The 61,272-nt window shown below is 39.3% G+C and overlaps 5 protein-coding genes across 6 annotated transcripts; 1 reads left to right on the top strand and 4 right to left on the bottom strand.

The window, feature by feature from the left end:
• Positions 1-666: 666 nt before the first annotated feature.
• On the top strand, positions 667-18,588 carry LOC134815865 (leukocyte elastase inhibitor-like). Of its 2 annotated transcripts, XM_063824456.1 has the most exons (7): positions 667-1,618; positions 12,709-12,941; positions 14,267-14,380; positions 14,669-14,883; positions 15,238-15,439; positions 16,839-17,159; positions 17,857-18,588. In XM_063824456.1, exons 2-7 carry the CDS (start codon positions 12,711-12,713, stop codon positions 18,031-18,033), a joined length of 1,260 nt encoding a protein of 419 aa, XP_063680526.1. In that variant the 5' UTR covers positions 667-1,618; positions 12,709-12,710; the 3' UTR covers positions 18,034-18,588. The 2 variants fall into 2 exon arrangements, with proteins under 2 accessions (XP_063680526.1, XP_063680525.1); XM_063824455.1 differs by lacking the exon at positions 667-1,618 and having other exon boundaries at positions 12,694-12,941.
• Positions 18,589-19,172: 584 nt separating this feature from the next.
• On the bottom strand, positions 19,173-20,986 carry LOC134815444 (serpin B6-like). Its single transcript, XM_063823978.1, has 3 exons — positions 20,905-20,986; positions 19,925-20,370; positions 19,173-19,739 (listed from the first exon to the last, which is right to left on the bottom strand). Exons 1-3 carry the CDS (start codon positions 20,984-20,986, stop codon positions 19,173-19,175), a joined length of 1,095 nt encoding a protein of 364 aa, XP_063680048.1.
• A 2,628-nt stretch (positions 20,987-23,614) lies between these two features.
• LOC134815443 (serine/threonine-protein kinase pim-1-like) lies at positions 23,615-24,334 on the bottom strand. The gene has a single exon (XM_063823977.1). The coding sequence runs from the start codon at positions 24,332-24,334 to the stop codon at positions 23,615-23,617; it is 720 nt and encodes a 239-aa protein (XP_063680047.1).
• A 989-nt stretch (positions 24,335-25,323) lies between these two features.
• LOC134815863 (protein PAT1 homolog 1-like) lies at positions 25,324-54,434 on the bottom strand. The gene is made up of 16 exons (XM_063824450.1): positions 54,408-54,434; positions 38,679-38,724; positions 37,991-38,170; positions 37,695-37,790; positions 37,271-37,345; positions 36,587-36,682; positions 35,966-36,442; positions 35,667-35,795; positions 35,407-35,512; positions 35,104-35,204; positions 34,786-34,991; positions 34,460-34,622; positions 32,627-32,773; positions 32,407-32,495; positions 32,139-32,255; positions 25,324-26,004 (listed from the first exon to the last, which is right to left on the bottom strand). Exons 2-16 carry the CDS (start codon positions 38,718-38,720, stop codon positions 25,986-25,988), a joined length of 2,043 nt encoding a protein of 680 aa, XP_063680520.1. The 5' UTR covers positions 38,721-38,724; positions 54,408-54,434; the 3' UTR covers positions 25,324-25,985.
• On the bottom strand, positions 40,733-43,443 carry LOC134815867 (zinc finger protein 43-like). Its single transcript, XM_063824460.1, has one exon. The coding sequence runs from the start codon at positions 43,420-43,422 to the stop codon at positions 42,310-42,312; it is 1,113 nt and encodes a 370-aa protein (XP_063680530.1). The 5' UTR covers positions 43,423-43,443; the 3' UTR covers positions 40,733-42,309.
• Positions 54,435-61,272: the final 6,838 nt, after the last annotated feature.

Raw genomic sequence — 61,272 nt, 5'->3', positions numbered from 1 at the left:
CTATCAGAAGGGACTTTATTTGGTGCAGTATGAGACACTATGGGCTGCCTGAAAAATATGTCAGAATATTTCAGTCATTTTTTGGGGGTACCATGAGTGCCGTGAGGGTTAATGGGGAGCTGACAGACTGGTTTGATGTTAACTCAGGCACAGGTCAGGGTGACATTCAAGCACCTTAGGTCATTTTGTTGTCTCAGGATATGTTTCCTGGAGTATTTTCGCCCAAAAAGACGTTTAAAAGCACTTAGAAGACCTCAAAATATACCAGAAGGGCTGAAAATGAGAAATCAAAAAATTGATTTTTTCCAAAAATACCCTGAAAATTTTAGAATTTGGCCGCTAAATTTGTTTAAAAGGCCTGACTCAAAATTCTACTCCACAACTTAAAGTCCTCAGGCAATTCTACGTTGATTCTGAAAATTTCATTAAAAAATATTGAAACCCTATTGAGTTATATTATTTTGTTAAAAAGTGGGTCTAAAATTTGAGGGTAAATGAAAAATCAACCAAAATAGATATCAACATGATTTTTTTTTCATTAGACAGGTATTCAACACGTACAACAGCAACAACAAGAGTAAGTGAATGCAAATATAGACTGCTTTATGAATATCCAGTCAGATGTAGGCCAATTTTTCCTGTCTTTAATTTCTGCCTAAACTTTTCTGCATTTCTGGCTGAGACCAACAAGACCATCAGTCAAGGCGCAGTGCTGCAGAAGGAGATGAAGACGGTCGAGGAAAAGGTCATTCTGGACACCGATTATGCTGATGACATGGCTATTATGGACAACTCAGGGGAAGGCCTACAGGAGTCAACTGATCTATTAGTTCATTAGTGCTCCTACGCTGGGCTCAGAATAAATGCAAAGAAGACCCAATGCATGGCTGTAAGCAAGTGCCATGCGCCTCCCAGCGACCTTTCATCAAGGATGATTGTATTGAGCTGTCGGTTGAGGGTGAACCCGTTGAGCAGGTTAGCAACTTTGTCTACCTGTGTGCAACTATCAGTGGGGATGGGACAATCGACAGAGACCTGGATGTCCGTATCCAGAAGGCTAATGGCGCCTTTCATCAGCTCTGGAACATTTGGAATAGCAGAACTATAAAGACTCCAACCAAGATCAGGATCTATAAGGCTGCTGTCCTCACCATCTTGTTGTATGGAGCTGAAGTCTGGAACACCAACAAAAAGCAGATAAAACGCTTCGAGGTTTTCCATCAGACCTCCTTGAGAAGGATCCTTAGGATTAAATGGTTCTTCCATGTTTCCAACGAAGAAGTTCTTAGGACGGCTGGCATCAAGTCAGTTGAAACTTTCATCAGTGCTGCCAGGCTACGTTGGTATGGACATGTAGTTAGAATGCCAGACTCTAGACTACCGAGGTTTCTGTTGAACTGGAAGCAAAATTATGGAAAGAGGTCAAGGGGCAGACCCCGTAAGAACTGGAAGACCTGCGTACTCGAAGATGCTGCTAAGTTTACAGGTGTTGAAAACTTCGACAACAACACAACAGAAGCCTTGGCTACCAACCGAGTACAGTGGAGACATATGTTACGCCGCCAACGCGATGTGTGTGATGCAGGCCACTCCAACGACTAGGAGGAGACCTTACCATGTATGTATGTATATTGATGATTGATCCGATCAGATGACTAATAGTAATATGCTATATTAATGAATTAGAGTAAACTGTAACCCTATGAAAACCTGCGTAATAACAGTCGTCAAGCACCAAAAACTGGTTGTTATGCCTGTAATTAATTAACACATAACTGGCGTCGCGCGCGCAAAATAGCCTGCTTTTATACACATAATTATAGGGGAGTGGTTTATATTGCGAAGGAGCAGACTTTTGTCGACACCGTAGCTTAAGTCCATCGGGCCACCTCATATATCCAAACCCGATTACTTATTCCCTACGATCTTTTTGCCCTTGGCAAGAGCAGGGAAAAAAATCCAAGTTTTATAGTATGAATATTGGAAACTTCTTTGCAGACTTATACTGGAACGTGCATTACCCAAGCAGCTAAACTACGTTTAGTAGAAGAAGCGGAGCGCGTTTATAAAGCCAGTGAAAATGAGCGCAACAGATAATTAGCCACAAATAATTTGGGCAGATGACTTAATCCTCTTGGCGCTAGATCCTGTCCTCACCCACAATTTCTGATAACATTGGCTTTTCTCACACATCACTATAAGTATAGAAGAAACTAAGAGTTCTAAACTGTACAAAGGTGCATCCTCACTTCCTTAAATGAGCTCTTGGGGTTAATCATAAATATAAATCTACCAACTGTGGAGTATGGGGAAAACTGGCCTGGGAGATACCCACTTAGTTGTGAGTAACTTAACCATGAAACATATGAGTCGACTTGAAAAACTAAATGAAGACCCCTAGGTAAGATTAGCACTCCTAGAACAGAAGGAGTGGAATCTGTACTGGTAAAGGTATGGAACCGATTTTACAGGTTGATCCCCGGTTCTCGGCTGACCATGTCACTGCACAAAAAGCTCAGCCCCAACAAAAGTAACCCAAACTTTTCATTCCAAAACACTTTTAAAAACATATCAAATCCAAATAAGGAAGATTTCTTACTACACTTTATACATTTTTGTAGAAATATTTTTGATGACGTGTGGTGATGTTTGTGTCATTATTATTTGATTTAATTTTTGATTCTGACACAATGACTTCAGAAACAGTAACACCTCATGAGAGCAAGCACTTTACAGCACACATCATCATGAAATCATCCAAAACAAACTCTAACCAGTCCTGGTGCTCTAATGTCAACACATCGAGCAAACTAGAATTCTATGGAAAAGTCAAAAATGAGTTCTCCAAGGAAACTTATCAAAATCCAAAGTTATTTCGAGAGATTCAGTCTCACCAGACTACACGCCAATGCACATCGGTTAGAAATTCACAGGAGAAATAGGACACCTCGGTTACTGCCAGAAAGAACTTGTGTTCGGTGCGAATTATACAACCGGGGAAATGAAGTAGAAAATTAGCTATACCTCCTTAATAACTGCGACATTGTCGCTATAAAAATCCTAAACAATTTTTAACTCCAAAGTCGATAGCATATTTACCAACTAATCTCCTGAATTTGGACCACATCAATCTCACCGATCCATCCTATTATTCCTATCATTTTATAAAATTGCTCCTTAGTGAAACCCTGACCCATCTTACATGAATCGTCGCACAATTTGTTTCTAGAAATTTTGCAAAATATTCAGCATTGACTCAAATGTCAGACCAATCTCCCACCAGAGTAAGACTCACTTGCGTCTGTCACTCTTGACTCTTATACTTTTTCTACTCCTCGGCCTCTAGGTACAAAAACTGAACAGCATAATATGACATAACATATAATATGAAATTGACGGCCGATCTTACTGAACTTCTTGTTATATTTTGTTATATATATAGTAAAATATAATAGTCCAAACGATATAATATTCGTATAATACCAATTACGAATATTATGTCGTTTGGACTATTACGATTGTAATATTCTTTAAATATTTGGCAGTATCGAGATAGCCCGACCAATGTCCGCGGACAACTGTCCGCGGACACCTGTCTACCAGATCATATTACTGCATAATAACAGTATCCCCTGAATCAATCAACAGGTGTTTGTGAATAGTTGATTGGTTACCAGATCATATGAATGGTATGTATGGTATCTTGGATGCAATTAGTTACGACTAGCATAATTAATTGTAGCGTAGTAAATTACTGGATCAAACTATTGATTACGATTCAAATGTGGTCTCTCGGATATAATTAGTTACGATTAGTTACGAATAATATAAATATATATATAAATATAATATTGATTGCTCAATGAAATAAATGATTCCGATTAAAATGTGGTATATAAGTCGTTCGTTTTTGGTTAAGGATTATCAGTTGCCATCATCAACAACAACAACAAATATTCCAATTCCTGACATGGTACTCTTCTGTCTAATGGACGAAATTAATGGATGATGTGAACCCTGCTTGATTCAGGGGATACTGTTATTATGCAGTAATATGATCTGGTAGACAGGTGTTCGCGGACAATTGTCCGCGGACAGTGGTCGGGCTATCTCGATACTGCCAAATATTTTTCAATATCCTGTTGTACAGAAAGGAGCTGTACTTCGGGTAATAAATGTTGCTACCCAAAGGACTAAATTTGTCCAGATTCTAGTCAACACGACCTTCATTACCCGAAGTGCGTCTCGTCTCCTCTCTGTCCTATAACAGGATAGAAAAGATTTAAAGAATGCCTCTATATAATTATACGTTTAGGCTCATGGTAGTCGGGTGCCGCGCACGAGCGATAAACTTTGTGTAAGAAGATAACATCGCAGCAGTGGCTTTTCAAATACTACGGACGTCTGGCCTCTAATACTCTACCCTCTAATTACCCTCTAATACTCTACTTGAAGTATTTTACCGGATTGCACGATTACGATTGTAATATTTATATTACAGTTTTATAAAACTTCTAATTTATAATCCTGTAATCCTTTTGTTACCCGTCAACAATAATCATACGTTTATAAAACTTCTAATTTATAATCCTGTCATCCTTGTGTTACCCGTCAACAATAATCATACGTTAAGAATTACAATAACTTACAAAGTGTTGGTATTATCTTTCAAATTATAAATCTTTGGATTCGTCTAATATCATGTTTTTTATATCTTAACCGTCCACCAGAGAGAGAGAGCTTGTTTATCTGTCTTGTCTAGACTCAGTTACAATCAGCCCTATACCGTCATGTTGCCGAGCTGATACCCTGCGACGCTTAACGTGGTAATTCGCAGCATGTTTAGCATAAGAACTATAAAAATCAGTGCGGGAATTATTGCGCGACCAAGTAGACGCCGTTTTTAGTTACCAAGCAATGACACATATTGTCAATAGATCACCTTCGATTGAAATTAAATGGGCGAGTCAGCTTCAGCTGGGGTGAGGGCAGGAGTTCTGGCATAACCTGGCGGCTAGACGTAGGCTTTGTATCCTGTCACCAGGATCCAACTGGCTCCAACTGTTTATAACGGAGTTAGAGTTGTGAATTTTGACGTTAAGATATTGGTAAAGCTTCATTTAAATGTCACATTTACGGCATATTATCATTTGTATTGTTATATCTAAAAGTTAACTTGGTACATGCATGCACTTTATATTAGTAAACTCGTTTCGAAATTTTATTATATCGCTAAAAGTTTACCTTGCATTATTTCCGTGTCTGCAAGATCATGAGTTTAGTCAAATCGGTCTGTGAAACAAGTTCTGGCACTGTAAAACACGGACCCTGCTGCTGCCTCCCCACAGCTCGTCGTCCCTGGTAAGGTGATTATAAGTCAGGGTGTGACCGTAATAATTGGATCCCAAACCTTCCCCTCCCACGATACAGTCATGATTAGATGACACGGATCGTGCCGTGTACACCTATTCCAAGGCTTGTAAGTAAGTTACATATGAGTTACAGCATAGTTTCCTGTACTGCTATATTTTTATGGAAATTTCAGTAGTTTTTGCTATCATTCCCTTTTGATTGCTAATTAAAGGCCTTTAGGTATGAATTGATGTTGTAACGATGTTTGATTAAAAGACCATTTAATTAGAGGTCTTGTTTGAGAACTGAAGACATACTTGTAGGTCAAGCTAAAAAGCCGTGTTAAAAGGTGTAACTTTGCAACAAATAGCCATTGTAGCCATTGAAATGATTGCGAAGCTATTCGTCGCTTATAACAAATGGTTGTAATTGTTTCTTATCGGTCGAAATATCTGTTGGAAGAGATACTCAGAATGTTCGTATTTGCTCGATGAAGGTTGGACACAAATTGAATTTGATAGAAAATTTAATTTGGAGCAGGATCTCTAGTTTTTCCAGTATCGGTCTGGGTTTTTGTACAGCTTCGTATCCTTAACTTTCGCTTCCGCTTTTTTCGCACTTATTAATAATTATGAGTAAGTGAAGCAGAGCGGTTATTGAAATAAAAATTAGAAAATGTTTGGGAAGAACATTTCGTTACGAAAATTTTCGTCGTAGTTCGGAAATTGACGAAAATATATAAGCTAACAATTTTTGGTGTAATTCTGAAGATGATACCTTAATTCCCAAAAATTTGGGCGACAAAAAATTTGAGCGTGCCTCTCGCCCAAATTTTTTGCAGACCAAATTAATTGCATAAATCTTTTCCGTCTGCTAAATTTTTTGCTAACCAAACTTTTGGCATTTGGCATGTGGCCCTGAAATCTATAGAAAGATGGCTTTTTCTTCATATCCAAGTGAAATAATATTTGAAATTTTAGTTTTTTAATCTGTCATTCATGGCTTGACCAAGTAAAAAGGCTTATATTTTAAATGAATAGAAATAACTGGAATAGCTAACAGCTACTAATAAAACAAATGGCTAGAGGTACGGATAGCTAGAGATTTAAACAAGATCTGCAAATGGATTATCATCCACCGTAAAGTCTGATCTAGTAAGCATCAATTACCTTACAAGACATATTTATGGCGGCCTAATTTGCGACGACCGAAATTTTGGCGGTCCGAAAATATGGCGAAATTGAACAAAAACCGTCAAATTTCGGACGTCACAGAAAATAAGGGTATTTTTCATCATTTTTTGTGACAGTAAGCAGTAAGGAAATTTCTGAAATTCGGTAAAATCTTGTAGGTTTACAACCTACCAGGACGAGTTGGACTCGTCGACGGTCCAATATATGGAACAGATATTTTACGAGTATCACCCGTTAAGTAAAATCATGTTCAAACTTAGTCTGTATTAAGACTGTAAGACTTTCATGTTAGCACATACATGTATTTTAATGCAAATTTAAACTGTATTGCTTGACATTCAATTCGTCATTGGTGTGGTGATAATTTGTCCCAAGATGCCAGAATTTATTTATTTATTTTACTTGATATTACTTTTTAGAAACAAAATAAAGCAGTGAAGGCACAGTCATTGAAATAAGCTAAAAGTAAAAGATAATGCGACGGATTCTATTACGACGACCGAAATTTTGGCGGTCCGAAAATATGGCGAAATTTTCGGAAAACCGCCACATTTCGTACGTTATAAATATGTCTTGTAAGGTATACCCGACTTCTCAAAGCCTTTCCTTATGTCATCTGGCCTCCCTTTTAAATATATACAAAAAGTTCGTTGATCCAACGAGCGTGTACTTCACGGATCACTGTCAAGCGGGTATCAATTTTCACATTGTCTGATGAAACTCCTCCAATGAGCTGACACACTATGTTTCATAATGTGAAACAACTCAGACTACCACCTACATGCTTAAAATTGAAAGCAAAATGACTGGAATAATAAGGAATAATAATGAACTAAGGCAAATATCTAACTGAAATTTTAATGGAAAATTGTTCATTTTTCGAAGAATTTGTGCCCAAATTTTCGGTCGCCCAAATGAGTTCAAATTTTCTGCCCAAATTTTTCGGGCTCAAATAAATTGTGCTCAATATAATGGCACACAAATTTTTGGGAACTAAGGTAATTGTCACTTTTTATCGCACTTAAAACATCATTTTGTGCTAGCACCCTCAGATATTTGTTTGTATTTTGGAGCTGTCCCCTCTTATACTCACATAAGCGGATAAAAGTTTCCTTGACGTAAATATTCTCTATTTCATATTATCATACCTGGTAGAGATATGTACGACATTTCATGAAGGAGCAATGGGATTATGCTGGCAGTATTTTGGGTTTGGGTATTACGAGCAAACTTGCCGCAGAGGGAGTAGGTTTATAACCTGGTATCACGCGTTATAAAAAACGACGGATTTATGTTAAGTTAATGTTTCTTTTGATGTCTTTCAATATTCTTATATTTTATAAAGAAGTGAAAGTGATGTATGCATTATCAGTTAAATTTTACCGGCCAGTCATGTATTAAAGTGCGAAGTAAATTAGTATATTGGAAAGGGGATTTAATTTGCTGTGGTGTGCCTGTCTCATCGGATCTTATGCTCACGGGTATAAAGCTTGAACATTGTGTAATACAGTAGGAGGTTCATTGGGGGCAATGTTTTGTGTCTAATTCCCGTGATATTGAATAGGCCAACAGATATTGTATCTTCCCTTGAAACAGTTGTCTCCCTAGTCCTTTCAATAATCGCAAAGTATACATGAAAAGATGTGTAAAATACATTTTTTTATTAAATACTTTTCAAATTTTACAGAGTACAGCAATAAATGAATATAAAATAGCATCGTTCAAAATATCGCCCCCGTCTGTAAAATAAGATGGGCACCCAAACACGATAAACACATTTAAAATTATTTAGTAAGAATTTGAGTACCAGACAGTCATTAAAAACATCTAAATCTAATAACATGCTAAAGTATTCTTCATGTTTAAATCTCTTCAATTTGGCCACATTTTCTCGATTTTCCAAATTTCTTTGTTTTGTTTTTTGAGGTTGACTCCTCCCCCTGCATTCATTGGTCATAATTGACATCTGTCAGTGCTATGGAGTATGGATGCCCATGTGAACGACAATGCCACAGATATTGAAGCGGTACATTACAGCGATTACACTAACAGGATTTTAGTGCATATTGATATCATTCTAGAAACAGCGTCATTTGCCTAAATGAAGGATGGAAACTTCCAGATCAGGTCAAGGGAAACGATGATTTGTAAATGTATAAGGGCGGCCAACTAGACTGGAACGGCAGAATGATGACTCTTTGGAAAACTTCTAGATGTTTCTATGAGCTTATACAGGCATTGAGGAGGGTATCTGAATATAAATTATTCACTTTGTACAATGGTCCATTGCACTTAACAGGGAAGATCAAAGGTCTGAAAGTCTAAATTGGTGTAATCAATACAATAAATTCTAGTGGTATTCCGTCCCTACTGCAAACTCACGACAATTAAATGTGTTTCTAACTGGATTCAAAATAACCCACACTACTTCTAGAATCTAGCTTCATTGAGTTAGAAGTACTTATATTATTATCACATCTGTCAACACCATGTCAGACATTTTACTTAAGTGCTCGATTAATTAAAACATTTTGATGATTACGTCGAGAACGTATTGGGAGGTGCTTTAGATTTAAACGTAAAGCCTTGAAAAATATTGTCACCATAACTATTAACTAATGGCGTCATTCTAAGGAATGCAAAGAATTACCATAATTGGGCGCCAATCCTTGCATTTCCGTGAAACCGATATCTTCTCTGTGATGCACCACGCCCATCATTGGAATTAGTGCTGGAATTACTGGATAGAGATGTTTTTAGGGGCGATGTATTGGGTTTGAAATTATAATTCCGCTCAATTTCAAATGAACTCTATGTTTTATGGCCTAATATCTCCGAGAAATTTATACTCATAGTGATTCAGGGCCTTAACATAATCAATAAGCAGAATGAAGATAAGCAGAGCATCCCAGAAATTTTAAGAATTTATCTCCACGAAAAGTTTCCTGTCCAAAGCAATGATCTCAGTAAATTTGAATATATCAATTGATATGTTATTGTTAGTGCTGAAGCACTGGCAAATCGGTAACCTATAGCACACGCCTTCTCATGAAATGAATGCTCAGGATACTCAGTGGCAGACTAACCAAATTTCCACTTCATTTCTAATCGTTTTACGATCGAATACTCATCAGATATTTTATACGGTCCGTCAAACTATGCCAACAATTTCCACGCAATCACTCAAACTTCATTCCGCTAGTTAAAGTTTGCTATTTGAACTCATAATTTTGGAAAAGTAAGGAAACATTCCAAATATTAACAATTTCCTAAATGTGTATTATTTATTAATTGTTACGACAGCTATTTTAAAAATAAACGATTTAGTGAACATGAACTTTGTCGTATACAGACTATAACTTAGTAACTGTTCTAAAGACGAAATGAAAGGAATTTTTATAATTTTAATTAAGATTTGTATTCAGTTGATTAAAGTCTGGCAGCTAAGCAGTAATTTCGGCCGGCAAAATTTAGGAAGCTACATAATAGGTATGCGGATGCCGTGCTAAAAATGGGATATTTTAGCTGTCCGCATTTACTTTATTACCAATAATGACACAAACTGACACAACTCATCGGGTTGCGGTTGAAACAAACTATACTGATGTGTAATTCATTTAAGCCATTAGTTATTAGAGGATATTTCAATTTGGAACGCCTTGAAAGTAACAAAGTTAGGCTGATAAGGACTCTCCAGATCTAATAATGTAACAGAAGCTCTAGGATACATTGTTCCTAACATTCCTTATGATAAAATCATAGTTATGTTCGAGTACGTATAGTCACCGATAAGATACAGACTGCAGTTTGGAGAAAAACCCACAATTTACCGTTAATAAAAGTAAAATCTTTCACATCTTGTCTCAAATTCGCGGCATGGCACAACACGCTCAGGTCGTTGCCAAATAGTTTACATCGTGTTGTATCACAGTTCATAGTTTCCAGGCGTAAATATATGCCTGCAGGAAGTCATGCAATGGTAATTGGACTTTATTGCATTATTAGCAGATGTCACGTTATCCATTGCGCAAACTTTTGTGATCCCTGATCTAGCTGATGCCTGTCTAGGGTTTAGATTAAGATACCTCTCATCACTCTAGAGAACTCTCTAGGCTGCAGAAACCCTTCCAGTTTTTAAGATCTCTCTAATTTGTTACTTTTATAGTTTGTGTATGCCTCTCTAGAGTATGATAGCTCCAGGTTAGAGTATCCTATAATAGGTCTATCAAGGATGTGAAACCATTTCAGGTTCTAGAGACATTTCAGGTTCTAGAGAGTAATCCATGTTTTAGAAACTTCTCGATATTTTACTAACCCTCCAGGTTATAAAACTTGTAAAGCTTCTAATACTAGAGGATCTTCCTAGGTGCCTCTCTCTTTAACTCAGAACACTCCACAAGGCTCTAAAGACTTCTATAAGTATAGGCTAGAACAAGACCACTCATGGTCTCTCCTAATAGGCTCTCCACTCTCCAGGTTTAAGGGACTTTTAGAGGCCTATCAATGTGAGTAGGTGGCAGGTGCCTCTTTACGACTTCATATTTTGGAGGGTCCTCCAAGTTTTATAGGTATTCCAGATTCCGCAGCCATTTTTAGGGTCCAGATTTTTAGGTTCCACAATTCGAGATTTAGTCAGTTTTGGACGTCGGTAAACGGCCGTTATCATAGCTCATGTATGCAAAATAATTAAGCCCCATAAGGAAAATAGTGAGTGACATAAGTTCACATAACTTATTGAATATGAAGAAATGATGCGAATAAATGATGCGTGGGCGTGTCAAGGCGTGTCAATATAATCAGCAGAGTAGCTTGGAGAATTTTCTGGAGCTAATCAAGACCGAGCTATGCGTGATCTGACAATGACAACGTATAAATATTTCCATCTTTTAGAATCTTACAAGGTCCAGATTGTTCTACAAACAATAGCGTCAGAAATTGTTATCATGAGGCGAAATATCGGGAATATTGGGCCACATTCTGCTAAAAAGAGCTCCATTCTTGAAATCATCGGCCGCAGTAAGCACGTTTAACGACAAAAAAGCAACGAGGTTCTAACATAGTTCAACACGTTCCACCTGCCCTGCTGCGGCTTCATAAGCTGTCAGGATACCCGGATCATTAGCATACAGGATTGTTAGCACACTTTCAAAACTCAGCACTTGTAGCAACTTGGACCCACTCCTGTTCATTCTAACTGGTGACTGTCTATAGACCCTCTTACTCCCTTTAAATGTGCACTTAATAAAGTATGCGGGAAATAGATATTTCTTCACGCCCACTGATTGCAGCAAAGTAAGTAAGTAAGGAGGCACAGACAGGTTGAGTTTATGAAAATAGCAGGGTTTCAGGTAGGAATCTGGGATGGGCTGCATGGCATAATAAGGGCATACCACAATATAGTTACTATTAAATAATGGAACACATATAGTCCGTCTCATTATAGGAATATCTCCATATCGTGTTTATGTTTTTCCAGTAGTGACAACTCGTCAACAGTTACCAATACTTCTTGTACTCCCGAAGCGTCCACGAGGCGGCATGATGCTGGCCTGCAGTCGCACGGTCGCAACAATTACATAATCACTCAGCTCGTGTTGTCCTGTCGTAACTCGAGCAGGTGAAGTGAAGGTGAAGTAATTGGTGCTTTAGTAGTGAAGCTGGGGTCAAGTGATGAGGTTGAATTACATGACGCTATAACTCACTTATTGGCTGTGTGACGTAGAGTGTAGGAGGAGGAGCATGCTCAAATAAGACCTTGGTCTGCCAATAATCCGTCAATAGACTATTCAATTTGTGACGTAGGAACGGAACCATGATGTAATACCGAGGTGCTAGGGGACAGGAGATGCGGCCACAGATCTAGGGTTCTCCACAGTACACTTTTGAGGTGGTTATGTTGTAGTGGTTTTTACGTTTATTTGCTTTGTAGTGGCCGTGTTACGTAACCCCATTAAGAATTACCTTTAGTTTCACAAAGATATACTAGTCGTTCATGAACAGACGACAATAGCATGCTAAACGAGACAAATTTCTTTTATTTTCGTCGTGCTGTATCGTAAAATGATAACAATTTTCATATTTAAAAAAATATTCTAATTACGTTCTGACCTAATTTTAGATACAGAGAGAGAAGATGTCATTAAGTGTGCTATTATTGTTTCAGTTATGTCACAAACCTTGTTCCTTGTCCTGTCAGTTCTCCTCGTGGGTGTGGTCAGCAGACCCAGGAATCTCAACAAAAAGAAAGAGCTCTGTTGCGGAGCGACTCACTCAGCCTACAACGCCATGGCAAGAATATCCCACCAATTCGCATATGAGCTGATTGGAGAACACGTAAGACATGCGGGACCAGTAGACGTGGCTTTATCACCCTACAGCATCATCAGTGTGCTACAGGTCAGTTCTAGTTTCCTCTTATATTTGTTTATACCGGGTGCTACAAATTACAAGCTAGCCCATCACATCCTCACCACCAGCGAAACCCGACCGCCTACTAATTATAAGCGATCTATAAGTATAAATAGGTTATAGTTCTGTAATATTATACATTTAAAGAGCTCCTACTAAATATTATACCCGCGGAAATCTTCAGCCATCTGAGTTTCCGTCTCATTCTGCCTGATATCTATCACTTTTCGACGTCAGCACTCAGCATATCTGTAATAAGTTAATCGTTCATTAAATTACGAAAACAATGGCACTTGTGTTCCAAACTTCAACTTGAACAAAATTATCATGTCGCCATTCGCCCGGAAATATGAATCATGAAAATGAGTATTCTACTTATAGTTAGGGTATTATGGATATTTTCGGGGAGTAAATTTGTCACAAGCATTTCTGTGCAGGAATGTGTTGTCCATAGTCCCAGGAACCACCTCAAAGAGTTGTAAAAGTAGATCTGATGGGCACAACTAGCTAGAAAATATTTTCTCCATGCGCCTACAAACAAAATTTAAACTTTTTTTCTGCCATAAGGAAGGCACTCGGAAGCTCAATAGGATCAGGTGAAAAATGACTGCAATGGTCACATTATGGCAGGCGAATAGAATTACAGTTTGAAAGTGCTCATACCATGCCATCACGAATCGAGATATTTAAATTTTTGGAAGAAATTGAAAGTCGTTGGTATTTTTGGTCAACTTTTCTAACTTCGTTCGGAAGGTGTTACAGACTTCTGCACAGGTGAAAAATAGCTGCAACTAGCACATTTATATACAATTAATGAAGCAACATATGCCCTACAACACTTGCTTTTCCAATTATCAGCGAAAAACCGATTTTTGGCCTCGCGAATTGAGAGAAAATATAGGTGGGTGATCATTATAAATTGAGCAATAAAGGTCCAACGAACTTCCAAATAAATACAAAATGTCTGTAATCTTGTTAGAAATGGACACAATTACATAGATATACAACTTGTGAAGCAATATAATATCCTTAAATTTAATTGCCTATTTTTTCGATTTGTGGTCGATATATTTATAATAGACGGAAAAGGCAATTTATTTGTGAAAAAATGCTTTAATTTTTTTCATTCCCTTTAAAAACGATTTCTAATAGTTTTATCGGAACTAAATTGGATTGTGTTTTGTAAGTAGATCTAATAATGCTATAAATGATTCGGTAATGACCTATCCTGAAATAAAATGGAGTATTAGAAATATTCCAAGCGTTCACAGTCTGGTGAAGATAATTCTCACGGCTCACCCTTTTTATTGCAGGCACTCTCCCTTGGAGCCAGAGGTATAACAAAATTAGAGATTGATTCGCAGCTCAAATTCAGCGCCAACCGAAATCACGAGATAATGAAATGCAGCTTGGACTCCTTCCAACAGGTAATGGGGTACAGCTTCCTGCATGCAGCTTGAGCAGGAAATTACTCAATGATAACACCTGGTCTAGAAAAATAGCACGATCCCGAGATTATAAATTTGTACGATGTAAAACTGGAATTTTGCAATTCTTGCAATCCTCTGACTCACATGAAACTTCATAGTTAACAACGTCTAATCAGATACTTTGTCAATGGATTTAGACAAGCCAGCCATGTTCAAATGGCCAGGGTGTAGATAATTAATGAAGTAACCGCCACCTAAGCCACTGTTTACCACCTCTCCTCTCAGGAGTCTAACGCAACAGTCCTGGTAGCAAGCAGACTCTTTGCAGATGAATACCTCATGAAGGGTCTGGACCCTGTGTTCGCCAAGGAGCTGAAATATTACTACGATTCGGACGTCCAGGGGGTCCCCTTTTCTAAAGACCCTCCAACAGCCTGGAAGGCAGTCAATAAATTCGTGGAAGAGAAAACCAATGGGATTGTCAGCGATTTCATGAACAGGTTTGAATGACGAACCGTAGGCCTTTTCATTAATATTAATAATTAAGCGGTTGATTTGTTTTGCCATCAAATTGCTCATCTCATATCTGCACGTTTCATCTGTATGACAAAAATGGATTAATTTCCTTTCTTGCTAGCAAAACTCTATAATGCGTAGTGAAAACTGTAAAATAAGCGAGGTCACCCTGAATACATGTGAAATAAGGAGATGGAGGTAGCATCTCAAGTTTAACTTTTAGATAACAAACAGAAATTATCCATAGGTCAAGTCAATATAAACAGAAACAGGGGCACATCCTTCTAAGTCTAAATTTCGCATTATGTTCATATTTTGACTTTCGCTTTCACTGTCAGATGGGATGCTACAAAGCTGATGTATGTTAACACCATAGTGTTCAAAGGACGGTGGAAACAGCAGTTTAACACCTCCCTCACCCGCCAGGGTGCCTTCTTCCCCGCTCCCCGACAACACATAAACGTTCCCATGATGACTATAGAGGGCCTCTTCCGCACAATCACCATATCCAAGTTCAGATACTACGGCGACAATCTCAAGGTAAGAGAGTAATTATTTTATTAATCTTACGATCGATGTATATTTATTGTTTAACAAATGGTAAGAAACATGATATTGAAACTGGATAGAATAATATATCTACCTTCTAGAACTACAGAACTAATTAAGTTAGGGTTAAGTAGTTAAATGTGCCTACTATCAACTCAACAATCAACATAGCTGCGTAAACCATTGCACGACGTAAATGAGGTCTAGGATTCAGCGATATCATTGCCAGGGTGACTGAAAATTTCCACTCCAAGGGTGAAAAATTGCTAGCCGGATTTCAAAATACGTGCTAACAATAACATAGGTATTTTCCCCAAAAAATAAAATACGTACAATACGAACAGAAATTTATTTAAATCACAATACCTTCAAATAGGAAACGTTAACTCAATTTGAAACGTTTCACTCGCATAAATTAAACAAATCAAAGATCAGTGAAGGTAAACACTGCCCTTTTTATGGGGACAAAAGCTGAATCGGTTTCTAAATTCTTGCCATTGAGATCTGATGGTGTGAACCCATTCACAAGTAAGACTAACCATACAAATCTTAATCTTATTCGAGGGCTAAACTCTAAAGCAAAGGACACAAATCTGCCCCTAATTTATGAATGCTTTGTTTACTCATAGAACAAGGATCTATCTAATTCTCTGCCTAGATACCGAGACAAGGTTTTGTAATGAATTCTTCAGACTCAAAATGCCCTTCGTCAAGATCCTTTCTGTTATGTTGATATATAACAGATATCATAGTTCTGTCTAGTAAACGACGACACTGACAGCCGTTGTTTTAAAAGCTATTTCTAATTTTCATACATTTGATAAGATATTATCATAACATCAAAATTCAAGGCCTTACATTGGTTTCATGCCATTTACCGTCCTTAGATTTTTCAGCTGTCATAAAACATTCTAAAACATACTTGGCACCATATTATAAGTTATTATACATATTATAAGTTATTTATGGCGATGGGGAAGTCATATCAAGCACTCGTAAACTATGTCCACTCACAGTCACAGAGTATTCTTACTCTTAGGATTATAAGATCTTAGGTGTTATCAGAGCGATACAAAATTTTACAGAGGTAGACATGCCCTGCCGATAGGAGTAAACAAATAGTTTTAAAAGTTAATAGACGCCAGTTTCGAAATTAAGGGCGACCGGAGACGATCATGATAATTTAGATTGTTTCCCATGACGAAATCTTTTTGTAAACACCGCGGTGCACTGAATAGAGTAAACTTATGTATTAACATAACTCTGCAATTGTAGGAAATCTGCACCTGTCACTCAAACATAAGGTTTCCAACGGAATTAATTAATTTTATGATTCGAATCTTTGGATCTTCAAATCCAAAGAAACACGTACTCACTTTAAAACGCACAGGTTGTAGAACTGCCGTACTCAGACGACAAGTATAACATGTACATCTTCATGGCTGAGAAAGGGAAACTAGAGCTCAGCTTCATGGAATCTATCATCAACCAGCACACAATTCCCGCCTTCAAGAGCCACTACCTGGAGGACCAAGATAGACCTCTGAGAGTGGTTCTACCCAAGTTCAAGATCGCTTCAGAGATTGACATATCCCGGGCACTGTACAACAAGGGAGTCAGGAAGCTCTTCTCAAGGGATGCTGACCTGGAGGGGATATTCACGGATTATCCCGTTCACTTCAACAAGATGTTCCACAAGTCCGTTATCGAGGTGAGACCACAAACACTGCTACTCTAGGTTTTCTTGTCTGCAAGCCTACTATTACTAATATCATACTCTTGAACGATTTCGATATGCTATGACTTCAAAGGTAATAGTTTTTTATATGTTGAGATTCGTTATTTATAGCTTAGTAACGAACCCGTTTGGTAAATGCAGTTCTTAAGTCTTAAAGATATGTATCTATTTTGAGAGAACACATCATACAATTAAGGCTTCGAACGGAAATAACCGGCTTTAAATATTGAAGAAAATTGCACATGCAAAGTCAAACTGCACCCTTTTGGCAACAATTACTATTGCAGTCAGCTGATAGTCTTTTTCAAAAAACATTTACATCGATCTCAGAAATCAATGGTTGGATTCCGTTTAAATTTAGCCGCAGAGTGGTCCTTGTCAATATGTGGGAATTGAAAGTTTGAAGTTTTCAGCTAAATTGGTTTGGTTATAATAGTGCGACTTAACTTTAATTCTAAAAGATTTATTTGAGTATTTGATAATAATAATATGGTGCGACTTTACTTTAAATCTAAAAGATTTATTTGAGTATGTGATAATATACTACGACTTAACTTTAAATTTAAAAGATTTATTAAGTATGTGATAATAAAGTACTTTAAGTTTAAAAGATCTATTTGAGTATTATTATCTATATGTGATAAAATGAATAAAATTTATTTCACGCCAGGTAACTGAAGAAGGTACCACAGCAGCAGGCGCAACTTCCTACACCCTAATCAGAGCTTTTGAGAAGCAGGAAGAGTTCATCGTCAACCGGCCATTTGTCTACGTGATCCACGATGCTTGCAACAACATGGTCCTGTTCCAAGGGCGCTACTATGGGAGAAATCAGAATGAGACATGAGGGAACGATTTAGAGGATGATTTAGAGATATAGCAGCTATTTAGAGTTAGGTACAGCTCAACCGAACGGAGCCAGAAATTAAGCTAAGAGACAAGACATTCAGCAAGATAAACCGAAACATGAAAACATCACTTGACTGTTTAATATATGATTGAATTTATTTGAGAATTTTTTTATTTAATTTCTTTTTTAACATTTTCTATCAACTTTTTTGCCGTTTGGGGCCAGATAGGCGTTTGGAAAATAAAGTTGATCAATATATAATTTATGTTTTAGGGATGGAGTCCAGAGTCTGAGTCGTTGATGACGTTGACTTATAAGTGTGCAAATATTTGAAATGTTGAGACTAAAAAGGTAAAATAAGGGTTTTCTGACTTGCCATCCGTCATGTCAAGTAGACTGATAAACATTTCACATGATGTTTAATTTATATAGCTTGAAACCTTTCTGGCCCTCTCAATATTAGAGAAAATATTGTGACAGTTTTGACCTTATAGGTCATGTATTTTCGTAAAAATTTCATTAATATCGAACTGTAAAATTTGTGGAATCTGAGATGACATGGTATTTTTTAGTCAGAACAGGTGATGACATAGTGTAGGTGAAGGATCCGAGACCCGTGCCCCACCCAGGAATTAACGCACTTATATTGCCTACTGTCAGTCCTGTTCAGTCAAACTTGCGGCCATCACTTCCCAGTTACTAAGCGTTTTTAAAATTATAAATAGAAGATATTGACAAATACAAATCCTTCAGTTATTTAAGGTGTAAAATGTCTCAGCCATGCCCGAGTACGCGGTGGCACCGGCGGAAGTGAGCTGATCAGGAAGAGAGTTGGAACTCAGAACTTTAAGCGCGGTGCCAGCATCCGACTAGCGGGGCCCGCCCCTCTCCTCCTAATAGAGACGTGCCTGGCCCAAGGTTACCGTCCCGCTCAAACTCTCGGCTCTAAGGTTGCCTGGAAATGTGAGAACCCACAACACTCCTGTCGTTAGGTGTGCCTCGAGCTAATTTAATCTTTGCAAACTTGGTAACATGACCTTAAATAGCATTAACTGTCCTCCAGCGCCATACTCCCAAAATTGAGGGGATTGTGTGGATCTGTTTCTTCCTCAGCAAGTCAAATCAGTTATAGTTCATTAGTCCGTAGAATCAGGATAAGCATATCTGCCCTGGAAAAGAACCAGTCCGTCGCAGGAGTGATAAATGTAAAACACGAAGGGACAATCAAACTTCATTTTGGAGGCGAAGCCGCGCTGAACAAAGAAGCCTCCAGTTGCTCCGGAGGCAACAGTACCCTCCTCAGAGACCTCTATAACAGCTTTGTGGATGATATTGCTGATGTAAAGAGCGTCTGCGAACCCGCTGTAGTCAGCTCGAGGAGAGAATACTATTCCAAGACCAGTGTCCCGAGTGAAGATCTCGTTCAGATCCCGGTCATACTCCATCCTAAACTTGGGGAAGGTAATTGCTGTGGGGAACTCTTTGAGCGACTCCCGGACCGTCAAGATGCCTTTATCTGCCACGTAACTCTCGATAGCAGCCAAGTCTCCGAAATGGTTGCCGCTGTATCGGATTGCCATCATGCTGTACTCAGCGGACTCAAAGGGCATGTCAACTATTTCCACTTCTACAGTACCTAGTGCTCCTTGTGGTATCTGGACCCATTCACGAGAGAAGTTTCCTTCCACTTCCATGAACTCTGTCTGAAAATATTAGAATGGTTAGTTAAATATGGGGGTATAACGGAAACGGCTTTCAAGTTGACTGTTTATAAATACATTTTTCAGCAACAATTCACTTTCTTCTGGCAGGAACCAGTAGTCCAGTAGAGGCATATTAATATTATGGGCCAAAATTATGTAAAATAAAAAAAAACCAGTTTTCTTACCAATTCCTCAGTATCTTCATCAACATTGAAGATGCCATATGTGGTTTTTGTTTTATCAAACTGATTTTTCCAGTTCGACTTGAAAGCGATTGTATTGACGATGATCAGTTTTGTCTCGTTGCTGATATCACCAGGAGAAAAAAGGTTCTTGATGAGACCGTTACTTTTATTCTCGACGATTCCGTTGATTCTTTTTAGTGCCCTGTCCGGTTTCCTTGCAAAATTACAATTGTAGAATGAAGCTCGATACAAATGTTCTGCGTTTTTCCTATACTCTCTCGTCTTCTCACTTTCCTTATACTCAGATGAAATGAAGAAATCATTAGTGCTGTTCAGAGTCTCAGTTCCCGTAGAATCATAGATTCGGTCAGCGAGGCATTTAGAGGCAAGGTGTATGTCAATAGCTTGGGACGAGAGAGCATGACTCAGCGCTCCATTAGTTTCACCTGAAATATTCGTATACTTTAGAATGAGAGGAGAAAGAGGATCAGGAAGCAGGATTGCTCATTGTGATCACAGGATAGGAAGTTCAAGTTGTGACTTATGACCGCATGATGACACATGGTATTATTTCAGCAGTCGTCGTGTCATACTTATAAACAACTGTTAGACATCTTCGCTAATTGATATTATATTGGAAAATGAAGAATACAAGTGAATGAATAAAAGTTATTGATTAGAAGATTACACAACACTAAACACACATGAAATGTTATCTCATTTGACCGGCCTTGGCATGGATGTTGATATTCTAAAGCCGGCAAATTAATGAAGTCGCTCTACAATCTCTTTTTAATCGGGTGATCCAATAATAAGCAGGTAAATCACGCCTGCAAGGAAATTCTGTAAAATACTTGCATACCAGTGCAGGTGTGGTTGGGCTCATCATGTAGTCTCTTGGAGTTGAGGCGGAAATGGTAAGAGCAAATAGTAAATATAGAATACTTTAAGATAAAGGACGCAAAAAGCATGTACTATACCTTGAGAAGCTAGAAGTAGAAGCCTCAAGATGTTACCGACACTGTTCGGAGATATGAACAAATTCTTATCGGATTTACCCATTTCTTGCATTATTTTGCTCGTTAACTTTTGTGTGCTTTTCGTCAAAATACATTTGTCTTCTTGGATCTGAAGGGTACCTCCGATCAAAATTCAAATTCAAATTAAATGTTCTTTAACTGTGAAAACCTTTTCATCATAGATTTTGAATCTGCTGTCAAAACTAGAAATCATTGATCATTATAATATCAAATATTCATTGAGATGATCAGCTAACTGCTATATAAATCATAACTAGCGATACCATAACTATCTTAATAAGTCCTGATCAAGCCCCAACCAAAACGATTACCCCAACAAATCTGCAATAAAACATGTCTAAAATCCGGCCTGATGCTAAATATGGACAAGTAAGGACTATAAAATGTGGTGCCTGGTGTCTGTTTCACGTAAAGTAGTAGGTAGTGTACGTTTTGGCAAAAAGGCTAACAAGGGGTTGTTCACATATTACGTAATCACTTTTTCGCCAATTTTTAACCCCCCTCCCCCTCCGTAATCATTTTAACACATAGCTATTGTGTCAAAATTACACTAGCGTAATCATTTGGAAACCCCCGTCCACCCTCCGCTGATTACGTAATATTTGAACGACCCCCAAACAAGATAATATATTTTTTAATCACCTGAAATTTAGTGAAGGCGTTGCAGCAGGAGTTGGAGCATGAAGCTATCAAACATCCAAAATATGTGATGAGAAGAATTCCACACCGTAACAAACCGTTCATTTCTTGGAGCAAGTGGTTATAAGTCACATTCAGAGAAAAAACTGCAAATTTAACTCGTGTTACAACAAAATTTTACTTGAAAACTGACTAGTTTTGAATTACAACAAATTGGGCATAACCATCACAGCAATCCTTATCTCACTGAAGGATATAGGGCTCTCAAATTCAACCACAAAACAAGCAACGGAAATTTAAGTGATAAAAACCGACAAGAATTTACTTAAATTGATAATAATTTGGGTGTTCCACGCCCAATTACAAGCGTGAGTTACCCGGCCCTCTTTGGGAAGGTTTGTAAACGAAATTATCCATGGAATAATCTAATACCGCTAATGATGGAATCATGAAAAAATTAGGGCAGTTTTACGTATGTAAGTGCACGCCCTCAGCAAGGGATCATTTCCAGCCCCAATAATTCAATCTCTATTCTTTACCAATATAGACTTGGTTTGACAATTTAACGAGGTTCAGATATCCTCTTCAAGCAGTAATATCACTTAACTGACAGCAAAGAATTAGATATGGGCGGAAATGCTTCGAATTTTTCAGAAAATAGTTCGGTCATACATATCAGTTTCTAGCTCCAGTGAAAGATTTTGACAAATTCGGGAATCAGGATTAAGACGGATTTAAGTCAAATCAAGGATCGATTAGAGATAATTTAAAAGTCGACAAATAATTGTTTGATAAATATAAAATTGAGTGTTGGGTACATGCAAAGGAAAATTACGGTCGGGCGGTTTGAGTATCGATAATATAAGTTCCATACACAGGGTATTTTTATCATGATATGTGATGCTAAAAATATATTGTGCAGTCGTACTGCTGCACAGTGATCAAATTACCACCAAACTTGTAAACTTGGAGGAGGGGAACGAGTTGTCAGGTCCACTTTAAACGACTTAATTAATTAATTCTTTAAACTGATCTAGGGTAGAGATATATGGAGCCTGTGTTCCGAGGAAGTTTGCGCCAATGTTTGGTTGTAGAAAATATACTTATCCATGTAATCCAAGAGTTGACAATATGCCAAAAAAAGAAAGTACGATATGGTCATATGGAGCACATTTAGAATGCGAGAACATTCTAATGCTACCCAGTTATCATAAAAAGCTTAATTTCTAAGAACATCACATTTTTACAATTCTCACATATGACGTCACTTGATCCTCTACCCCCAGCCCTCCCAGTGCGAGTGCCACTACCCGTGCCTCCTCGGGAACCTTCTTCCTGCCCCTCCCTGCTCGATCCCCTCAGTACGCAACGTAATTTGTGCGAACTCTCCTTGAACCTTCTAATTCTCAGTATTACTATTACGGAAGGAAGTATGACGGAATAACTGAATAATGCGTACCATGGCTAAAGTTCAAGAGAATGATAACATAACACCGTGTTATTGGTTATTTGACAAATGATATAGATAAAAATTGAAACCAAAGCTTGGAATGAAAAATGAGATTAATATTCCCTGTAACTGGAAAGCAAGTCCGTAAGGTTTATAAGGTTTCATCATGCGCGAAAAAACCTAATAAAATACCCCAGATGATCGACCTACATACCTCGTACGGTTATAATATGAAATTTTGTTCAGTTACTGGAATGACAGATTGACAGCTGCAGGAAACGGCCCCCTCCTTGCCAGGTTGTATCGTCCGGGTCTGTGCAATCTTCACACTTACGCCCTTGGCTAAGAAGAATGAACAGGAGCATTTTTAAGATGTATTGTGCATAACACGTACATAGAAAATGTGAAAAATGTTGATATCATTAAGCCCGCATAGTTCTAATGTACCGTCACATTAGTGACTTAAATATATTCATAGCGGTATTACTATACCACGTACTCCAATAAAATTCGATCAATTTCCATTTTCAAAATCTCTTCTCAGTAGAAAAATAACGTTCTTCACACTAATGTCTCGTTGACAATCCAAGGATGCTTGACGAGTTTGTCAAAATTTAGCCTGTGTTGAGTGTTAGGGTTGAGACATTGCAAGATCAGGGAGTAAGCATCAGAGCTTACAGAGTTTGGAGGTAACATCTCCCACCTCACGTTATTCCGAGCAGCATCAGCAGTAGAGAGGAGGGGTTTAGAACCGGACAGGAGTTCGAACAGAAGACATCCCACAGACCAAACCACAGCACATTGGGGGGAGTAGGAGCCGTGTCGGTACAGTTCAGGAGGTGCAGAAGTGAGTGAAGAAGTGAGGGGTTTCAGGGAGTGAGGCAGAACTGAGAATATGGCCGAGAGCTGGAAGTTTCCCAGTTTAATGTCGTTAGTTTCCAGGTCTAAGTAGATATTGTCGATAGAGATATCACGGTGATCAACTCCGTTGTTGAAGCAGTGAACAACAGCGGATAGCAGCTGCTGGATGATGTCTCTAACTTGGTCCTCGTCAAGATAGTTGGCTCTAAGGACATCAGAGAGAGGCTCCCAGTTACTGGAGTACTCCAATGTAAGGGTCCAGGTTTTAGTCTCACTCCGGTAAGAGAAGTCCAGGAGTCTCTGAATGTTAGGGTGGGAGAGTTTGAGAAGGTTGTGGACCTCTATGGGGATCAGCTCGCTAGTGGAGGTGGTGACAGGCAGAGTCGGGGAGTAGGGGATAGTCTTCAGCAGAGCTTCCATAGTCAGAGCTTGTTATTGTTATTCAAAGAAGAGTTTATAATTGTTCTAAGAATGTGATGTCGATTAAATAGTGTACCCGGTCTTTATACCCCTGGGAGAGGCTCGCTTAACTAGGCGTACACTTGATCTGGTCACGTGATTAGGTGATCAAGTAACGTGATGCGTGCCTCAACGTAACAGGGTGGTGAGATGCCCATCTCACTACCCTGTTACATCTCAGAGATGGGGCAAATATCTGTTGGGAGTTTGAGTCATGTGATCCCATGATTGTAATTCTTCGCAGAACTATGTTAGATCGGATCAAATGCTCAATGTTTCGTAACACTAAAATAACAGAGTGGAGAGGAATGCTGATCTGCGAGTAATTGACAATAACAAAATTACAGTGATATATGATGTATCAGGTAGCTGATTGGTGTTCGTTCAAATGCAATTCCTAAACGAAACAGCATTTTACTAACAGTAAACGACCTTAAAAACTTCAGTTCAGGTTTAACAAAGCTAACTCCAGGTAGCCATAGTCAGTTATATAATAGTACTATTGTTGAAAGCTCCCAACCAAGTAACTGTACATTATTTAATATTTACCGTATAAACTATGTCGACATTCTTGGTAATTCATCGACCGTCGCCCTTAGCAAATTCTGCAAAACATGATAGCAAAATCTGGAATAATAGTTTTGCCTGGCTAATATTTTTATTATATTTAAGATCCCTGTAAAAGCCCTTATATATGTAGCATGGCATTCTTTTTATACCAATATTAAATATCGTACAGAATTTCAGATTAGTATAGCGTACTAGTTGGAATTTACGATCTTAATCACGTGACAGCTGTGTTATTTAAGAATTAAGTTTGTTTTGCCAAGCTCTTGTCTGAACAGCGAACAGCAGTTTGAATATAACATTTGTGCATTTTTAAAGAATTTGTGTATATGGAGGTTTTATGTATTGTAAAAATATGGCTATACAACTAAGACTCTTGAATCTAATTTAAATAAAAGTAAAATTTAAAGGTTACATTGGTACAAATTGTGAGGCGAAAAACTTTATTTACAGGAAACGTTTTAAATCACCAAAATACGAGTTTTAAAACAAAACACGTAGTTTTAAAACAAATATGAAAATTACACCATACCAAAGAGATCCACAAAGCAAAAAGGCTCAGCTCACTACACTGTAGAACCAAGATAAAAGATAACACACCATAACCATCAAAACTACATTTACTTAAATTTAATGTCTTAAGTCCCTACTTTGTTTCAATTTTAAAAATCTATTTAGACTCAAGGTTTTAGTATAACCTTTTTCTCCCTTCCCCTCGAAATAAAAAATACATGCAAATTTTCCGAACAAAAACGAACCGTAAACGACCAAGTTCAAACGTGAAACAGAATAGAGAGCGCCAAAAACCATAATTAAATTGACTAAAATCCATACTCCATAGGATAAAGGCAATGTCACTTCAATAGAATTCGAAATTCACAAATATTCGACAATTCTACACAAGTGGGTAAAAACAGTCCACAAGCATTACAAATGACTTAAAAAAGCGGCCCAGATCAGTCAGGACTGCTCACTAAGGTGGAATACAGAGAGAGGAAGCCCTGAGATGTCGTAAATCAAATAGCCGGCGGCGAGCTACTTTATTTTACTCCACTTTAGGCAACCTGAAACGCAGATATCTTAATATATTTCGGGACAGTTAAATATACGAGCTGCAATGTAGCGTACCAGCACGAACTCACATAAATAACTATCTACGGAACACTTGGTTCCCTGTTTGTGGAGGATCTGTGATGCAGCCGGAAGTTCGGCCCCATTTTTCAAACAGGACCTCATTTCCAACAGCATAGCAGGATGCGGAGCAGGAAAACCGATATATGAGGAGACGATTTAAGGGTAAAACTAGACAGCAGCAATCAGATACAGACGTAAAGCTTCGTCAATCATGCTTAATTCTAGAAACGAGCGCCGACACTCAAAACTATAGCTAACGTATAAGATACATATATGGGGGAGGGGGCTGAAGATCATATGGTTAAATCAGTGACACTAAAACTCAAGTCATGCACCGTAATTAAGATGGGATTACACCTTTTGGTGACGTGAAATTGTGGTAATATGAGATGCGGAGTCAGAAATACTATTGGAACCACTTAGCAGCGGTTAAGTCATGCAAAGTAGGATATACAATCCCTCTTCTTTCATTTCATTAGATACCCACATATCATATCAATGTTGTGTTACCGGCAGCGCGTGTAAATGCACAAGCCGGTTGACATATGTATTTTGCTGTTTTTTGTTATATAGTTGCCAAGAAATAAGAAAAACAAGTCAACCTAAGAAATTCTGGAAATTTCGGCAGTATCCAAGAGGCCCGACCCAGCCCGCGGACTGTTTATGACATGATGGTATGCAGATCAAAATGAATGATATCTTGGATGCAATCAGTTATGATTAATATTAATTATTATGTTGTAGATTACTAAATGATTACGATTCAAATGTGGTACATAAGTCATTCGATTTCTGTGGGGTCTTGCAGCGTCATATAAATCCATCTAGAGACTTCGAGAACGAGCAGGGAGCCAAGGACAAGATACGCTTCACCCAGGAAGCCAGGACAGGATAATATGGAGTGCTTTAGAAGTTTTTTCTGGAATAAAAAGTTTCGAGCTTTCTCTATGAATGACGTGGGTGCATTGATTTCGTCTAGTAGACAGTAGAGTACCATGTCAAGAATTGGAATAATTGTTGTCGTCGATCATAATGGTAATTCATAATACTCCACAGAAATCGAATGACTTATATACCACTACCAGTACCACATTTTAATCGTAAATTTCATTCAGAAATTTATAACGTTATAATTAATGCTAGTCGTGACTAATTGCATCTAAGGTATTATTCATATGATCTGCTTACCATCATGACATTTAAGTAGTCCGTGGACTGAGTCGGGTTTCTTAGATACTGCCCATATAATGATGAAGTTTGTGCATGGAACGGTGATAAAGAAACTAAAAGATTAAAATATTTGTCATATTTTACAAATTTGTTTGGTTGTATTTTTAAGTGCTCCCTTATCAGTTATTTGTTGCTAAATCGCGATAAGCGAACGCGTGCTATTGTACATTTATTGTACATTGCTTGTATAAAACTCAAATAGTGTGTGTAACTGACATTTAAAGGTTCAATATGCAAGACAAGGAAAACCTGAAATCAGTAAGCGATGATGCTAAGAAACGTGTACTTGGAAGCCTACTTAACAAAGCTGATGCCCCCAGCAAGAAGGTTCTCAGTGTGTATAGTTTCAGTGCAAGTTATAAGACCAATCTGAAAGATATGAAATCACTCACCGCAGTTCAACTAGAACCCTGTGCAATATTTCTAGGTTTTAATGTCAGAGATGGTGTGAAGAAACTGTACACGAATAAACAGACTCTATGTGATAGAATGATTCTCAAGATCGAGTCCTTGTTCGACATAGAATGCGAGGACTGTAACGATGTGTACTGTAATGAACTGGGAAAAGAACCGCTCTTAAGATGCCGGCTATGCTTACAGGGCTCCCACGATTGTGAAGCCATGGCCGAAAAAGCCAAGACCTTCAACGACCTCATTCAGAAAGGACTGCTTCCTTTAGGAGGATCTTGGCTCTGCTACGAATGTTCAAAAAAGAACGAAACACGCTCACTTCAATCTCCCCAGAAACCTACCAAGAAAAGGAACACAGATAGTATAACAGATCTATCCACTATTAAAGAGGTTGAATCTGAGGTAGAGGGCGAGGGAAACGACGATGAAGATGAAGATGAGGATGAGGATGAAGACAGGGAAAGCCCTAGAAGAGGTAGACATAATGATACCGAAAATAACCCCCAGATTTGCCGGGAATACACTATGAGGAAGTGTCCCCACGGCCTCACTGGCAAACGTCTCATTGGTGGTAAGAAATGCTCATACCAGCACCCCATCAGGTGCCGCTTTTACTCCAATTTCGGAGACGACAAACGCAGAGGATGCAGGAATGGGAAGAAATGCACTTTTTTCCACCCTAAACTGTGCCGTAATTCAGTTGCGAATCACGTATGTTTAAACAGCGATTGTGGCTTCCATCATCTTAAAGGAACGGCCAGAAAGACTGTTGGAAACGTGAATCTCACTGACAGAAATCGCCTGCCTCAGCAGCAGCAGCCCAAAGATACGAGAAGAATAGAATTCAACACGAACAGAAGTTCCTGGCCGCCTCCTGGTGGTTATGATGTGGACAGAATGGGTAGTCTAAACTCCCTCAACACCCCCTACCCACCCACTGTTGAATATCAGAAACCCCTCAGACAACGTAAAGACAGTACATCTGAGAGGGATAGTGCTTTTTTAGAGAAGCTCATGGAAAACATGAAAAACGGAATTATAACCCAGATGAACTCCAAAATGGAGGAACTTCGAGGGCAAATTCCTACCCTTGTCCAAGAGACACAACGGAGCCAGCTGGACCCGAGATCACGCCAAACATCCTCTCAGCAAATCTCGACACAGTTCCCACCACCAGCACAGTTCTCAGCCCAAGTGCCACTCCCAAACCAGCCAATGCGGATGCCGATGCCACTAAACTTCATTCCCAACTATCAAGGATCTTGCTACTGAATGCTCGGTCCATCTCCCCAGCCGCAACCAGCACTGTAAAATGGAAGATTCCATTCATCCAAGACCACATACTTGACGACCTAGGAAGACCCCCGGTCCCTATTCTCGCTATCACTGAATCATGGTTGAAGCCATATATCAGTGATGCTCAAATAGCTATAGATGGGTACAACAGTCTTAGAGCAGACCGTCATAGTCGAAAAGGTGGTGGTTGTGTGCTTTACGTTGAAAACTCGCTGCTAGTATCAGATACTGTAAATTTTAGTGACAAACACTGCAGTATGCTGCATTGTTTCATAGACTCTATGAACGCCCTTGTCTCCGTGATATACCGCCCACCAGATGCTCCTCCCGGATCCTTCAAAGCAGTCCTGGACCAGGTGCAGGAGAAACTAAATAACTTGACATCGAACGATAGATCACCTGACATCTACATTATGGGGGATTTCAACCTCCCAAATATAGATTGGGACTCTTGCCAAGCTTTACCTGGTCAACCGCTTTGTGACCAGCAAGCTTGTTCCGAACTAATTGATTTCATGGAGAGAAATTTCTTGACACAAATGATCTGTAAGTCCACGAGAAATAACAACACCATCGATCTCGTCCTCACAAATAAACCACAGGACACAGTTGAGACAAATATCTCCGAATGCCAACTATCTGACCACAGGCTAGTCGAGCTCGTTCTCGGACATAACCCGCTCTGCCCAAAAGAACATACTCCTATATCTTTCGACAGAAACTCTTTTCGGGCGACTGATTTTCATAGAGCAGATTTTGAAGCAATGAACGATCGTTTAGAAGCTGTTAACTGGATCTCTTTGAGAGAACTCTGCTATGAAGATGAAGATGGAAGTGCCTTTCTGGAGCTGATACGCCTAACTGTCCTCCAGATAACCCTCCTAAACTCGCCTTCTAAAGACCCTACTGGATCTGGCCCTTCCCGCCCCCGTAGAAGTCGCCAAGTCCGTGAAAAATACACAATGAAGAGGAAAAGAAGAAAACTCAATGCCCAAATAAGTGCACTTACTCAAAACAACCCAACTTCGAGAAAAATCGAAAAGCTGAAAACCGAAGTGAATCTTCTGACCTTCGAAATAAGTGAACTTGTGATCAAGCAACTTAACGAAAAAGAAGTTAAAGCTGTAAGTACAATAAAGACGAACCCAAGATTCTTTTATTCTTACGCTAAACGATTTGCAAAGGTAAAATCATCCGTCGCCCCAATTAGAGATAAAAACGGAACTCTGAAAATGGACCCAGCGGAAAAAGCAGAAATTCTCCAGACTCAATATGTCACAGTCTTCAGCAACCCAAATTCTGCAAATGTTGAAGAATGCCTCGCCGGATTAGATCCTCATCCAAAAGAAGATCTCAACACATTCACCTTCACAGCAGACGACATATCAGATGCCATAAAGGAACTAGACCCGTATGCCTCCACCCCTGATGGTGACATCCCGGCCAAGATCCTAACTAAATGTCGAAGGACAATCGCTGAACCAATTTATCTACTCTGGAAACGCTCATTTGATAACGGAGTCATACCATCTGGCATGAAGACACAGTACATCACGCCTGTGTTCAAGAAAGGAGACCGAACATCTGCTGCTAACTATCGCCCTGTCTCGATAACCTCTCACATTATTAAGATATTTGAGAGAGTGGTCAGAAACCATCTTGTGGAACATATGGAGTCAAACAGCTTTCTCTCCCCCCATCAGCATGGATTCCGCAAGAAAAGAAGCTGCTTAACTCAACTAATAGACCACGTAGATAACATCCTGAAAACTCTCAACGACGGCAACGAGGTTGATGTTATATACCTTGATTATGCCAAAGCGTTCGATAAGGTAGATCATCAAATATTACTTGCAAAGGCAAAACGCTATGGAATAAAAGGAAAGACTCTGCAATGGCTGACTGAATTCCTGAAGGATCGCCTGCAAACTGTGGTCGTGGAAGGAACAAAATCATCCTTTCAGCTAGTAATCAGTGGGGTACCCCAAGGAACAGTATTGGGACCCATTCTTTTCATTCTATACATTGACGACCAACTTGATACATTGGTTACCGCTCTGGGAAAGGTGTTTGCTGACGACACCAAGCTCATTGGAAAAATCATGGACTTAGCTACCAAAAGCCTACTTCAAGACGACCTCCTAAATGTAATCGCTTGGGCCCTGAAGAACAACATGCAACTAAATGAGGCCAAATTCGAAATATTGAATTACAGCTTGAACAATTCATTACTGTTAAGAGAATTGCCCTTCACCAGTCAATATTCCTGTTACAATTTAACAAATGGAAGAACTATTGACCCAGCCAAAACTGTGAGGGACCTAGGGGTTCTCCTGTCAAATGACTGCTCCTGGTCTTCTCACATACAGCAGATGGCTAAAACAGCAAGGACGATGACGTCATGGGTCCTTAGCGTATTCAGAGATAGGTCACGCTTCCTCATGCTCACACTCTACAAAACCATGGTGAGAAGCAAACTCGAATACTGCTGCCCGGTGTGGAACCCTGACAAGATCAGCGATATAGAAGCTATTGAAAGCATCCAACGACACTACACTCGTCGAATCAGTGGCTGCCAGAACCTTGATTACTGGGAACGCCTGCAGAACCTGAATCTTCTCTCATTACAGAGACGCAGAGAACGATACATCATAATCCATACATGGAAGATGATGAATGGATTAGCTCCGAACGACATCAACATGCAGTTCAAGGAAAGCTCCCGACACGGTGTAAAGGCCACTGTGCCTGCATTTAACAAAAAGGCACAATGCTCAATCTCGACCCATTATGAAAACTCTTTTGGAGTAAAAGCAGCCAAACTATGGAACCTGCTCCCCAAGGAAGTTAACACAATCCAAGTCTTGGAAACATTCAAATCCTCCCTTGCTAAATTCCTGAAAGGCTTCCCGGACACCCCGCCCACAAAAGGGTATACCGCCATCACAAATAATTCTCTTCTGGAATGGACTCTACAAAAAGATCTAAGCCAGGAGTGATTGGAGGACGTACTTGATACTGTTGTCCAGAAGCGATCCCTGCCGAACCTACCTAAAGTAACCTAAAGTAAGTTAAGAGGCGATACAAGCAGATAACATATAACAAGGGGAAGGGAGGGGTATCTTACCAAAGAAGGTTCCTATTCTTAGCAAGGGACTCCTTAAGATAAGTGAGAGCCTTGGTGCTGGGCAGCGTGGTAGTGAGAGGCAGCATGAACGGGTATATCTGCTGGAGAACTCGGATCCTGAAAGAAGTCTACTTTGTCTGGGACCCAACAATAGTGTTCGATAATCTGAACGATCAACAAGGAAAATCATAAATCGCAAAACCGTTCTTTCATCACAGTAAGCTATACAAGTCAGCAGTCTGATAGAAATGTTTTTAAATGAACTTACCATTCTGCCTGAACCTCGAAGTTGGAAGGGTTCATTGCGCACAGGTGGTCAGCTCGCTGGATTATGTCGTTAATTAAGCTGATCCCCAGCTGAAAGAAAATATTATGGTGGTTAGTGAGTGATTGACATTGCTAATTACAAAAAAAAAACGCGCAGTCCGTTAATGAACATATTTTATACAGACGTCCGTTAATCAAATAGGTAACAATTTTTAACTAACCGGATTACGTAAAACGGTTTCTAAGGAGTGACCCAAGTCACCATAGTAACTGAGTCCATCAACAAGACTCTTCATCCAGACGTGCATCATGTTAATAGTCCCACTGTGAATTACAGATCCTAGTGGTTCACACAATTGAGGCAGTTGCTGAAATTGATAACATTCTCATCTTATTATTTGATTTATAGGGCTATTCTAGGTATAGCGATAAAGTTTCTGATTGCCAAATGGAAAAAAAAAGATAAGAGGTTTTACACTAAACTTATTTAAACGTTTGTAAAGTTGTATTGCTACACTGGGGGCCGGGGGTACACTACACTTTTGCCTTTTTTGGTATGGTGTAGTAAAAAGTGTAGTAAAAAAGGTACACCATTTTACACTATTTTACGCTATTTTACACTATTTTATAATTTTAATCAATTTTTAAAAATTATCTTCTAAAAATCTTCTTTTTTCCTATTATTTTTCAATCAGTCTTCACTTAGTACATTTCCAAAGGAATAAATAAAACCAGACGGTTAGCACACTAGTCACTATCAACCATATGCCACTTTTTTCACTGCCCATTTCACTGTCATATTGATAGCATCATATAGATAGCGCTAGCAGGTGCTGATAAGACATGGGCTCAGTTATTCTTTTTTGTTTTAACCTCAAGTAGCTTATAAAACAGTGCGTATGATCATCTGTCGTATCAAATCAAATTATTTGTCACTATATGTCAATAAATCATGATATACAAGTTTTAATTTTTAAAGTTTCTGTTTTTTTTTTTAATGAATAGACGTAATCAACATTTTAAATTTTCATATTCACGCATATTAAATAAAATTATATTGTTATGTATTACAAAGCATTGTATGAAAGGTGTAAAGTTGAAAAGTTATCCAAGCGTATTGAACACCAGCGGTGGAAGATGTTTGGACACATTCTCAGGAGTATGAAGAACACCCCAGCCCAAACGGCTCTCTCTTTTGCTATTGAATCAGATAATTTATTCATTGGTAGATTGGGGAGACCTAGAATGAACTTGTTATCGGTTTTAAGAAGTGATTTAAGTAGTATAAATTTGCAAATGGACAACTTGCATGAATTGAACGAAATTAGAGATATATCTGCATGCAACAGATGTTGGGAAAATCTTTTTCAAGGGTACAGTTTACCGCATTAAGGTATTTTTAAGAATCATTTTTGTCGGTAAGATCCTGTTTTATAATAATAATAATAATAATCCATCTCTTGCCCTGCAAGCCCTGTTTCTTGTCTATACAGCATATAATTATCATGTATCACATTGTAGTATGTAATAAACATTTGTAGTAGTGTAGGATTGTTTGAATTTCTTTTTGCTATGTTCTATAATATTTATTTGTATAATTTGTGAGTGTTTCTCCCGCTTTTCTTCCCTTGCGCAGCAAGCCCTGTCTCTTGTAAAAACAACCTTGAAAGTTTTGTAGATACATATAGTTTCTACACCTTTATCCTCTGGTCCCTAGGGTCAGCTGATCCCGGGCCAGAGGAAAACTACCGACTGCCAAGGTCTGACGCCTAGGCAGTCGAGACCTCTTATTGAGACCCTTTATAATAATAATGTTATGTATTATATTATTTTGTAAACATTGGCCGGGTACCAAAAACCGGTCCCCAAACAAACAAACAAAGGTAAAACGTACCTTTGGTGAGAAAAAAAAATGTCACTTTTAACACTTTTTAAGGCTTTTTAAGGCTTTTTAGGCTACTTTACACTACTCTTTTATACACTACACTTTTGCCTTTTTTTAAGGATAGTGTAAAAAAGTGTAGTGTACCCCCCGCTATACTGCTATAGTTTACCTGATGCTTTTTGTCGTGAGCTATGATAGTAGCCATGTTTCCCAGGAGGTGATAAAGTATAGCTCGGCCGTGTTCAGAGCGCAGTTGTGTAACGGAGCGCGCTAACATGTTCTTTCCTTTACTCGTGCTCAGCACGTGCACTAACAGTTCCTCGTTTATACTCCTGTTTAATCAGGAGCACTCATTAACGCATTAGTTTACTGTGATTATAGTAAAATAGTTCGATAAAGAAAAATATAAAACTTTATAAATATGGTCTAACTTGTAGACGTTGAAACTCCTTTAAAAACTAGAAAAACAAGAACCCATCTTATGTAGATACTAACCCGGAATCAGAGATGCAGAAACAACTGAACATTCTGTCCGCCACCTCGTTCTTGGCGTCAATAATCTTACTACGCTCCTCTGCAGGAACTATCAGCAACATCCTCTCCAGATCCTCCAACTCCAGCAAGTAGTCATACATTCGCTCAATTGTGGAGAGAACACTGTACTTCTTTCTTCCTGGGTCTATCCCTTCTTTTTGGTGATTCTGGGAGTTTTATCTTATTGTTATGTGACATTTATTGATAGCAACCCAAGTTAAATAAATCATGAAATTTTAATAATAACCGGAATAATACCGATTATTGTGAAGTTTGTACCGTGATAATTGGTTGAAGATCGTTGAGGCTACAGTCTAAAACTTGTCTGGGGTTCATCACTGTTGAGATTGACAGCTTTCCCAATGTACTCACAAACTCCACTGATAATTATTTAACGATAGCTAATTACTTAATTACTTAGTCAACACATTATAGTATCTTTAACAAAGCACGCTACAGACTATAAAACATACTGATATTAATTTGAGTCCACTCCACGCAATTGAATTGATGCAAGTATTCGATTAAACCGGCAGTTCTAAAGTCTGGCGTTAATTTACTAGAATCTGGAGTCATTCTCACTTGGTTTATACTCCTTTTTGTCGCTGTTTTTGGTTGGATTCGAAAAGAGGAGTTTTGGTGTGACTAGGAAATCCGTGTCCTTTTGCTGCTTTTTGAACAATAACATCTGAAATTTGAGTCACTATTAATATGCTCCTAATAAACATGACGAGTTCACAATTTCAAATGTGTGCAACCGAAAATGCTGTTTAAAACTAAAACTCCAGCATACTAAATTTCACGATGACTGATAAAAACAAAGTTAGATATAATATTTTTACCTGATAGTAATAGTCCTCTTCGTAAGGATTTGCAGTTTGAATCTGTAACATTTGTATCTTGGTGACCCACTGCTTCTCACTACTGCTCATCAGGATGCTGTCCATCTCTTGGGGCAACTTGTCGTTCCTCTGTAATTTCAGTTTATATAAGAAACCTAAAGACTGCTCCTTAAAGCTATCATCTTGAGAAAAGTTTGATTTTTATGGATCTGACAGTAAATTAAGCTAAGAAGCTGTTCATCAAGCATAAAACGCACAATTAATCTGACCCGAAAGAGGTGGTTACATTTAGAACTGACATGGTTACGTTGGTTTCGGTTGTTATCTTGGTGTCTCCGGTTTTGGTTGTTGTTGCCGTTGTTGTTATGATATCCGTTGTAGTTGTCTCGATTGTTGTAGTTATTGTAGTTGTTGTCTCTGTAACCGCCGTGATGTTGATGTTGATCCCTCCCTCGATGATAGTTATTATGGTAATTGTTGTTGTTGTTGTAGTTGTTGTTGTTGTTGTTGTAGTAGCCGTGCTGGTTACCATGGTGTTGATATCGTCTGTCGTAGTTACCATAGTTACCACCACCACTACCTCCGCCACCACCACCACCACCATGACCACCGCCACCATGACCTACACCACCGCCACCATGACCACCGCCACCATGACCACCTCCACGAGAATTAGTATTTTCAGAGTATGAAGAACTACGTTGCCGAGCAGGAATTGCTGATAGTTTTGCTTTGGTTTGCTGGGCGTTGAACGGTTGCTTTACTTCTTTAATGTTCTGAAATGATTTTAGTGTAAAAATAATCACATTCTATAACCGAATACTTCTTATTCACAAAGCTGCTTAGATAATAATATTCAACTTTTAACAAGTACTTTTCCCGAAAAAGTAAAATTGTTAATAAGAGAATGAAGAATGAACCTTAGTGCTGGGAGGAGTAAGAGCTCCACTTTTTAACATTTGTAGGAGCATTTTACCGGGAGAGTTATCACCATGCCACGAGCTGGACGGGGACCTCTGAAGTTAAGATTAGTCATAAACTACACAGTACACACACCGAGGAGGAGTTTAACTAAAAGCTGAATCTTAGAATGGCTGAAGTTGGTCGCACATCGTGTTCTGTGAAAATCGTAACTATCACAAGTAAGTATAAGCAGCTGCTTTCAGCGGTTACAGGAGAGACAAGCTGAGGAAAAAGAGCTGCATAGAATTCAACCGAGCGAAGGGAGTGGTGCTATAATGCTATATGTAGGTGGGATTTAGGAAGAAGCCTGGCATTTCGCATTTGGTTCCCATACCTTTTGTTCTAAACCGTTACTTTGATCCCAAGATCCACGGTCCTAAGATTTTATTAATAAAAATTGGAATGATTTTGCAGCTTTTTAAAACGTTCAAACTGCTTGCACACAATGCACATGACCATAAATAGACAAATGGTTAAAGCACCACATGGTAGCCACGAAATTAAAACACAATCTATTAGTAATAAGACAGATTCAGGTAATTCTGATTAACCGTACATGAGTTTACTTGAGCTCGAGCCTCGACCTAATGAAGAATACAACATGACACTGACTCAGTTTCGTGCAACATCATCTAACTTACACAAGTCTCTATAGGTGGAGAAGTTGCTGCTGTCCATATCCCACCACCGTACGGACTCTCTGGAAAAGTTTTATCCTGACAGGAATATATATCAGGGGCTTAGCCTAGGGGTAATAGATCTGAAACCTGATCTGGGGAACCACATTTTTAAAAACATGATAGTGACTTTTAGATTTAATTGCTCGCTTCGGAAGCTGATTGATAAGTGGTTGTTAAGTGTCTAAACAAATATGGTTATCCTCGCCAGCAGTATTCAGATCTACAGCAGGGTGACATAATTATTAGCGCGTAGAAAAATGTACAACCAACAATCTACATATCGATTGATTATTATATTGTACGATAATTTCTCATTTAGATGAACCTGGAATAGCGTTTGTATATTTCAACCAGGGAGCTAATTCTCCAACTGCTCAATACTAACCGGATTGTGCGGAATGGGAATAGTTTTGGAGGGAGTAGTGGGTTGTTCTTCTTCATCTTCCAGAACCATTTCAGACACTGAGTGAGCTAAAAACTCCTGTTCAGAGATTTGTGTTTTTAAAAGTAGGAAAATCAGTGGGAGTGGCAAGGAACTTTTGGTGGGATATCAAAATCTTAAACGTTTAAATACTCCAAACATCAATTGCAGCTATAATTGCAGCAGCTATAATTGGAGCGCATGAAACCCGTTAGAACACAGACATTTATTTATTTAAGGGCTCGTTAGACCATGCATACCTCCTCATCAAAAAGGATCTTCTCCGTGAAGGCAGGATCGTCGAAGGTGATATTATCATCGTACATGAGCCGGGATGAGTCTAACTCTATGGTCTTGGATAATTCCTTGTGTTTCTCCTCCCAGCCGTCGTCCTTAACGGCCCCCGAGCCAAATGTCTCATCATTATCATAATCGACGGGCTGAAACATAAACTTTAAACATGTGCACATTGATCCGGTAATATTTACGCTGTAAGTAGGACAAACTAATGAACAATAAACCATTCATACTTTTTGCTCTTGGTAAGGGTGTAACTGAGCAACACTCATCCACTTGCATGGAATTTTTGATGCCCGAACATAAAGCAATGTGTAAGACTAAGGCTCATGATTTTATAATAACAATAGGGCCCAGTAGTAACGAGACAAGACCTGTACATTTACCAGAGCAGAAACTCTGCCTGTATGGGGCTTTATTCCCACTTCACTAGAATCTGTACAATCAATACTAATGTACTCGGTGTATCTAGTTGGTAATGTCTAGTTGAGTGGAGTAGAGTTGCTCACTGTGTCACTGCACTTGTAGCCCTCAAGGGGCGAAGCACCCTAATACCCTGCACCTCATGAAGTATTCAAAGCTAAATGATGGAATATTAATGAATGATATTCAGTGTGCACAATACGGTTAATAGTATAAAGGAGTGATTACCTCTTCGTCTTCGAATTCAAATCCGTCCGGATTAAAATACATCCACCTAAAAAGAGTGTATCGTGAAAATTTTACTCAACATAAAGATTAAAGATAAAAGAATAATGTATGTATTTGAATTCATTGAATTTGATATAAAGTGTAGTATCGGCAGTGAAAATTTTAATCACAATTTGAGAGACATGTACACGCAGTAACAATACTTTTACACTTATAGACACATAGAATTGTGTACTTGACGAGTGACTGTAACTGAATACACGATTTCGTATCTTAAACAAAGCTTAGGCTCGCCTCATCAGGATCTGCCTCTTTGTGCTTCACATGAATTATTCAAACAGTCGAGACAGTCAGTAGTTTAGATGGCATCTAATCATCATACTTGTTAAGCTTTGAGTAAAACTGCTCCTTTGAAGCGCTAAAATGGGTCATGCCAGGGATGTATATCTCAAACCCCGCTATGGGGCAGCATTACTGTACTTATAACGGGAAATCAACAATTTCACATCTCCAGAGATTTATAAGAATCTCCGGCGGTCTCGAGTTTGAAAATGTCTAGCAGGTTTATCTCTAGGCAAGAAAGAGAGTGCTCTCTAATCGACCTTACTGCAGCACTACAGACACAGTTTAAGAAGAGCTGGATTATCCTGAAGGGAGAGCAGATAGTCGTAAGTCTCTCTCTCCCTCTCCCCCTCTCTCTCTTTCTCCTCTCTCTCCTCTCTCTTGCTCAGCACTGTCCCGGCTCTCCCTCTTTCTCCCTCCCTCTCGTATCCGCAATTTAAACTTCTCTCTCTTTTTCTCCCTGGATCAAGCAAACTTTAGTCACGATACCATCGTTTCTTGTTTGAACTATAATCAGTGCGTGTGCAAGTTGCTGGGATGGTTGTGTGTAAGAGTTGCTGGTCTGAATGTACTAAATACACAGGAGGATGGATAACTAGCATTAAAGGTCCTAACGACGGTTAATGTCCCTAGTTTTACACGAGCACCAGGAAACTCAAGCTAAGGTAATACGACCACGCTCACTCTTCTTTAACACCTATCAGTTCTTAGATAATACAAGTACAGGAAATGATCGTTAGATTGTTCCATCTGTTGTCCACTGACATTAAAATAACTGTGTACCGTTCAGCCTCACGAATAATCGGAACTTTTGTTCCACTTCCACCACTCAAGTGCTAATGTCAAATCGCTAGAAAGAATGTCTGACTGCTCGATGAAATTATCTAAATTCTGCAGCGGAACCAGGTGAACGTAAGGTGGGAGATTAGAAAAACTAAAATCGGTAGACGCATAGAAAAGATGGTAATTTTCACCCCACATCCTCAAAGAGGAAACTTTTTCTAATTGTTCCTCATCTAAGTCACATCCAAGCTCACGTTTAACTTGACTGACAATAGGGTCAGTATTTTCAGAAGATTGCGTAACACAAGTGAAAAGCTCAGTGGTAATGCAGCCATCTGTCGACAGTTCAACCCCCTCAGGGTTTAATTCTTCGCACGGCACTCCTTCTTGTCTGCTTAAAAGCGCGGGCCGGAACTTCCGAGTTAATATGAATGATTTAGAGTTAACATCGAACAGCAAGACACCCTGTCGATGTGAGTCTGCGCTCAAGATTTCCCAAAATCTAGGATTACCCTCACGTTGAAAGTGAAGGGTGTAAAACGAGAAGCGTTGGGACCGCTTTAGAACAGCAGATCGGACATTGTTTACAATCGTGGGGATCTTCATCGTCTACCAGACATATCCTGGGGATAAAGATTGTAATTTTAAAATTCATGTTCGAAAAAATTGATTTTCAGGTCGATTTCCTTATCAGTAAATAAACCGTTATCTCAATTATCATTCGGTCACACAATGAATTATGCGTTTGTGAATAAAGTCTTCGATCGCGCGGGAACACTTCATTCAAATGAAATGCTCCGCGCGCTACGTTAACAGTATTCACGGTATTCTTTGTTTTCAGATTTCAAGGAAATCATTTATTCGAAGCTGGACTCTTATAGGGAATCCTATTTACAGGAAGGAAAGCAATAAAACCGCAGAATGTAAGTATAGCGTAGTTAAATACGATATTAAATTAAATAATTGTCAAGGGAAATTTCAATCGAATGAGGATGTTTAATCACAAATAGTGAACATAAACTACAAATCTTAATAAGAACCCTACATCATAAAATCAGACATCAGTTGCCACAAATAAAATAGACAATGTCAGCTACACAGCGTCAAATATATTATATCATTATCGAGTATGTATTTTCCATGGAAATAATAAATATGTAAGGTTTTAGACATCATTCTATTATAATTATTTTGATACGGATTTAATCAAAAGCCAGCATGAAATTAAAAACCGTGCCTTGAAATTTCTGCAAGAGTGTCATCAGAGAAATCTCGTAATGTAAATTCATGATAAGGATAAATGACTAAAAAGCTACATATTCTAAACATCATACACGTAACGCTGATCTAAAAAACATCCAACAAATATCAATTATATGGGTAACCAAGGGACAGTTAAAAATAATCACAGTAAATTAAAATGCTCAATACAGCAACATTTTCGGAGCTACTCATCTTGCAAATGACTAGCTACTTTTTCAGATCAACTTAAATGTAACAAAACACGAAAGATATCCCTGAAACGGGACTTAGAATACCGCCCATGGACGAAAACGTTGCTGAATTTGTCGAGCAGAGTTCAATAATTTATATATTCTAGGTAAAATAATGATAAATCTTGGTCAAATAACAAATCACATAAAATCTATGATGAGGCTACATGATAGTATAACAACGAAGGCCACGAATCAAATACATCGCTAGACTATCATATCATTATTTAATTGATATTATATCTTAAGTTGAGAACTTTGTTGTACCTTCACAAAGACCAGATGGACATAGTTAGCTTGCATTGAAGTTGTGAGAACCAAATGATATGGATGAGAGATGAGATGCTGCAATTCATACTTAGAGCAGTTTCACAATCTAGTAACTTGAAATGAATCAGCTCATATTACAAATATGATACATTTTTAACGTTTAGAAATCAGATTCTCTGAAATATAAGCCCCTAAAATCAAATATCTGATACTTGCCTAAAAGTGGCACTAAAAGAGATTCTTTCGTAAACCAATAATTCAGGAGACGTTAGCAGAACTACGAAGCCAGCATGTATTCTCAAAGTAATTTGTATGATAAGATACCATCTTCTGTATTAAACAGGAAAAAAACTTTGAACGAGATGCATTACATCACGAAAGCACACAGGAAATGCTCCAATTAAATATAAATCAAATAATACAGTGCACAATACATGTTCTACACAAGATGATACCTGTTCATCTTTAAATGATAAATCTGTACACATAAGCCTACCTTGATCTGCTATGATAGCTGTAAAAGAAATATAAAACAATACCAGGACAGAATCCTGAAAATAAAAATATATAGCAAGAAATGCTTCAATCAAATAAACTATTGTGAAAATCATTTCGTTAAATAAAGAATAAAACATATAACAAGGTATGTGTTCCACGGTGTATGGACATGGACCAGCTTCATAAAATAAAACATATAGTGACATTTACTTACACAAATATATAATAGCTACAAGGTAAAAGTTTCAATGAAACTGGAAGCTATCCAGAAGAGAGTTAGCAAAGTCAGTGAGCATGGTCGAAGATTCCTTATCCTCTACATAACACTCCCGCAGGTGTGTTACAAACTCATTGAAATCGTTGTGTTTGGTATTGCACTGCGGGCAAATGTTGTCCACATGATGAACGTTGATGATGTGCCCCCGTAACCGCTTTAAATCCTGCTGAAAGGCCATACATATGGGACACATCATCGTGTAATTAGTGGGGGGAAAGGGTATTGAGGTGTGTGTTGCGTATGTGGTGTAGGGAACTTTGTAGGGAACTTTGTAGGGAACTTTGTAGGGAACTGGCTCGGTAATCTGGACTTTTGTGGTCAGTTTCTCAGCTAGAGTTGGAGGGTTGTAGACTGTGGTGTGACTGTAACATACATTGGTCACGTGATTGTTGAAATATTTGAGTTTTGTGTAAACAGCGGAACATTTTGGACATTGGTTCGAGGATCTGAAGTGTATCATCATGTGTTTGTCACGGTGGACTCGCTGTGTGAACTCTTTACCGCACAATGTACATGGGAACTCTCGTATGTTCTGATGAAGTTTCATGTGTCTGTTGAGATTGGAGACTCTGGTGAACATCTTGCTGCAGACACGACAACTGAACTTCTTGTCAAGGTGCTCCTGCTCGATGTGCTGTCTCATGTCGCTCTCAGATGCAAACACTTGACCGCACCCTTCCTTCCTGCAGGGGATCTGCTGATTGGTATGAGTAAGAGTGTGCCGGTGCAGCGCTGCACTGCTTGCAAACGACTTCTGGCAATAATTACAACCAAAGTCTACAACAACGGACGTTCCCTCGTGTTTTCGTTTCATGTGGTCAGTTAAACCATGCTTGTATTTAAATGATTTGTCACAAAGATTGCAATCAAACCGTTTTTCAACATACATTTCAGTGGAGGAACCCTCTCTAGGCGCATAGTCTATAGACAGAGTTAATGGAATGTGATCACCTGGAACACTGTCCGGAACAAGGGTGATTGGCATACTTTCGTAAACATACTCCAACTTCTCAGACTTCACATTCTCAAACTGACCATAGAATAAGTCTTTTGATTCTTCTTTCATAAAAGTACTCGACATTTCTCCTGGAAAATATTTGATTAAATAATTTAGGCGTGGCACTACTTACTACCGAAATGAAATATTCTTTGATCTTAGATCAATTGTATAATTTTAAAGAAACAAAGTATAACATTTGAAAATGGCACACATTTTGTTGTTTTGGAGTAGAGAGAGACGCAAAATATTTATGAATACACAATATATAAAAATCTGTAATACTATACTACTATATACACAATATTGGATATATTTAAACATTAAATTTCTATAATTGACTTATGCAATCTGTCACATAAACTTCTGAAAATTTCTGACATGGAAAACATTAACTTTAAAACTAAATGTTCACTGACCCTGTTCACTAATTCAAAAAACTTATAAATAATTGGGGTAATTTTGCAACACTCATATTCTCATTAGAGAATGCATAAACTGATGATCTAAAAAGTATAAAGGTTTCATAATGAATCAGAGTTAGTAAGATCTATTTTAATATTATATGTACATAGATTCAAAGACCTTTTCTCCAGGCAGGCATAGCCCTGTGAGGCATTCCACGACTACCAACCACTGGATTGTTCGAAGACGACTTATCTTTTTCCCGATTTATCTGAACTTTAGTTTTTTGAAGCAAACGAGAAGGATCACGCTTGGCATTTACTTTCGGTTTCATCTTCTCAAGTTTCTGCTGCTGTTCAAACTCGGCAATTATCATCTCCTGTTTCTGCTGCTGCTTCTTTTCAACTAGTTTCATATTTTTCTCATGCAACCTCAGCAGATCGGAGCTGGACACACTCGACTGTGCCCTCTCACTCATCAACCTATCGTGTTTGTTAGCAGCTTTCTGTTCCTCTTCTAATTTCATCCTTTGTCTATAAGCTTCCACCTTTTCTTTTTGTTTGAGAACATATTGTTGGCGTTTAGCTTCTTTTTCCTCTGCGGCTATCTTAGCTTTAAGTGCTTCTTCCTCAGCCATCACACGTTTAAGCTCTTTTTGCACTTTGTAGGCATTCAAATAGGCAAGTCTCTCCTGACGCTCTTTTTCATGAAGCTCCTTTTTTTGGGACTTCATTTTTTCCAAAGTAACATTTTTGTTAATATTCTGCTTCTTTTGTGTAACCTTGGAATTTTTCGCGTTTCGCCATTCCTCCAGTGCATCTCGTTTTGCTCTTTCCAAAGACTTAAATTTTCTGAACCAACTTATTTGATTCCCAATCTGATCATAAGACTTGAAAGGGAGAGCTGGGCTCATCTTGTCCAGCATTTCTTCATCAGATGAAGATGAATTATATATCTTCACGAATAGTTGATGTTCAAATTCTCCCCATCCATTTGTTGGCCCATGAGTGGAACTATATTTATCAAACTCAACTATCGCAGGATGGAGGTTATGTTGGTTGGTTGTTTGAGTGCGTGAATTTACTGAGGTAAATCGCTGAGGGACACTAAGTGGCTTCTCAAATTTGTGAAGCTCATTATCAAACGATGCAAGCTCAGCAGATAAAGCAGATTCTGACACAATCAAACTGTCATAGATAGATTTCTGATATCCTTTCATAGTCGAAATTTGTGATTCTATTAACTCCATGACTTTCTTTATTTGCTGGATCTTGTCCTGTTTTGGCTGCACCAATTCAGTTTTGAACACAACAATATAATCATTAGCTTTCTGCAGGTCTCGCTCAAATTTCTTAACCTCAGTTTGCTGCTCTTTCAGATATGTAGCAGACGATTCTGCAAGTTTACACTTGTAAGATGAGTTATGTTGAGTGTTCTTATTGAGAAATACTGAGACATCTTTTTCCACAGCAAATTCATTTCTTTTGAACAAAGCTAGCTTCTCGAAGAACTCAGCATTCGACATCATTGTGAAATAAGCATTGAATACCTGTTAATGTATACTGATAATGATTTGTAATCATTAATTGTTAGTAACTGGCGAATAAAAACTGCAATGCTTTAACAAGAAATCATTTACCAGTGTAATCTGAATTCATGATTTCTCAATTCTCATTAAAAGGTTTTTCCAAGACAGAATAATTTTGAGCATGACAATTTATAAAAGCACATGTGGAAAATTTCCCGCACAATAAATTAAAACAAATGATCCTCCTACATCCAGAAAGTTTTAAATTTCCTCGCAGTCCAATGTCCACCCCCTCTACTCCCTTCAAAGGCTTCTTATGCTCTGCAAAAAAATATCAGGTCTTCTAAAAATTTCTTCTGGCATGACATTTTTTCTCAAGTCCAAAATGTTCTTGCAGTCAGACTGCCAGGTTTCTGGGTGTGGGATGATCATCAAGCAAATCATGATTTGGGCATAGAATCAAAAAATCAATCGAAATATTAAGAGACAAACTAAACAGAAAATTAAAAATCTAGAAACTTGTTGGGTTTCCAAGCTGTCATATTTTGAGACGGAGTGAAACATTCAGTCTAGGAAGAACCAATAATGGCAGTCATTTTTAAATGTCATGTAGTATGATAGTGTTGTACAATTCTATGTCAAATAATGAGCAGCTTGCTTGAAATATTTGCAATTTCTGAAATATTTGCAAACTTGATTCAGATATAAGTTGACAAATACTAAGGAATTTAGGAATGTAATTCTTGCCACTTAGGCCTTGTCAAACTCCACAAAAGTTTCAAAAACTAAGTTAATTGGTAAAAATTAGGCACTTTTAGATGATTTTTAAATTTGCCATCAAGATCTAGTGTTTTTAGGTAATTATAAAAACTTGCCATTAAATTTCCACTTCAGAATCAAGCGTTCCTGAGATCCGACCCCCCCCCCCCCCCCCCCCCCCTTTATATTTGGTTTGCAGTCTTGGTGTTTGCTTGAAATTTGGGCATAGCTCCCACAGGGGCCCTGTAGGCTGACAGTTTGTTTACAGCAGTTTAACTGTTTAAGGTTCATTATATATGGATATGATTGATCAGCTCGGGGGATTGCACGCTTAGTACTGTACGCGACGTTGGGGTGTGGTGTGGGTCATATTTTCTTCCAAAACACAGTTAGTACTTTTATACTAAGTGGTGGATCTGCTGCTCATTTCCCAGAAAAACAGTTAGTACATGGTACTAAATAGTGGGTCTTAGGTCAAATATGTCCAAAAACAGTTAGTAAATAAGGGTATTATTTATTAAACAGAATGTGATTGATCTTTTGTATAATTTTAAAAAGTGGCCTTTATTGACTTTTCCACTTGAGAAGGTGCAGTGTTTAATTTATTTTAAAATTTATTTCAACTACTGGTTCTTGGATGATGTGTCATGTAGTACAAACAAATGTTTCAGTACATACCATCACCTGTTACCACCAATATAATGACCTTTTGAAAGGCTGTGTCCATGCGAGTCGTATACACTGGGTCACCTCAACGAGGGGAAAACTAAGTACATGGGAATCAATATAAGAGATGATGATAACCCGACTCTGGTTGCTGGGAGCGGGAAGACCATCAAGAAAGTCAATGACTTTCAGAGGCAGCTCGTGGGAGCTGGCTGGCAGTTTTGTTGGGAGTCTAATCGATGGACTGGGGGGGGGGGGAGGGGGGCTTGGGAGCCGGCTCAAGCTGATCCCTCCAAACTACCGATTACATTACACACAGGGCCTTGTAAATGTAATGTGTAACACTTTACAGGCGACAGCAAACAAAAACAAATACTTATAACTTGGGTGAAACAGGACACCACACGTGTACGATCTCAGCCGCGCAGTATCATATAGCAGTCAAATTGCAAAGGGTCCTGGACCCCCAAATCGAGGCAAATCATAATAGATTACCTGTAGTGGGATGCACACGATGTGCTTTGTAACGTTTACAATTAACTATGTGTTAAAACTGCGCGGCTGAGTAGTCCAGAAGTAGGATTGGACTCCCTACAACACAAAATTTCACGAAGATCATGCGTGCGCTTACATTAAAACGTATGATAGTAAATGAAGACCTTTATATTGCGATTTGTTATTTCCTAACACTTTTACTAATTACTATTTCTATTTTAAGCACCAGCCACCAGATAATAATTTTAAGGCGTCCACGGACGCCTGGACGCCCTCAATAGCCGCCTCTGATGACTTTGTATATTTGGGTTACAGTAGAATGAAGAGCTTGGAGAAGGACTTCGAAGTGAGAAAAGCTAAGGCATGGGGAGCGTGTCACCAGATGAAGCTTGTATGGAAGTCGGATATGCGTAGAGATCTCAAGATACGACTGTTCTTGGCTACAGTTGAGTCCATCCTTTTATATGGTTCGGAAACATGGACTGTCAGCCAGACCCTCGCAAAACGTACTGATGGATGTTATACGAGAATGCTGAGGATGGCACTTAACATCAACTTCTCTTCTGGGAACCCCTTCAAGGACATCGTCGAAGGGGAAGATCACACCTCACATGTATTGACATCCTTCGGAAGGACACAGGGCTTGACGACTGCAAGGAGATTAACAAACTCATGCTGGATAGACAGATTTGGAAAAAACTATCTCTGTTCGGACGTTGAAGCCGCCCTAAGTTGAGTAAGTAAGTCAAGCCTGCTCCAGCAATAATTGAAGTAATTAAAGTTAGCAAAGTTTTGTGCAAGCCCAATCATATCAGAATTAAATTACTTCAAGGCATGTTTGCTATTTCAAGTTTTAAAACTGATGATTTGAAACTTTCTAGGCAATTCAGACCTCAAATTTGAGACCATGTATCATAGCAATGAAACATAAATTAGCAATATTTTTAATGCATTAAAGCCTCTGATGATAATAATAATAATAATTCTATACAGTTACATAATTGAAACAATTATGGCCCCTTATTGTGGACAGAGTATGTGTCTTTGATGAAGTGTCCTGGTATAAAACTTATCTGAGCTTGAGTGACTGCATAATTTAAGGATGATGCCTTTGATGCCTCTGATATTGATGCACTTATTGAGGTAAAATAAACCTAGATTTACAGCACCTTGGTTTAATGATAACCCCAATTTAACACTAGAGTAAAGTTAAGTAAATGTGATAACATCAATTCGTACCTGACTTAAAAGCATTAAATTGGGGTTAGTATTAAATCAAGGCGCCATTTTCTGTCCCAAAAATTGTGTTTAACATGTATGATTCCCTTGCCCATGCCGTGAACAGCAGTACCCTAATGCCACCAAGCCCGAAACTAACTTCTTCGAATCGTGTCAAATATGTGCAAAGGATATTGGATATCTACAAACGTTTACATATCCTAGTACATTTAGCTGTTGACTGCACAACAGATTGAAGCTTCTTAAAATGATATAATATTTTTATTATATTGCTGTGTAATTAGTTTAATACTCACAAATATGATAGGAGAACTTGCAGAAGGACTTGCAGAGAAAGAAATTGCAGAAGGACGAACCAGAATTAGAAACAAGGGTCACGACTCACAAGCTGTGATATATGTACTGAGAGTAAGTTGGGTAAAACACAAAATGGAAGAAAACTTTGATTCACATAAAACTATAGTGATTATTCACATTAAAAATGCAGCTACCAACTTGTATTTGCACTTATAATATATAATACTGAGATGGTCTGGATTATGGATTATTTTCCATTTTGAGATTTGGATGGGTCTCCAAAACAAACACAATTACGAACATAAACTATTCTGTCAGACACCGACAAAAAATCAATTGATATAATAGTTATGATCATCACAAATTCAATATAAATTTTTTGGAAAAGTATTCAAACAATATACACATAATATATACACAAATTCAATATAAATTCAATAGAAAACTAAATAATATGATCATCACATGTATGTATTGAGATCACGAATCTGGAGCACAATGTAAGGGACAGATAACATGAGATGTAGTACTCTAACGGTAGGCTCTCACTCAACACTTTACAATACATTTCTGATTTTGTATTGATCAATAAGATAAGCCAGTGGTATTCCCCCTATTTGTTTTATTGATAAATATGAAATAACTACATTGCGTAATATTCCCTCCGCGCGAGTGTATTTATTTCATTTTGCTAACTGCATTGAAAATCGAGTAATAGACTATAAATAATAAATTATAAATAAAACTAGCAAGCCAGGTATTATATATTAACGGGTGATACTCGTAAAATATTTGTTTTTAAATATCGGTGCGCGTCCTGGTAGGTTATTGTCATTTATTGTAGGACCCGCCGCGCACTAGTGCGCGGCTCCCCCTGTATCCGTGTATCGTCAGGACGATACCAGATACACCATATAATAATGAAACGACCGTGGGTGTCGCAACGTGATACAAATAGGTTATAAACCTACAAGCCAGGTAAATCGAAGAATTGATCCTGGATATGACTAAAATAACAAAAGAAATGATGGAAGGCATAAGTCTCTCGATCTGAATTGTCATAAATAAAATCCAAGCCTGAGGTCCCAGTATTCACCTAAACATGTGCTTTCGTGCCAACTTGTTTCACCATTTACTGTTTCACTGCAAGCAGAAGGGCTCTGGAAAGAGCAAGTCCCAGTTGATTGACGATGCGACCCGTTTAGATCGTTGCTTTGTAAAGCACCGATCTAGTCAGGTTCGATGCTAAGCAAGAGTGCTAGTTTGCGCGGCGCGTCGAAGGACGAAGCGGCGAAGTCCTCCAAAAGTCCCAGTAAAATAGGATCGGATTGCGGATCAGCTATTTGTCTAAATAACAGCACTCGTACATTTGACTTTGTAGTGTCATACACTATTCCATTGTCGCTTCACTATAGTTACTGGGCGGCGCTCAGCCTGTCATTCCGCCGAATTTTTATTTGGGCTGAGTGAATTACGACTCCATCGACCTGAAAAAAGTGCGAATGGTCATTGGATGTTAAAGTACGTGACTCGCATTTACGTGATCGTTCACCACCAATTTGCAATTACAGTTAAACGGGTGATACTCGTAAAATATAGCTGTTCCATATATTGGACCGTCGACGAGTTCAACTCGGCGCGCGTCCTGGTAGGTTATAAACCTACAACAATTACAGCCGCGCAAAAGATCACGTGCACGCCAACTACCAATAAGAAAGAAGTGATGTCAGATGTATGCACTACAAGAGCCAAGCGCTGAGTTAGATTGTAAAATCTGATTATTTGATTATAAAATCGCATAAACGCGCCTATTTGTGCGATTTAGAGGGTTCAATTACGCCAGGCTATGTTTATGAACATAATAGCCTGGGGTCCCCAGGTAACATTATAGTCGCTTCATGCACTGTATACGAGTTTCAACGATACAGTCAACCGCGCATTCGTGCGCGGTGGGTCATACAACGTAAGTTTTTTTTTGCTATGTAAAATAAGAAAAGAATATTCAAACAATATACACATAATATAGCAATGGCCAATTGGCTGACTATAAGGTCATGGCCTGAACAAACAATTTTTTTTAAATAGTCAAGTGATGCTAAAGCAGAGCACAAATGTGTAATAAGTTAATAGATTAAAAAACTGATTCATGTGATGCATTCGCAGAGCACAGATAAAAATACTGATTCAATGATTAAAATTATAGCTGTGAGTGTCAATAAATTACTGTGTCGTAAAAAAAGGAACGATGTACACGTGATCTGAAATACCAATATCTCAATATCAAAAGGATAGTGTCTAGAAACATTCATAGTCCATGGTGGCAGGTATCAAGTTAAACGAAGTTACACTGACTGGCAATGTATACGATTGCCGTCTCCCTCTCTCACCCCTGACCGCTATCAGGGTGCTCCTGAGGATTGAGAATCTAATCCTGGTGCGCATGTAACACATAATAGCCGCATAGTCTTCTCCTCTCTTCTGGGATAGTTTTTCAGCGAGTCTCTTGTGGTATCTTGTGGCTTGTGGACCCCATCCGCCATTTGTTGAGTATATAAGTGGAGTAAAGGTGCCTTTTTCCACCTGGATGATTCTGTTGTTGTACTTTTTCATTTTCCTCATTTCATGAGCTTTATAGATCTGTTCCATATCTTTTTTGTCATATGTGGGTGAGTTGGGGTGGGTAACACAGACATCAAAGAATGTTCGTTCAAATGTGCTCCAGAGACCTCGTGAGGATACATCAGGTGCAGCTCTATCAGCATTGGTACCAACAATTTCTTCATTATCAAGGGGTATCAATGCTGGCTCAGTCACTACATCTCTGCATACTTCACGCTGCAGCTCTGCATTTAGATCGCGGATGTTGTTGTGTCTCATAGAAACATAGCCACCTTTCTTGCATATAAGTGTGTGATTCACATTATTTCTATCTCCACAAGCACAGTGAAATGGGGTGTTAGGGATCTCCCAACCATAACGCAAGTACAGAGCATCACGGAACTCAATCTTGTTCAGGGAGTAGCCAAATCTCTTCAATGGAAGTGCAGTAAGCCAACATCCTGAACCTTTCTCTTTGATGAACTGGAGGGATCTCTTTAGGTTGGGATCTCTTACACTGTCCTCTATTGATTTGCTAACCGTAAATAAGTGTTTCTCCTTGATTGCCTTGAGACTTTTTATAGTGTCATTTTGAATTGACATGTTGTAATGTTCAAGGGTGTTTTGCTGGTTGATAATCAGGTCTGTGAGGTCTTTTGTGATGGTGACTGAGGCTGTGAATTCTCTATTGCAGTTTTCAACTGGGTTGGAGATACCTAGGCCACCATGTCTGACTGGCAATGCAAATATGGAGCGGTCCAAGTCTGATACGTTCTTACCCAAGATTGCTGGAATAAAATCTGTTCTGATGCAATCCTCCAATGGTTGAAACAAGTGACTTATACCCGGGATGGTCCTCTGAATGAACGTCCACCGGTGACAAATTCCCTTAGTATATGCAGTCAAAGCAGCTTGGGGCTCCTCAATAGCAATTGATGACAACAGCTTGATGTCCTGACACCATTTATGGACTTTATCTGAGACATATTTGTTCTTAAAAACTTCGCTGCCAATTGCTGCACCCAAATGGCGTTCTCCTTCAGACTCGATTTTAATACCAGTGCCTGAGAATACTTTCTGCGCAAGATCTAGGTCCTCGCTATTCTTCACAATCAGGACGGTCTTACTGGCTTTTGGGTAATATCCATACTTTGGTCCTTGCTCCAGCAGCGTATCCCACCATATCTTAATACCTTCAATCTTTCCACCAACACTACTGTCATCTGCATACCAAGACTGTTTGCAAACACTGGGCTTGGAGGCTGTGGCAAGGTCATCTACTAGAGGCTTGATCCCTAACGCATAGAATGCCATTGCTGCTACATCTCCCTGAGTTGAACCTTCCTCAGACTTAAGTTGGTAGTGGTCCTCGGTAGTATTAATGATCAGGTCTGCTGGCTTTTGGTAGTGGTTCTTTAGATACTGATAGAGCGGAGGACAGATCTCATGAACATTGTGAAGGGCTGCTTCTCTATTAAGACGATTGAACGCATTATCAGCGTCAACCTGTAGTATTGCTTCAGTGTCACTGTCTTCCCAGATCTGTCTCATTGCATGAATGGAAGCCTCTATTCCTGATTTGAGCCCTGCACATGTCTGCAGTGGGCCAGCAGCATATTGTATATCAGTTTTGAAAGACATTATAACTGCTTTTCCAATGATTCTGCGCAATATCTCGCCGATTCCAATTGGTCTTACACCAGGTTTCCCGTTCTTATCCTGGCCTTTATCAAGAGGGATTAATCTGCATGCAGTGAACTCTTTCAGACAGCTATGATGGATATCTTCTCTACAAAGGCGCCTTGCAACAATTGCTATAGACTCAGCAAGTGTCACTGATGCTTTGCCAAATGATTTGCTGCAGATGATATGCTTCCACAAATCTGAGTCCGTTAGTGTTGGGCCGCCTGATCCATCCAAATATAAACAAGCCCTCTTGACAGTCTCTGCGTCAATCCTCTCAAATATCACTTCCTGAGGTGGAGGAGTACTGTGAGGGTGCAGAACAACTGGATCTGCTTTAACAGCTGGAGGGTGTTTCTCCCCAAGGACCTGTTTAATGTTTGCTGTTAGGCTGTGAACTCCTAAGGTGTCATTGGAACTGTCAACATATTTGGTGGCTTGTTTAACTTTCCCAAGGAGCATTAGTCGGCAGAAACTCTTCTTCCTGGATTCCTCGCTGATTTTTTGTTGCTGCACCAAGGCTTTCTGAATACTCCTGCACTCCATCATTAGATCGTCAAGTTCTCCATTTTTCCATTTAACCAAACGCTTGGTGAGATATGTTACATGGTCTCTTGCTTTTGACTTGCTTGACGGTTTTTGCAACATGATTGGCAAAAAGATATGAACCAGTGCGAACGATAGCCTTTCCCACTTGGTAGCATCTGCAAATAAGAGGATGAGCCGAGTCAGTTCTTTTATAAAGTCGCTACCTGATTTACCTCTGGGAACTAGGAAAAGATTCTTTCTCCATGTCACCATCTCTTGATAAACAGCTTGGACTTTCTCAGCTATCAACTCTTCACCAACCATTGAGCCCCAATTAATTTTGTTTGCTTTCACTGCTTGACAAGTATCACAAAACCATATCTCTTCATTATCCATCTCAGCGTACTCGGTTTCACTGATAAACAAACAAGGTGCATGGAACCATTCTTCACAGCCATCACAACCCAATGCCTTATCCGAATCCCCCACAACACTCCTACATACGGGACAGTTATAACAGATATCATTTTCCTCGTCAGGAGCATCAATGATCTGCTGGTTCTCTACATTATCCCTACATTTCTGACAAACCCACCGTTCACTGTCCACTGGTGCAGACTTGCCAAGACATTTAGGATGGAAAAATGTCTTACAGGAATCACATTGAATGCTACAAGGTTCTGATATAAGATCTTTGGGACAGATTCCACATAACAGAGAAACAACAGGTGTAACATAAGCAATACCTTCAGAAGACAGGTGTTGAGATGTCTCCGGATCACAGGTGTCTGGTAGCTGTACACTCTCTGTTTCTGCTGTCTTGTCTTCACCGCTGTTTGTTATCATCGTAGCGGACTTTCCATTGTCATACCTCAAATTATTTGTTATATAGTAGTGTTGAAAGTATTAAAACGTAAGACAACGTCAATCACGGTGGGCATCGTCCATCAAATAAACATAAAACAAAACACCATTTTATTGTTTATGGGCTGCGCGTATCAGGCTATTATATCAAAACACGATTTCAAAAAGTTTTTAGGGCTCGCATACAACGTATGACAACATTCAAGGTTAGCTTTGGATTGGTAACAACTGAGCACCATCATATCCAGTAAAAGTATTTTTCCGAAATATATTACTTAACCGATGCAAAAAGCTGCGAAGTAGCTTTTTTAAAATCTTTTTAAGCAATACATAATCGAATTAATACTATTTCAGAATAAGTGCAGTTTATATCTCCGCCAAAAGCACACTCCCCAAATTGTGCGCATTACTGTAACTTCTTTCAAACTTCATGAATTGAGATGAATTATTTACTGACGTATTTCTTCATAAAAAGCACAATGGCGTAGGATCCTTTTGTCGCTTGTACCGTAAGCCACAGCAGAAAGACATCACACTTCACAAGAATTCATGTCACCCAGAATCTGTGAAGACGAACACCGTGATCAACCTGTATAAAGAAGCGGACAAGATCTCGTCAGGACCTCAGGAGAGAGAACATTCATACAGCATTTTAGACCGTCTCATGACTAGAAACGGGTATCAAACACCCAGAAATTATTCCAACAGACGTCGTAGTAGTATTAGTAATAGAAATAGGGAGGATAACAGAACAGTGCTTAAGTTAGATTTTATCTCAGACAGTATCAGTAACAGAATTAGGAATCATATTAAACAGAACAATTTACCTATCAAAGTTATATTTTCCCCAGCTAGAAAACTAAGAAATATTGTGTGCAATAACAGACCGTATGATAAGAGAACCTGTATTATTAACTCCTGTAAAATTTGTCCTTTATTAATAACTGAAAATAAAGATTGTGAGGTGAAGAACGTTGTGTATAAGATTACCTGTAAAATCTGTAATAATATTTATATTGGTGAGACGTGCAGGAGGGCACATGATAGGCTCGGAGAGCACCTAAGATATGCTAAATTGCCTTTAACTCCTTCTAACACAAGTCAAGCTTTTGCTATTCATTACTACAGTTTACATAGGGGGTCAGAACCCAATTTAGAATTTGAGATTTTAAAAACAGAAAGCAACACAGCTAGAAGAAAGATTGCAGAAGCAATGCTTATTTTGAAGTTCAAACCTAACATTAACAAGAGAGATGAGTTAGAAACCATCAAGCGTTTTTTAGTAACAAGTACATAATAAACAGGGTGTAACATATTTTATACTTTACAGACAGGGGATTTTTTTTTTTTTTTTTTTTTTTTTTAAGAGAGGCTGGGCCAAGATAGCCCACGAGAGGATAGCATTGAGATGCTCTGCCTACCTCTGGGGTGTGGCAACCTTGGGGAAGGTTGCCGGTGAAATCAGAGTGATTGGTGGAGGATGGTGTAAGATGTTATTAAATGAGTCAAAATGATACGCTTAATGCCAGCTGGGTTTGGAAAAGTAAAACGAGACGAGACAGCATATGAAATAATACTTTAAGTCACCCCGGTCTGATCCAGCTCCTCCGGCACAATTAAGCGTTTGGTGCGGTTTGCGAAATTGACAATTGTGGTGATGTGTTGGTTGTCGAATATGTCATTGACAGAGAGGTAGTAGTCCTGGAAATATTGACCTCTAATTTGGGCAATAGCCGGACACTGTCCAAGAAAGTGTGAGACAGTTTCCTCTCCGTCGCCGCACATAGGACAAGCACTGGTGTTTGATTTGCAAATGGTGTGAAGGTGTTTGTTTAAGCCGCAGTGACCCGTGATGAGGTGAACTGCAGTTCTGTAATCTTGTCTGTTTTTGCTGAGTGTAGTGTTGAGGTTTTTGATGATTTTGGTATGCTTGTGGCCGAGTGTCAGTTTGGTGTGTCTGGGACCGTCAGTTAACCAAGTTTCCTGATTCAGTCTGTTGACTTTGTTGTCGATTTGACGCTTGATGTAGGATTGAGGAATTGGACACTTCAAAGTGGATTCACTGATTGTACCAAGCTTGGCCAGCTCATCTGCTTTTTCGTTCCCCCACAATCCGATGTGTGCTGCAATCCATCGTATCTCTAGCGTGTTGTTGGATCCGAGTGCATTAAGAGAGTCGTAACAGTCTCTTGTAGTTCTACTCCGCGTTGAAAGCGCAGAGATAGCTTGTATAGATGAGAGACTGTCAGACCATATGATGATGTGTGTGTTGGTATAGGTAGAGAGATATTTGCAAGCTTCAATGATGGCGGTGAGCTCTGTTTGGTAAACAGTGCAATAATCAGGGAGCTTGAATGATCTTTCTTCAAGGGTGGTGTTATTGTTGTCAGTTGTGATGATATAGCCAGCCCCGCATCCTGAGTCTGTGAGTGACCCGTCAGTGTAGCAGGTGATCGTTTCACTGGTAATGTTGTCAATGGTGTTTTGAAGTGAATTTCTATATTCAGTGTTATCGGCTCCAGGAGTTGTGACGGTGAAGTGCCGTCCCAGCATCATGGTTGGTGTTGTTAGGTCTCTCGTTGCTCTAGGTGGGATAATGAGGTCTGCCATGAATTGTTTGTTGATAGTGGTATGATTTTTGATAGTTCCCTTCCTGAAGGCGATAGTTTCAAGAGTGAGGCTGCCATAAGCTTGTAGCCTGGCCGCACCCTTTGCTGCTTCGCCTTGCAGGAACAGTATGATGTCAGAAGTTTCGGTGAGGTGATTCAATGCGATAAAAGGTGTGCTTGGCATGGCACCAGACATCATTCTGAGTGCCAATGCCTGCACACGTTTGAGTTTCTTCGCGTTATAGTCCGTTTGAGTGGCCCTGATCCATATACTACAGCAGTAGGATAGGATTGGACGGATGACAGCCGTGTACATCCATTTGCATGTTTTAGGGCTCATACCCCATGTGGGGCCGACAGCTCTTCGACATTGCATGAGGGATGCCGTGGCTTTTTTGGTGGTGTTGATGATATGTTCATTGAAATTGAGTTTGCTGTCCAAGGTGACTCCTAGAAATTTAGCAGACTTGGAAAGACCTATAATGTTGTTGCCAACTGTTATAGGTCTTAGAGTCCACTTACTATTCCAGGTAAACATGACTATCTGAGTTTTAAGGGCGCTAATAGATAGCTCTTTGGTTCTGCACCAATTTTCTATCGTTTTAATAGTTTTGCATGTTCGGTCCCAGATGATGTCTAAATCATCCCCTTCCGCTAGAGACAACAGATCATCCGCAAAGGCTTGCAGGTAACCCGGGATGTCTTTTGCGGTAAAGGAAAGGAGATCGTCGACTACCAGATTCCAGAGAAAAGGAGAGAGAATGCCTCCTTGGGGGCAACCTCGCCTGATCCGTACCCTTCTCGACTTATCCTTATGATTTAGTGTGATGAATCGATTGGTTACCATGTTGATGATCCACTGTGCAGTAGCCAAGTCCACTTTCGTAGCCTTGACTGCTTCAGAGATAGCCTTGAACGAGACATTGTCGAAGGCGCCCTCTATATCTAGAAAGACACCTAGGACATATCCTTTCTTGGCTATTCTGCGCTCAATGGTGTGAGTAACTTTATGAAGTGCCGCTTCTGTGGAGCAGCCCTTTTTAAAGCCGAATTGTCGTTTGTTGATATCATTAGCTATGTTGAGGTCATGTTGCATATGCCATAAGATCACTTTCTCCTGCAACTTTAACATCACGGGCGAAAGAGTGATCGTTCGAAATGACTTAGCTTTGTTGTAGTCGGTTTTTCCAGGCTTAGGGAGAAAGATTCCAAGAGAGTCCCTCCACAAAGTTGGGATGTGTTGCGTTTCATGGTTTTTTGTCATAATGTTTTTTGTTATGTCTTTGATATGAGCCCAGGCTTTCTGGAATATGATAGGTTTTAGAGTGTCAGGTCCTGCAGCCTTCAAGGGATCGAAGGATAGGAGAGCCTTTTCGATTCTTTCAGGGCTGTAGATTTTGTCTAGTAAGTCTGTGGAGATCGGTAAGGGGCAGAGAGGCGGAACTGGCGGATCAGTAACACTCTCCTTGAAGTGGGTTTGTGTCATGACCTCCAGTGTCTCCTCTGCGTTTTTGGTGAGTTCGCCATTTGGTTTATAAACGGCTTCAAGTTTGTTATTGGTGTCAGTACAGGTTTTCAGAATCTTGTTCATCCTTCCAGATTCCTTAACCGATTCTGTGTCTGCGCAGAATTTCCGCCACGCATTGCGCTGGGAGTTGGACAGGATCTTGTTGTATTGCTTGTTGCTTTCTCTAAGAGCGAGCCACGAAGCATCAGTTTTGATTCGACGAGCTGTGATGAGTTTGCGTCTTATACCCCTCTGTGCTTCCTCAACTTCTCGAGTTAGCCAGGGTGGTTTTCTGACAGCGCTGGAGATGTAAGTAATGGGACATGCCTCCTCAAAGGCAGCTCGGAGAGCAGTATTAATGGTGTTAACTTTGTGATCAATGTCGTGTGGTGTGTTAACGCAGGTGTTGTGGAGATCATTGTTGTTGTAAAGAATCTCGTCAAATTTCGCCCAGTCAGTGTTCTTGACTAGGCGTATTTGTCTTGGTTCTTTTTTGGGACCAGAAGTAATGTCGAACATGATATATCTGTGATCGGAGTTTGAGTAAAGATCACTAACGTGCCAGTTACTGATCAGTTCAGCCCCCAGTTGGTTGGTAATAGTGAGGTCAATGATGGAATTATGACCTCGTGAGTTGAGGAATGTTGGAGTTGAACCTTTGTTGGAACAGGAGAGCCCTAGCGACGAGAGGAAATCAAGTAGTTCCTCTCCTCTTCTATTGCACAACTTGTTACCCCAAAGAGTGTGTTGGGAGTTGGTGTCAGAGCCTATTATGAGTGGTAAATTGTTGTCTATAGCGTATTTGGCTAGAGGTGTGGTTTCGTGGGATGGAGCTGGTCCATTAATATCCATGTACGAAGCTGCCAGAATTACTTCTGTCGAGCTAAGTTGAATCTTAATAGCAACTTGATCCGGGGTTGTGAATTGCGATAGTTCCCAACTTTTTTCAGCTAGGTTTTTGTGTATTACTATGGCGGCACGGGGCCTAATGTCCCCAACTTTGTAATAATACTCGGTTAGTTCTTTGCTTATTGGTGGAATTAGGTGTTTGTTATTAGTGTATGGTTCAGTCGCTAGTACAATAGGATTTTTCCTGCCATGAGTGTTCACCAGCAGGGTTTTCCAAGCGTTGTACTTGCGTTTAAGGTTGATTTGAGTAACAGAGTAATATTCATGATGAGTTTTACCTGTTTTTTTGGTATTGGGGACGTGGCGTGCAGCACCTGCAGTTACCCTCACCGGACGGGTACTAGGACCTTTTGGATTGGGCACTGTGTCGGGGGGCTGGTCGAAGTCGAATAGCAGCAACCAGCGTCTCCGGGAGAAAACTGTGTTTCTCTAAGAATGTCTCACCCGAAGGTGAGACATCCACCCAGATCCGCTGCCTCTGTTTAAACTCCGTCGACGGGCCCCCACCTTCATGTAGCTGCACAGCCACTGCCTCCCAGATGTTGGTGATCTGTATCCTATTCCACGGTGGGGTAGGATTGATAGATAATGAGTTATTGTGTATATGGGAGATTATGTGCGCGTTCCCGCGCAATGTTGTTGAAATAGGTCCTTTAATCACAATAATGTCTGATGTTAAGCGTAAATCAGGAAACCTGATCCGCTCTGCGAAAATCAATGTCTCATCTGTGTTACACAGTTGAAACATCTCATTACCGCTATCAGTCATGATTGTTTTGTAAATCCGGAGTTGTAGTATAGGGGTAATAGTGGTGGATTCCTTGGTGGTTGCTGAACGAGCATAGCCCCGACTGAAACCAGCACCCTCGCAACAAGGCTGTGAAGCCTGTGCAAGAGTGCCAATCCCACACGAGGCCGGCTCAGTCCCGCCTCCTCCACTGGTAATCCGGTGTTGTAGTGTAGGTGTAGTAGTGGTGGATTCCTTGGTGGTTGCTGAACGAGCACAGCCCCGATAGGAACCAGCACCATCGCAGCAAGGCTGTGAAGCCTGCGCAAGTGTGCCAATCCCACACGAGGCCGGCTCAGTCCCGCCTCCTCCACTGGTAATCCGGTGTTGTAGTGTAGGTGTAGTAGTGGTGGATTCCTTGGTGGTTGCTGAACGAGCACAGCCCCGATAGGAACCAGCACCATCGCAGCAAGGCTGTGAAGCCTGCGCAAGTGTGCCAATCCCACACGAGGCCAGCTCAGTCCTGCCTCCTCCACTGGTAATCCGGTGTTGTAGTCCAAGTGTATTAGTGAGAGTTTTAACACTTTCTGCGAATCGTAGAAAGATGTTTGTTTTACTTCCGCGACAGTAATGATATGCCGCTAATAAGGTAAAGGTAAAACGGGTGCTAATGATCGGTATTAAGGGCCCGACCTTGAAGTACACACCCTGAACTTCTAAAACCCTATATGCTCAGGTGTGAGTGAAGGCTGTGAGAGCTCCAAAAGAAAAAGGGATCAGGGGATTGTCTACACATATGTAGTGATATTTAGTGATATTTATAGGTTTTGTTTACTTTCTGAGTACAGGGACCACATCTCACACACGCACACTTCCGCCTCCTATTCAATACACTAACCCTTATAACATCAATCAAACCATATTAGGCTCCCACGTTTCACACTTCTCATTGGTCAGTACGATTCCCGCCATTTTCACTCCACACTAGATACATACCTACACACTTCACATCATGCACCTGTTCACCGTTGTAGCACTCCATGCTTCTGTATCATGTGTAGTATATTTAGTAGTAGTTTTAGGAGTGTACAGTATTTACTATAAAAGTTTGTCGTCGTAT

Source organism: Bolinopsis microptera, chromosome 5, assembly GCF_026151205.1.
Source record: "Bolinopsis microptera isolate Bmic1 chromosome 5, MBARI_Bmic_1.0, whole genome shotgun sequence".
Taxonomy (NCBI): domain Eukaryota; kingdom Metazoa; phylum Ctenophora; class Tentaculata; order Lobata; family Bolinopsidae; genus Bolinopsis; species Bolinopsis microptera.
This window is presented reverse-complemented; position numbering and strand designations above follow the sequence as displayed.

Excerpts from the sequence above, each read along its gene's own strand:
- LOC134815865 (XM_063824456.1), top strand. The coding sequence starts at position 12,711 with ATGTCACAAACCTTGTTCCTTGTCCTGTCAGTTCTCCTCGTGGGTGTG. Across the intron at positions 14,884-15,237 it reads GTCAGCGATTTCATGAACAG|ATGGGATGCTACAAAGCTGA; the intron begins GTTTGAATGACG and ends TTTCACTGTCAG. Across the intron at positions 17,160-17,856 it reads TCCACAAGTCCGTTATCGAG|GTAACTGAAGAAGGTACCAC; the intron begins GTGAGACCACAA and ends ATTTCACGCCAG.
- LOC134815444 (XM_063823978.1), bottom strand. The coding sequence starts at position 20,986 with ATGGGTAAATCCGATAAGAATTTGTTCATATCTCCGAACAGTGTCGGT. Across the intron at positions 20,371-20,904 it reads TCTACTTCTAGCTTCTCAAG|GTGAAACTAATGGAGCGCTG; the intron begins GTATAGTACATG and ends CGAATATTTCAG. Across the intron at positions 19,740-19,924 it reads ATGAAGATACTGAGGAATTG|ACAGAGTTCATGGAAGTGGA; the intron begins GTAAGAAAACTG and ends TAATATTTTCAG.
- LOC134815443 (XM_063823977.1), bottom strand. The coding sequence starts at position 24,334 with ATGGAAGCTCTGCTGAAGACTATCCCCTACTCCCCGACTCTGCCTGTC.
- LOC134815863 (XM_063824450.1), bottom strand. The coding sequence starts at position 38,720 with ATGTATTTTAATCCGGACGGATTTGAATTCGAAGACGAAGAG. Across the intron at positions 36,683-37,270 it reads CTCCACCTATAGAGACTTGT|AGGTCCCCGTCCAGCTCGTG; the intron begins GTAAGTTAGATG and ends TCTTAACTTCAG. Across the intron at positions 36,443-36,586 it reads TTACTCCTCCCAGCACTAAG|AACATTAAAGAAGTAAAGCA; the intron begins GTTCATTCTTCA and ends AAATCATTTCAG.
- LOC134815867 (XM_063824460.1), bottom strand. The coding sequence starts at position 43,422 with ATGTCGAGTACTTTTATGAAAGAAGAATCAAAAGACTTATTCTATGGT.